Source organism: Bos taurus, chromosome 28, assembly GCF_002263795.3.
Source record: "Bos taurus isolate L1 Dominette 01449 registration number 42190680 breed Hereford chromosome 28, ARS-UCD2.0, whole genome shotgun sequence".
Lineage (NCBI taxonomy): Eukaryota > Metazoa > Chordata > Mammalia > Artiodactyla > Bovidae > Bos > Bos taurus.
In genome coordinates this window covers 12220406-12290351 of record NC_037355.1, presented here as the reverse complement: position 1 = coordinate 12290351, position 69946 = coordinate 12220406, and the positions used below count along the sequence as shown (strand labels likewise).

The window sequence follows — 69946 nt, the reverse complement described above, 5'->3', positions numbered from 1 at the left end:
ACTTAAACTAACAATGTATCAACTATTGTAGGGAAACCTTTAGAAACACTGAGAATGCCTTGTTCTTAAATCAAGTTTAGCATTTGCAAGGGCACCTAACCCTTGAAAGGAAAAAGTGAATTTAAATGCCTTTGTCTGAATAATGTCTCTACCTCCTGATTTTCAGCAGTCAGAAAACTGATTTTTCTACACACACACACAAAAAGAACATATAATGAACACACATGACCAACCAAAATCAGTGTCTGCTATCAACTGCTACAGAACGCAATAAAAACTAAAGTGGCTCAAAACAATAATAATGGTTTATTATTCTTGAGAGTATCTGTTGAACACGAACTGGAGAAGTATGTGACTGGGTAGTAGGTCTACTTAGGGTCTCTCATGCAGTGTAGTCATGTATTGGTTGAGACTGGAAGACCCACTAAGGATTTGAACTGGGGCATCGGCATCCCAGAAGGCTCATTCACATGGCTGGCAAGTTGGTGCTGGCTGGTGGCCTGTGGCATCAGACCCTCTACATGGTCCTCTTGCTCCAAGGATGCTTCAAGGGTTTCATTATGGCACCTGGCCCCATAATTACAACAACCCAGGAGACCAAGGATGAAGCCTGTGAAGTCTTTGATGACATGGCCTAGAAGTCAAAACCTCTTACTCTAAGAATTGAGGCAGTAACAACAGTCTATCTGTGTTCAAGAAAAGAGAACATATTCCCATCTTTTAACAGAGGGTTTTCAGCACCACACTGTAACAACAGTACTATGTCCAAAACACTATACAACCTTCCCACATACAAAACAGAGAGTAGGCATGTATGTCCAGCTGTACAAAGAAAGTTCACTATCTTTTCATAAAATCAATGCACTGAAAAAATCCTTTGACACTGTATCAGAATTCACATGGTATATGATTTCAATATTAGAAACTACTTTAAACATTTAGTGACTAGCCAAAAAATGCATAGTAGATATTCAATTCTATTTACAGGAACCATTATATCAACACTGGAGCATTTTTGAAATTTATGTGAAGCACAGATTTTCAGTGAGTTATCCTAGAAGGAAGCTGTCTTCCATGAGGATGAAGAAGATCCACTGTCTACCTGTATCACTCAAGAGGGCCACTGTCTTCACAAAGCAACCTGGAGCCCTCTGGCTTTACTGGAGCCATAACTCAAAGGCGTATCATCCAGGAGAATAGTTTGCATGTCCTAAGACAGGTGGTCACAGGCAATATCAGATTTAGCAATGATTATTATCAACCACAGGAAAGCTTCAAACTGGTCTTATGTATCAACTATTACAAAAGACCTTTGGTTGTCAGCTGATGGATGAAGTCTAGGTTATAGGTGTGCTTAGAAGTAAAGCTAATTGATTTTTGGATATTGCTACAATGTGAGAAGACCATCTAATCCAATTATTTTAATAGAAATCAGAATAATCAAATACATTCTAAAGGATTTCCTGCAGAGGTCTGTTTTTGCACTCCCACTGACAATCTGATTTCTTTAAGTGCATATTGGGTCAGATGTCTTTTTCTGCACTTTATAATTATGTAACTCAAAAAAGACAGTATTTTTACCAGGATACACTTGAAACTCTTCACAAGTCTGTACTAACAGTATGTCATGTGTGTACAAAATGCTTTGCATTGAAGTTGCCTTTGAAAGTCAACAAATGCCTCAGCAAATACATGAAAGCTTCCCTAAAACAGGGTCAATATTAGATCTGCTCAAGAGAGCTTACTGCTGCAAGGCCTAGAAGAACCTGGAAAGGTTGCTATTTTAGTTATTGATTTGACTTAAATTGCAACAGATCTGCTGTACTGTTGAACACTAGAGTACTTGAAGACCATAAAACACTTCTATCCCCAAATTGTCCTGATTTCAGCTTCAATTTCTGTGTACATTTCTTAGATGCAAGAATACTAATATACTATGAGAATTAAAATAGTTTTTCTCGGCAATAATTGAGCACATTTATAGTTAAACATTTGGTATTTGACATGCGAGACAATATACTTTGAACCTAAGGAGATAAAGAAAGTTAAAGAATAAGAACCAAGGAACTGGTTTTAATCATGAGAAAATGACAAAATTCAAATGGCAAGGAAACTGGGAGGACAGCTCTCTTGCAAAGAAATATTTGAGATGTTGAAATAAATTTGATGAATGTTGAATACTGTCTGTTAAAAATCTCTCTGCTAGTAACTGTTTAGAGTTATTTCAAAATAGGTCTTGCTTTGATGATAAAAAGAATACTTATGTCTACCTTCACCCAATTAATGAACTCTTTAACGTAGGAATCCCTAACATTTCAAGTTTAAAATGCAGAAAATCAAGATTTCTAATCAGTGAAAAAACTACACAGAAAAACCTTTGCAAGTTCATTCTGGTAGGTCTTAAAACATACAGAAGATGCCACATTTGTTAATTGCCTCATAACAGATACATTTTTAAACCACACTACGTAATCATGGAGTTTGAACTTAAATTATGACATAGAAAAACCTGTACAATTTTTTATTTATCTAGATAAGTGTGTACCACATACTAAATTTTTATATTATTTACATTGAAGAAATTACATTTCAGTTATCACTAAATTACAGTCAAACAAAAATACAGGTTAATGACTTTTGAGAGGCATATCACTCTAATGCAAATACCACTAGTCTACTGTTCCTTGGTCACAGAACCCTCCGTATCAAATGCGGACTGGGTTAGACTCAGAAGGAGAAGCAATGAGAAAACAGTCTTCTGTCTTCCTGCCTTCAGCAGCCCAACCACTGTCCCTCTGCCTTTTAGGGGAGGGGATTCATCTGGAACAATTGAACTTAAACTTCCTCCCCATAAGTAACTGTGTACACAGTTTCTTATTAGGACCCTAAATCATGCTATTGTCTTCACTGCATTTAAACGTTAATTTCTAACACCCAGCTAACTTTATGGAACTAGCCTCTGCTTATTTTCATCCAAACTTCTGATTTTTAAAAATCTCAGTCCTGCAGAAAATTGAAAGAGTCTTCACCCAGACTGACAACTCTCTACATCTACATTCTCTTGGCCACATCTGCGTTCTCCATCTTCCACCAAGACTACCACATGGGATATGTCCTTTGTGAACCTCAGTTTGGGAGACTGAATAGCATAAAGTCACTGAAACCAATCAACTATTCTTGTGCTTATTTTATGTATCCACAGTCTAGCTGTAAAGTGGAGAATGATTTGGATTGACAGAGGGGGGCAGTGGGGTTAAACGATTGGACTTAAGTTCCACTCCACATTTATTTGATTCTCTTTTATAAATGTGTGAAATGCTTCATCTGCATTTACTATTCCACTGCATATATTTAATGAGTTTATTACTTTTGCTTATTACAGATAGCCTGGAAAATTTGACTATTTATCTTCCCTTATGCTCTTTAAAAAGTGATTAAATTAAAACACACATGGAAATTGTTGTTATGTCATCAGATACACTGATTATTCATCCCCAGTTTGCTTTAGTTAAACGCTGCAAGGAGATCCAACCAGTCCATCCTAAAGGAAATCAGTCCTGAATATTCATGGGAAGGATTGATGTTGAAGCTGAAACTCCAATACTTTAGCCACCTGATGCAAAGAACTGATTCATTAGAAAAGACCCTGATGCTGGGAAAGACTGAAGGCAGGAGGAGAAGGGGATGACAGAGGATGAGATGGTTGGAGAGCATCACTGACTCAATGAACTTGAGTTTGAGCAAGCCCTGGGAGTTGGTGATGGACAGGGAAGCCTGGAGTGCTGCAGTCCATGGGGCTGCAAAGAATAGGACACAACTGAGCGACTAAACTGAACTGTAAAGTAGAATATATGACAATCAAAATAGTGCTTTCTGAAATGTGTCCTTCAAAAATGCTTATTCCTAAAGACAATAGTATTCCCTGGAGAAAAATAAAAAATAATTCAGAAGATAAAATTTTATTAACTCCATTTTTTCCCTAGAAGATCTGAAGGACATTCTTTGTCTGGTTTCATTCATATCAGCTGATAATTGAACACCCCAAGTATCACATTTTATAAATTCTGGAACAACTTTACAAGATATAGAGTTTATGATAAACACAAGTTGATAATTTGTTTACGGTTTAAATGAGAAAAAAAAAGCAATGGAAACATGTAACACAGAAGGGAAAGTGAAGATTTTGGAACTATGGAAACTAACAGCTGACTTAGTTGCTTATTAACTGAGTGAACTTAGGCAAATTACTTAGCCTCGTTTTACTTCAGCTCTTAAATCCATGAATTGAGAGAAATGATCTTAATCTAAGTATCAAGGTTTTATTGCGATACAGTAGTTACCCCACTCCAGTACTCTTGCCTGGAAAATCCCATGGACGGAGGAGCTTGGTGGGTTGCAGTCCATGGGGTCGCTAAGAGTCGGACACGACTGAGCGACTTCACTTCACTTTTCACTTTCATGCATTGGAGAAGGAAATGGCAACCCGCTCCAGTGTTCTTGCCTGGAGAATCCCAGGGGCAGGGGAGCCTGGTGGGCTGCCGTCTATGGGGTCGCACAGAGTCGGATACGACTGAAGCGACTTAGCAGCAGCAGCAGTTAGTGATAACAACAGCTAGCATTTCTCAAGCACTTATAATGTGCCAAGGTTTATATACATTTTCTCCTCTAATTCTCTCAGATGTTCTAGGAGGTCACTGTACTTGCTTCCCCTAATTCAGAGGAACAGAACTGAAGCTTTTAAGAGTTTATAGAATTTCTATTATTTCACACACTAGTAGAAAACAATCTGGGTTTAGCCATAAGATTACCAAAGTCTTTGATATGAGAATAAGAGCTCAAAAAATACTAAAAGGCTTAATATTTATAAGGCCATTTTATTTGCAAAACACGTTTACAGGCCATATCTGACCTAATTCTCATAGTAGCCTTGCAAGATAAGTTTGATGCCCATTTTACAGAAAAGGGAGTTGAAGGACAGAGTTTGTGTTATTTTCAAGGTTGTTGAGAAACTACTTGCAAATAAATATATTAGCATATTTCTCTTAGCTATTTCCCTTTACATAAATATATTTACATAATTGCTTAAATTCTTCCTGCTAGGAATGTCCTTTTACACATGGTGAATATCTGCTAAAATAAAGAAGGAAATAGTATCCTAGAAGGAATCCCTACAAATGGCTGTTGCAAATAAACACAAAATTAGAAAAAGCATAAGCAAAATAAGGTCTGCTGCTGCTGCTGCTGCTAGGTTGCTTCTGTCATTTCCGACTCTGTGTGACCCCATAGATGGCAGCCCACCAGGCTCCTCTGTCCCTGGGATTCTCCAGGTAAGAATACTGGAGTGGGTTGCCATTTCCTTCTCCAATGCATGAAAGTGAAAAGTGAAAGTGAAGTCGCTCAGTCCTGCCTGACTCTTAGCGACCCCACAGACTGCTGCCTATCAGGCTCCTCTGTCCATGGGATTTTCCAGGCAAGAGTACTGGAGTGGGTTGCCATTGCCTTCTCCAAAATTAGGTCTGAGCTTTCTGCAAACTTAGACCAAAAAATGGGAGGTGAGGGAAGCAATGAGTTATCCAACTCTTAAAAACTATTTTAAGAAGGTTATCAGGACTAAGGTGTCCTGTGGTCCTATTCAACAACCAAGCCAATGAGTAGCAGTTTTAATTTTCTAGTTCATGTTCCTAAAATGTTCAAAGGCTTTTTTAAAGTTACTTTTATTTTGGGTTTTTGTTTTTTTTTTTTGCCCAGCCGAGCTCTTCATAGAATCTTCGTTCCCTGACCAGGGATCAAATCCATGCCCACAGCAATGGCAGCATGCAGTCCTATCCCTAGACTGCCAGGGAATGTCCTCCCAAAGGCTTCTAATGAGCTTCTATTTTAATAAATATAAAATGTCATAAAAAATTCAAATATGCATGTTTTAGATATCTAACTGGTTATTAATGGTATTGTACTTTAAATCATTGTGTGAATAAGTCACAATCATTTTGTACCATCTTGGCAAACTGATGACAGAGTTCAGTGTATTCTATTTTATTCACTTGAGATACAGACTCTGGCCTGCCGAAAAATATGGTGCAAGGCATTAAACAGGTTGTCACTTTCCATTTCTCATAATAATTGTTTGTCTGCAATAATTTTGAAGCCATGCAGCACATTTTAGAAAAATAAATAAATTAAAGCCAGAGAAATAACTTTCCCTTTGTTTATGGCAGAAAACTGGGTTTGCAAGAGACACTGCTCTTCATGTAGTATAAATATTGTGAAATTCTTTAAGCTAAGCAAAAGTATTGCCCCTACCCATCCTTATCCAAGAATTTTTTTTTAAAGTACACAAGTTTTTCTAGATGTTCCATTAAGAGTTACAGTGATATGACATTTTCTGCCTTTTGATTTATATGTATTTTTAACTTACTGTTTATTTGTAAAGTCAATATATGAGTTAGAAGCCACTGAGACTCTTTCCCAAGTTTTAGACAAAATTTTATTTTTTAATAAGTATTTTAAAGAACTTTCAATTTGAATATTTAGCGTATTTTCAGGAAAATACATATAATTATCAAACATTGGCAACATTTTAAGCATTAAAATATGGCCAATGAATACACATATTGATAGAGAAAACCACCTGTACTTTCATGAGCATTTTATTTACTCACATTTCTTTTATATATTCAAAAATAGATGATGTTGATAAAGGGAAGTATTTGTAAGTTCTCAAAAAGTCAATGAAGTAATTTTATCTTCATTTTGAGGTGATATTGGGTATAGAGAAGATTTTGTGATAAATTGAGTCTTGCAAATTTCACATTTATAATTCTACAGTGGATCAACATGAAATAATGGAATACCTCCCTCTGAAAATTTTATTCTTGATCAAGTTTAATAGACAGTAGTCGGGTTTGAGAACTGAAATTAGTGATGCATGTAAAACACTTGGGTTCTGCACACGCCTGCTGCTGCCAAGTCGCTCAGTCGTGTCCGACTCTGTGCAACCCCATGGACTGCAGCCTACCAGGCTTCTCCGTCCATGGGATTCTCCAGGCAAGAACACTGGAGTGGGTTGACATTTCCTTCTCCAATGCATGAGAGTGGAAAGTGAAAGTGAAGTCACTCAGTTGTGTCTGACTCTTAGTGACCCCATGGACTGCAGCCCACCAGGCTCCTCCATCCATGGGGTTTTCTGGGCAACAGTACTGCAGTGGGGTGCCATTGCCTTCTCCCGGGTTCTGCACATAGAATATGCTTAAAATCTAGTTAGCTGTGAAAAGGGATCTCATGAAGAACTAGCAGCTTTCCCAATAAGACCAAGAACAATCCAAGGACACATCCTCCGACCACACATTTTTAATGTTCCATGGGAAGTTCTAGCTACTGCAATTTAAAAGAAAAGGAAATAAAAGGTATACAGATGGAGAAGGAAGAAATAAACTTGCTTTACATATGCCATGTAGGAAAGTGAAGTTGCTCAGTTGTGTCTGACTCTTTGTGACCCCATGGACTGTAGCCTACTGGGTTCCTCCATCCAAGGGATTTTCCAGGCAAGAATACTGGAGTGGGTGGCCATTTCCTTCTGTCTCCAGGAGACTTTCCTGACTCAGGGATGGAACCTGTGTCTCCCACTTTGTAGGCAGACACTTTACCATCTGAGCCATCAGGGAAGCCCATCTATGTAGTCTGTCCAACAGAATAATTTGATTTCTGAATAACAAGTGACTCTAGCAAGGTTGCAGAATTCAGGGTTAATACACAAGTCAATCATTTCCCTATACACCAGCAATGAACAAGTAGAATTTGAAGTACAAACAAAATTTACATTAACATCCAGAAATGAAAAGTTTTGGTATAAATTTATGTAAATCTGGTTCTACCTGAGAAAACCACAAAACTGGGTGAATGAAATAAGTAGAACAAATAGATATTTTATGTCATGGATTGGAAGAACCCATGTTTGTCATGATGTTAGCTCTTCCCAACTTGATCTATAGACTCAACACAATCCCAATCAAAATCCCAGCAAGTTATCTTATAGATACCATCAAACAGATTCTAAAGTTTACACAGTGAAAGGCTAAAGACACAGAATAGATAGCTAAATATTGAACAAAGTTGGAGAACTGACAACTACCTAACTTCAAGACTTAGTATAAAGCCAAAGTAATCAAGACAGTGTGGTATCTGAGAAAGAAAGAACAAATAGATCAATGGAACAGAATGCAGAGCCAAGCATTAGACTCACATATAGTCAACTGACCTTTCACAGAGGAGCAAAAGCAATACAATGCAGCAGAGACTGTCTTTTCAACAAATAGTGCTAGAACAACTAGGCATCCACATACAAAAAAAAAAAGAAAGAAAAAATCTAGACAGATTTTACACTCTTCACAAACACAAAATGGGTCACAGACCTAAATTTAATACACAATACTGTAAAATCCTAGAAGATAACATAGGAGAAAATCTAGATGATTTCAGGTATGGAAGTGACTTACTTTTTAGATAGGACGCCAATGGTATGATCCATGAAGAAATAATTGATAAGCACAACTTCATTAAAATTAAAGACTTTTGCTTTGTGAAAGGCCGCCAAGAGTATGAGAAGATAAATGACAGACTGGGAGAAGATGTTTGCAAAAGACACATCTGATAAAGCATTGTTTATCCAGAAAATACAAAACAAAAACAAAATAAAAAACCTCTTAAAATGCCAAATAAATGAAAATGAACAATGCAATTAAAAAAAATATATAGGCAAAAGACGGGAACAAACTCCTCACCAAAGAAGATACACAGATGGAAAATTAGCATATGGAAAGATGCTCAACATTCCACAAGATCGGGGAATTGCAAATTAAAACAAGATACACACCAATTAAAATAGCCAGAATCCACAAACACTGACAACACTAAATGCTGACAAGGATGTGCAGCAACAGAAAGTCTCATTCACTGCTGGCCGAGAATGCAAAACGGTACAACTGCTATTGGAAGGAGGCTTAGCAGTTTCTTACAAAACTAAACATACCCTTACAATGTGATCCACCACTAACTCTCCTTGGTATTAATCCACATCAGTTGAAAACTTACAACCATGAAAAAAATCTGTCCAAGAATGTTTACAGCAGCTTTATTCATAATTGTCATAACTTGGAAGCAACCAAAATGCTTTCAATAGATGAAATGTATCAATAAATTATGGTCTATCAGACAATGGAATATAATCCACTGCTTAAAAGAAATGAGCCATCAAACCAGGAAATGACTTGGAAGAATCTAAAATGTGTGTTATTAATTGAAGGAAACAAGTGAAAAGGCTACATACTGTATGACTTCAACTATATTGCATTTTTGAAAGAGTAAAACTATAGACACCAAAATTATTTGTGCTTATTGGGGTTAGATGGGAGTGAAAGATGAATAGGCCAAGCACAGAGGATTTTTAGGGCAGTGGAATTGCTCTCTAGGATATTTAACGGTGAATAAATTACACACTTGTCAAAACCCACAGAACATATAATTTCAACAGTAAACTCTAATGTAAACCAAGGACTTTGTGTGATAATGAATAAGTGTCCATGTAGGTTCATTAACTGCAATCAATATACTGCTCTCATGGGGAATGTTGATAATGTTAGAGAAGGGTGAGGGGTATGGGAGACCCTCTGTATTGTCCCTTCAATTTTGCTGTGAACCTAAAACTTCTTTAAAAAATAAAATCGAATTAAAAAAAACCCAGCGCCTCGAAGTAAGCTGTACTTTACTTTAAGATACAATTTCCAAAGGTATCTTTATTATCATTCACAAAAGAAATTCCAACTGAAATAAGTAAATAATGTGTCTGCTCCAGAAGAATATAAATGCTGTGATAGCGGGAAGTTTATTAACAACTAAATAAACCAAAATATTGTGCCCAGAACAGTACCTGCCCACTGTCATGAATATTTGTGAAACAGTTAATTGACCAGATTAATTAATATCTTACAAACGGGGTAAATGACTTATAAAAAGATAACTTAAAAATTTAGAATTTTGAATATCTACCTCATAGAAAATGTTCTATTTCCAATTGTTAGAAAGTTTGTAGAAAATAGGGAGGAAAGAAAAAAACCCAGCATCAATTTAAATAATGATAGACATTTAAATAAATGTTATTTAGAAAAACAAAGACAAAATTAAGAGAGATAGATTTAAGCTAATTTAATCAATACAAAACAAAACATGCATCAAGTTAAGATGGCAAAAGTCTAACTATATGCTCTTTTTGTTATCTTCTATAGTATTTTTACAATACCTATAGAAAGTCTAAAACATATCATTGGAAAATCAGCTTGTATTGGATTAACTTCCCCAATATAGATTTCTGATTTCAGAAGTATGACCTAAAATGGAAGATCCCTTTTGATATAAAATACCTATCAATGCTGGAAAGGGCACGAGAATGTGCATCACTCAACTGCATGGCTCCCCTTACAACAACATGAGAGAGTCACCAGAGCCAAGGGTGGAATGGGACTCTGACAGCCAATTTCTGGGATGCTGCAGAACCATAGAAACTCAGAGATAGAGACCTGCCTCACTGTTCAACCAAGAGTTTTGATTCTAATAGTTTCTTCTTGGGGAAAGAGGTTAAGCCTTGGAGTCAAATAAAATGCAGAACTGACACATTCACATTTAGCTAGGTCCTTTAGAGGACTGAAAACACCTTTAAGAAAACAGGGCACCAGAAAAAAAAAAAAATGTCTATTAGCAGAGGAATGTGGAAGAGGAAGAGGTGGGAAGGGGAAGGAAGGGAGGGAGGGAAGAAGGCAAGAGAGGGAGGGAAGGTTGGAGGAAGGGAGGAAGGGAAAAAAAGAAAGCAACTATAAGTTTCTAAGGAGAATAAACACCCTGAAATTATTACCAAACAGTAGTGGAGTCAATAAGAGACTGAGAAGGGGTTGGAGGGGGGTGATCAAGGAAACAGTTCTGAGGCTCAAGCCTCTGCTACTTCCTGCACCTGGACTTTTAGTCACTTTCCCATATATCTCTGAAATAGATTAGGCATTCAGGCAAAGTTTGTTGAGTTGAATTGAAATCCTTTAGCTATCAGCAGAGCTCAGACAGCCCCCACAACTGCACGCACCTTACTAGAGCTCTGAATCCTACCTGCAGCTTGAAAGCCTGGACTTGGCCATCCCAGTTTTTACATCACGACTGTTTTGAGAATAAACTAGGGTTTCCGCCAAAACAAGGCCCCCTTCCAGATTGGACTGTCTTTTGTTTGGATTCCTGTTTCTCACTTAACTCATCCTCCTTCCCTTCTGCTCACTTGTGAAGTCAATCTTTCACCTCTCAGGTTGGTTCCTCCCATCCAGTTACCTTGCCAAATCCTAGTCCAAATCCTCATCTCAAACAAGTTCCTTATTTCCCCTTTCTTCTCTCAGTCTTAACCCTGCAATCTACATACATATATCATAACCAATTAGTATTCCTATAATCTTTGCCTCTTTAAATGAATGAATTAAAATGTACTTGCAATAAAAATCTAGAGGTGTAATTTATTACAGTTTTGATTACAAAAAGTTTATTTTGCTTCCTTGAGCTATGGATGTGACAATGGCAGGATTTTAACTTTTATGTTCTCTCCCTCTTAACTTCTCATGAAACTTGTTTCATTCCAATAAAGAAATAAATGTGAACGTATCAGTCTGTGCTCCATGAAATCAAATTTAATAATAATATTTAATTTGTTGTCTGCCAAGCAAAAATTCTCCAAACTCTTCTCTCAGTATAATTCGGTCCAACTCCTAAGTAATTGAGTCTGACTTATTTTTTAAGTCTCCCGTGGTTGAAATCATTTAACAAAGTAAAGATAAAAATGGAATAGACATAGTTAATCTTTTTGGAAATTTATTTTTAAGGAGAAAAATAACTATAGAAATCAGACTTGACACTTTCATTTTTGAATCTTTTAAAATGCTTAATCTCACCAGAAGAAAATGAATTTATTCTCAGTTGCAGAGTCACCAAATTACAAAACAAATGATTAATCTCACCCTTATAACAATCTGATCTTAAATACATCTGTAATATAACCATTACGAGAAAAATGGGAACAGGAACCAACAACCTCACAGCTGTAGATGATTTATTTAATCTATATGCAATTAATTTTTCAAACATATTATCCATAGTATTAGAAGTATCATCCATAGTTTTAACCTATCCTCATAGTTGTTAATAAAATAAAACTGCATGGAATTAATTTGATCAATACCTCTCTCCAACATCTCACATCAGAGTGGAAAAGCTATAAAGACCAACCATATGATGCTCAACACTGAACACTTCAGTTAACTGTATATGGCACTTTCTTGGATTAAGCCTTTGGACATTTCACTCTACTCGCATAGAGCTGTTTCTCTCTCTCTAACATTCTATCTTTGCTCTAGCTTCATTTTGTTATTTTGGACTATTCTATCTCACCCCTAAGGTTTCATTATCCTTCATTTGCTAGGCAGTTTTCAACTACAGGCAGGAAAAAGCTGACTCAGATTAGCTGAAATTTACTATCTCACATTATAAGAAGTTGAGGGTGTTAGCCTGGGATGCAGGCACCATCCAATCCAATGATGCCACTAAAGATGCAGGTTCTCTTCATCTCTCAGCTGTGCCACTAGCTTCTCAGTGATGGTCACAGGTCAGCTGCAGCATTTTCATGCCTCAACACTCAGAGAAAGAAGAGGCAATGATTTCTTCCTATGTCTCCTTCTAATAAACAAGAAAACTTGGCAGACATCCCCAGCTGCCCCTTCTCATGTCTCATAGGCTTGGATTACTGTATTTCCTCTATACCAGTAATATTCTAAAAAATATTTTGTAGGAGAAATAACTGCCCTGCTTGGGTTTAAACTAATAATCTGGGAATAGGATATATTTTCACAAGTCAATCTCAATGAAAACTATCGCTTTTTCTATCATACCTCAGAATTCTTACACAGGATAAATAGCTTTTACTTCTTAAAACTTTTAAACTGTTGACTAAGCAAATAAAACCAGTTCATTCTGAAGGAGATCATTCCTGGGTATTCATTGGAAGGATTGATGCTAAAGCTGAAACTCCAGTACTTAGGCCACCTCATATGAAGAGTTGACTCACTGGAAAAGACCCTGATGCTGGGGGGGATTGGGGGCAGGAGGAGAAGGGGACGACAGAGGATGAGATGGTTGGATGGCATCACCGACTCAATGGACATGGGTTTGGGTGGACTCTGGGAGGCCTGGCATACTGCGATTTATGGGGTCACAAAGAGTCAGACACGACTGAGTGACTGAACTGAAGCAAATAAAACTCATGAATATATACAATTTCAAAGGAAAACGCATGTTCAGAAAGACACATTTTTATGTACTGAATTTATTCTAAAACATAAAGAAATACTTACTGCTGTTCTTATTGACAGTACCATGAATAAAGTTCAGAACAATATATCATCCAAGAACAAGCCTGCTTCTGCTACCTACAGTATAAACATTTCCCCATTAACAGCAATGGTTTCACACGATCTCAGAATTTTGTGAATTTCTGGCTGGAGTGGTTATGTGGAAACTAACTCCAGTTGCACCTTGAGGGAAATCTTTGCAAGTATTTTTCATACAGATTTTCCCAGACTCAAAAGCATGGATACTGGAAGAAAATTTCAGGTTAATTTCTTCTTTGGATAAATGAAAATATCCTATAAATGGGTATTCCCATTAGTGGAATTTATTAAACTGATTTCAAGATCATAATAGGATATGTAATTACTCAAGATAGGAATAAAACTACCATATGATCCAGCAATCCCATCACTGGGCACATACCCTGAGAAAATCATAATTTAAAAAGCCATGTGTACCCCAGTGTTCACTGCAGCATTATTTACAATAGCCAGGACATGAAAGCAACATAGATGTCCATTGACAGGTGAATGGATCAAGTAGTTGTGGTATATATATACAATGGAATATTACTCGGCCATAAAATGGAGCAAATTTGAGTGAGCTGAACTAGTAGATGAACCTAGAGCTTGTTATATAGAGTGAAGTTGGAAAGATAAAACCAAGTATTAAATCTTAACACATATGTTTGTAATCTAGAAAAACGGTACAGATGAAGCTATTTGCAAGGCAGGAATCGAGATGCAGACATAGAGAACAGACTTGTAGACACAGCATGGGAAGCAGAAGGTAGGACAAAGTGAGAGAGCAGCATTGAAACATATACATTACCATGTGTAAAACAGATAACTAGTGGGAAGTTTCTGTATAACACAGGGAGCTCAGCCTGGTGTTCTGTGAAACAGAGGGGCAGGAGGGAGGTTCAAAAGGGAGGGCATCAGTATATATACATATAGGCTTTCCTGGTGGCTCAGATAGTAAAGAATCTGACTGTAATGCAGGAGACCTGGGTTTGATCCCTGGGTCAGAAAGATACCCTGGAGAAGGAAATGGTAACCTATGCTAGTATTCTTGTCTGGAGAATTCCATGGACAGAGGAGCCTGGCGAGCTACAGTCCATGGGGTCACAAAGAGTCGGACATGAATAAATGACTAAAACACACACACACATACATATTATATAATATATATACACACACACATGCATACTTATGGCTGATTCACATTATTATACAGCAGAAACCAATACAACTTTGTAAAGCAATTACCCCTCAATTAAAAACAAATCTTTTTTTAAAAGTTTAAAAATTTTGCTGAAACATATCTAAGAAGAGAGGGTGATAAGAAAGAATATCTTTCAAGAAATAATATTCATCAAATATATTTATTCTTCTCCTGAATATTTTTACTGGGTGGTTTAGTTAAATCAAGAAAGTTAACTAGTAGCTCAATTTGAAAAACTTGTGTTGAAACTAAAGTGACAAATTCCTTATCACTAATATACTTGGTTCAGAGAGAGTGATTTAAGTGTTTATTGCACCAGAGCAATTTTACACAGTGTGAGGTGAAGGCCCAGTTTAACTGTTCATCCAGCGTATTTATTTGGGATTGTTTCCTTTGAAATAAAATACCGCTTCTTCTAGTTTTCTCCACTGCTGACAATTCAGGAAAAGCTGATTTTTTTCTCCCACATTTTTCAAACCATCAATCTCACAGCATAGAGCTGCAAGGGCCCTCAGGTGTACACTGTTCGACAGATGAAAAAGCCAAAGTTGAAGGAGATTGAGTGACTTGTCCTTTATCACAATACAAGTCACAGCTAGCACCGGGTTTATAACAGAGCTTATGTGATATTTGCTTCATAGTTCAGCTCATCAGTAATTATATGCTGAAGACACACTATGTTAGAAACACTTGGCTAGGCTGTAGGACTGGTTATGGGTGCATCATACACATGCCTGTGCATTATGGACTTTACATGCAGATACAGTACTCTTGCCTGGAAAATCCCACGGACGGAGGAGCCTGGGAGGCTGCAGTCCATGGGGTCGCACAGAGTCGGACACGACTGAAGAGACTTAGCAGCAGCAGCAGCAGCAACAGAGAGAATACAAAACGAAGAAGAAATATTTTAAGATAAATAAAAGAGCCTGCTCAGGTTCATACAGGATTAATTTGCAGATCGGTTGGGAAGTCCTTAGGTACTAATAATTTAGAGGAAGAAAGAGTCAGCTATGGAGCAGATAATTAAGTTTATAGGAAGAAGAACTTCGAAGAGGCATATTATGAAGAGCAATATACATATAGGTTAAGAGGGAGGGCTGAGCTCCTTATACTAAGAAAGAGGAAGAACACATTCAAAGGCTTCATACGGCACTAAGATTCTGGAGTCCCAGTGTTAGAACTGCGTGTTCTGCTGACTGACCTCAGCACAGGTTATGATGCAGGAGATCTGGATGGAGGCTTAGTAATCTGAATTTTAAACAAGCAGCCCAGGTGTCTTTAATAAACATCACATTTTTAGAGTACCCAAATATTAATTCCAAGACAATAAGGACCTCATCTACTTTGTCAAGGATTATACATATCCCATTGTATAAAAACTGTGCTAGCATCTAATAAATGTTTTTGGAATGACAGTGTGCACAGGAGACATGATTTAGAACATGATTAACATAATTCTTGTTGCTTTTGCTCGTAAGAGGACCTATAACACTTTGAACTTTCATGCTCTAAAAATAGTTACAAACACAAGAAACATTCTGGACCTCTTTGTAAGCTTCTATTCTTTTCCATAAGAATGTGCCAACTGAAATTGTAAATAGGAGGTTATTAGTGATTATACTTGAAGTGAAATCATAAGGCCAGATCATAAGTTAATCATAAGTAAAGTCGGGAGTCAGACTTTGGTGGGTTAAGAAAGAGACTAGGGACCATTTTTACCCTAAACCTCGTAGGATTAAAGAATACTGCAAGTATTAAATTGAGAACAACAAAAGCAAAAATAATAAAAACATGGCCAAAACAGAGGTGGTGTTAAAGTTAAAAAGATAAACAATAATAACAAAAACAACACAAGGGATTCATTCATGTCCATATTTGGTGCTTAGACATTTATATTTTAATGAGAACTTCTAACATTCATGATAATTCACTCAAATTCCAGAAAATATTGAGGTTCACAGTCTGAGATCCCATTTCATTGTACAGAATTACCCAACTTCATACAGCTCTTCCTTATTCCACTACCAACTACTCTGAAACTGAAAATGTGTAGCTTCACTTCCAATGTATCTCTGAATACTAACCTGGGGAGATCTGATCTAATTCTTTTCTTTGGAAAGTAAATTTGAATAAAACAGATAGTCACTTCCAATGAGTCTCCAAGATTTACAAGAGAGGCTTGTCTAGTATCACTGTTTCTGGGCAGTCTTCTTCTGTCTTCTCAGTCAGAATTAATATTCTCAGCCTCAGGCTCTGTAACTTATACTTGAAATAATTACGGCATTCTGCCTTGTATTCTTATCAGTCATATACCACAGAGATTTTCTCAACAGTGTCTATGATTTATCACTTAAATCTCTGCTTTTTTTTCATAGGCACAAAGCTCCTACTTCCAGGGACTTTTACATAAGTCATAGGGATATTCCCCTCACATCCTAAACCCCAGAAGTCCAAAACAGAGTTTATCTTTTTCACTCTACTGCCTGTTCTTCCACAGTCCAACGAGCACAATCGTGCTTGACATACAAAAATAAATGGGACAAATTCCCCAAATGTCTGCGTTTTAGTCTATTCACATACTGGCCCATAAAAATAATATTGAAAATATAATACAGCAAACAAGTAGACCAGGTAAAAGTGCTTTGCTTTCATCTTCCTCATAGCATCATTACTATCATTGTCATTATCATCACAACAGCTACTGATTTCTTACTACATCTCACGCACTTTGCCATATATTAATTCCAGTTATTACCAGAGCATTGAGAGGAAAATACTAGTATGATTCCCAATTTCAAAGCTGAAGAAACCAAGGCTAAGAATTTTCAAAAGGTCAGTAACTTTTCCCAAATAGAGACTTGGTAAACAGTGAAATCTTCAGTTATTATTGAACAATGATCTATTAATATTATCAATTATAACATCATATGGTATAGTATTTACTATACTCTAAGTATTAACTATGTGTTAATAATTAATATTATATAATACATGATAAATATTAAATTATATATAAATATAAAATGTAGATGAGTTTAATATAGATTGATAATGATTAATTAATAAAGATTAAAACTATTTAATTATCATTAAACACCATTATAACACAGTTATTGAACAATAACAATCCATTCTCTTAGTTTGGGCAGGGCTCACTGGGGATGGCTCATCTCCACTGGAGCATCTCCATGGAGGACTGGAGGAGCCACATTTACGGTGTCTCACTCACAGGGCCAGCATATTGGTTGCCAACTGTGAACTTAGTGGAGGTTGAAGGCAAGGGGTCTTGCTTCCTCTCCACGTGGGTTTCATCTTAGGCTGCCTTGGGGCTCCTTCACAGCCCAATAGGCAGATTCCTAGTATGAGCATTTCAAGAGACCAAGATGGCAGCGCGTGTCATTTTTATGCTGGGTCTCTGAAGTTATCTCCACTCTATCCACTGGCCAAAGCAGTGACAAAGATCTCCTCAGGTGCAAGGGAAGAGACACAAACTCTGCCCTGAGATGGTGCTGGCAGTGGTGGAGTTCAAGAAGAGCACAGGGGATGGAGACAGCTTTCCTTCTCTCATTTAAAAACACAATCTTTCACCCTATCTTGCACATTAAAGTCCCAATTTACCTTTCCTCCCACCCTCCAAGTCACTGAAAGCTCCATGTTACAGCCTTACATATCTCAACAGTGTTTCCTTTGCCTAACACATAACACGTATTCTATATGTGCTTACTGAATGAGGTCATGAGTAACTAACTCATCCCTCTTCCTTAAACATCTATCACATGTATCTCTTAAACGTGCTTTTGAATAATAACTCCTCTGAAGGGCTGATCTTTATCTTCCTGCTAGAAACAATCTCCCAGCCTGAACTATATAAGTTCTTTATTTATACCTAAATGGCAATCCACTCCAGTGTTCTTGCCTGGAGAATCCCAGGGACGGGGGAGCCTGGTGGGCTGCCGTCTATGGGGTCGCACAGAGTCAGACATGACTGAAGCGACTTAGCAGCAGCAAACACACGTGATGGGAATACCGGACCACCTGACCTGCCTCTTGAGAAATCTATATGCAAGTAGGAAGCAACAGTTAGAACTGGACATGGAACAACAGACTGGTTCCAAATAGGAAAAGGAGTACATCAAGGCTGTATACTGTCACCCTGCTTATTTAACTTATACACAGAGTACATCATGAGAAACACTGGGCTGAAAGAAGCACAAGCTGGAATCAAGATTGCTGGGAGAAATATCAATAACCTCAGATATGCAGATGATACCACCCTTATGGCAGTAAGTGAAGAGGAACTCAAAAGCCTCTTGATGAAAGTGAAAGACGAGAGTGAAAAAGTTGGCTTAAAGCTCAACATTCAGAAAAGGAAGATCATGGCATCCGGTCCCATCACTTCATGGGAAATAGATGGGGAAACAGTGGAAACAGTGTCAGACTTTATTTTTTTGGGCTCCAAAATCACTGCAGATGGTGACTGCAGCCATGAAATTAAAAGACACTTACTCCTTGGAAGAAAAGTTATGACCAACCTAGATAGCATATTGAAAACCGGAGACATTACTTTGCTGACAAAGGTCCATCTAATCAAGTCTATGGTTTTTCCAGTGGTCATGTATGGATGCACGAGTTGGACTGTGAAGAAGGCTATGTGCCGAAGAATTGATGCTTTTGAACTGTGGTGTTGGAGAAGACTCTTGAGAGTCCCTTGGACTGCAAGGAGATCCAACCAGTCCATTCTGAAGGAGATCAGCCCTGGGTGTTCTTTGGAAGGAATGATGCTAAAGCTGAAACTCCAGTACTTTGGCCACCTCATGCAAAGAGTTGACTCATTGGAAAAAATTCTGATGCTGGGAGGGATTGGGGGCAGGAGGAGAAGGGGACAACAGAGGATGAGATGGCTGGGTGGCATCACCGACTCAATGGATGTGAGTTTGAGTGAACTCCGGGCATTGGTGATGGACAGGGAGGCCTGGCGTGCTGTGATTCATGGGGTCGCAAAGAGTCGGACACGACTGAGTGACTGAATTGAACTAAACTGAAGCACACGTGATACTAGTGTGTAGTCTCCTAAATTCAGTAGTCAAATCATCGGACTATCCCAGTTAACAGACCAAGTTGAAGAGGATCCCACTTTGTTTCTAGTCATTCCTCAAAGTGATCTTCCCTATTACAGAGCTAGAAGATTCTAGCCATGAATGAAATTCAGTTTAAACAGTTCTTCAGTGCCTTTTGCATTGCTTGGTACTGAAGAGGTTACAAAGATAAAACTTTTTGAATGTATCTTTACATTTACTAGGGAAGGTGGATCTCCATACAAGTTCAGTTCAGTTGCTCAGTCTTGTCTGACTCTTTGCGACCCCATGGACTGCAGTACGCCAGGCCTCACTGTCCATCACCAACTCCCGGAGTTTACTCAAACATATGTTCAACTGAGTCAGTGATGCCATCCAACCATCTCATCCTCTATCGTCCCCTTCTCCTGTCTTCAATCTTTCCCAGCATCAGGGTCTTTTCAAATGGGGCTCTTCCCATCAGGTGGCCAACGTATTGGAGTTTCAGCTGCAGCATCAGTCCTTCCAGTGAATATTCAGGACTGATTTCCTTTAGGATGGACTGGTTGGGTCTCCTTGCAGTCCAAGGGACCCTGAAGAGTCTTCTCCAACACCAAAGTTCAAAAGTATCAGTTCTTTGGTGCTCAGATTTCTTTATAGTCCAACTCTCACATCCATACGTGGCTACTGGAAAAACCATAGCTTTGACTAGATGGACCTTTGTTGACAAAGTAATGTCTGCTTTTTAATACGCTGTCTAGTTTGGTAATAGCTTTTCTTCCAAGGAGCAAGCGTCTTTTAATTTCATGGCTGCAGTCACCATCTGCAGTGATTTTGGAGCCCAAAATAATAAAGTCTGCCACTGTTTCCACATACAAGAGATCTCCATACAAGAGACTGTGCTAAAGAAACAGACACAGCATATGGAGAAAGTAGGGATCAAACTATGTCTGAGGTGTAATTGCATAGTACGTTGTAAGTGTCTAGAAGCTGAAGCTTATTTATTGAAGTTTTATTAGCTATCTGCTCTCCAGCAAGACAAGAGGAAAAAGATACATTTTACATGCAGCTCTTAGAAATTAGTTTATACACAAAATACATAAATTTTTGCTAAACACCTACATTTCAGCTCATGATACTAAGGTGTTGTCTATTATAGCATGGATGAACAATTTATTAGTCACTCAGAGAAAGACAGTTTTCTTAAAAATTTTCTCAAAATCTACACTTACAATTTATATTTCCTTATTCTGCTTATTAATAAAGCAACCTTTGGTCTTTTTTGGGTCCACCTGCTCTTTAGAAAACTTACGATTACACACACACAAAAAGAGATGTAAGGATTCAACTGGGTGAAATTTAATTTTATTTAAATATATTTATCAAGGAATAAATTATTTCTTGCAATCTATTTTTGCACTTATTAGGTTATCTTGAATAATAAATACAATAAGTACAAAAGTCAAGAATATGTAAGACTAATAATTAAAACTTAATATTCTAGGTATTTCAAAATCTCTAAATCTTTGACATCTTCTAAGTTTAATTCTTATTGTATATAGTACAACTTCACACTCACAGGATTTTTAGTTCCACCAGGCAAATGTCTTGATATGGGCATATATGTGATTAATTAAAGGTTGAATAAGGCATTGTATAATCCAACAATGCTCAATGCCTATATCTGACTAGCAGTTTTCATTACTGACCTCAATCTTTTTTCCATTTGCAGCCTATGAAGACATTCATAGCAGTAAATTACTAAGACATGTTTATATCAGTTCGTGTAATAAATAGCTCTACCTTAGTTGTTCCCATGCTGCTCAGACAGGCCTGATTCATAACCTAAGAAACTCAAGCACTTTTCCACGGGAGATCTAGTGAGTGGCATGGTGAGTTTCCTGGTCTAGCACCATGGCCACATCCCTCTAACTGGTTGCCGTCTCTGTTATTCCAGTTGTTTTCAATGATTTACATATCACTCAAAGCTCGTTTCTCAATTTGGTTCATCTCAAAGCATTGGTGATGGGCCTCATTCCTTGCTAGGTGCTTCACCATTTCTCTGGGCTGGCCTCACGTGTGTGTGCTCAGTTGTTCAGTCATGTCCAGCTCTTTGCGACCCCATGGACTGTAGCCTGCCAGGCTCTTCTGTCCATGGGATTTCCCAGGCAAGAATACCAGAATGGGTTGCCATTTCCTCCTCCAGGGGATCTTCCCAACCCAGGGATTGAACCTGCACTTCCTGCATTGGCAGGGAGATTCTTTACCACCGAGCCAGCTGGAAAGCCTGTTGTGACCTCAAACTGCCATTTTATTACACCTCTCTCTTATCAGTTCGGACAGAGGAGCCTGGCAGGCTACAGTCCATGTGGTCACAGAGTCAAACATGATTGAGTGACTAACAACAACCTATCACTTGAAGCAAAAGAAAGCACAGACAAAAGTAAGTTTTATACATAAAGTATTATAGATTTGTAATCTCTCTCCACTTTTCATTATTCTTTAAAGACAGAAACTTCCAGACAAGGAAAGGAAGACCTCACAAGAACATTGTGCTCTACTGCTTCCTCATCCAAGTAACATAGTGGGGAAAAGCTCATGAACAAGCAAAGGACTAAGAAGCACAGGCAGACATTCAATCGACATCCTCAGTGTGTTAATGATGCCTCACCTCTGGTGCTGCCCTCCCCACTCTCTACCCATTATTACCATCCTATGGAAATTCGCTTAATAATGCATTTATTGATATATTTTTTCCAAATTCTGTTAAGCTAGGATGTATATTAATATTCCTACAATCCCTGGAAAACACGGGATAAAAGGAAAAGTAATTGCAAAAGCCAGGCCTTGAGCCCTTATCCCAAAGCAACCAGACTGATCCAGATATCATCACCAACGATCTTCCACAAAATTATCATCACTTCACATTCCTTGGAATAATATTTCTCTGTTAGTTTACTCTCCAAAAACAAGATCCTGGTGACCATTTTCAATACACCATTTTTTGGAACTTCAATGCGACTGTGTTTTCTGGGTCTGCCTAGTTATTTTAGCATACACGCAAACCAGAATATTCCTCACAAAAAGTATAAAGGGTCAAGTCTAGCAAATGTATACACACATGCAGATAAGAGGACTGGCCAGGAAAAGTGGAATTTTCTAAAGCAATGCTGAGGCAGAGAGAATGGATTCAGTAGCAGCTTCTCCACAGAGAACATGAGGGGTTCATCAGAACAAGACCCTGAATGAAGAAGGTTAAAGAAAAAATAAAATGTAAACAAAACTTCAGAGTATATACTTTTGGCTGACATATAAAAATTGTGTGATATTATATTAAAATGCATTATCTGTGTTGGGTAATTGTAAATATCAGTTCAAGGAGTTTCCCAGAATTAATTTATGGTATAATCTGGAGGAAAAAAGAGACAAGAGTTGTCACTGCAGGAAAGTCATTATATGCATATTTGCTTTATACACATATATGTATATATCATCTGTTATGCAGATAATAATATCTTCTTCAATCTCTAAAATAATCTTCATGGTAAATATTATACATATTTTACAAGTAAAGAAACAGGCTTAGTAAGATAAACTCATACAACTAGCAAGTGTAGGGCTGTAATTTGAATGTAGACAATCAGTTCTGTCCCTCTAAGCCTTGTAATTTCAACACATGGAATGGAAACAATATTTCCACTCTAGCCTACCCTCAGATGACACCATGATGCTGTTTTCATCTGACTTGTGCCTTCAGTGATATCTGCATCTATGCTATGCTATGCTATGCTAAGTCACTTCAGTCGTGTCTGACTCTGTGTGACCCCATAGACGGCAGCCACCAGGCTCCCCCGTCCCTGGGATTTTCCAGGCAAGAACACTGGAGTGGGTTGCCATTTCCTTCTCCAATGCATGAAAGTGAAAAGTGAAAGCAAAGTCGCTCAGTCTGTCCGACTCTTAGCGACCCCATGGACTGCAGCCTACCAGGCTCTTCCATCCATGGGATTTTCCAGGCAAGAGTACTGGAGTGGGGTACCATTGCCTTCTCCGATCTGCATCTATAAACCCAAGAAAAAGTGACATATAGAATGACATCAGAAAATTATGCACAGTGGAGGCATTATTTCAGTGAATGCATAAAAGATGATGAACATTCTTAGATTCCAACACAGCACAGATCTAGGCACTGGTAGTTAACAGGAAACATTGCTACAGAATGCTTGGTCCCTCTGACATCCCCAAAATAGTAGATATATTCTCCACCCCTCTGGCCTCATAATCCTAGTTACTTTATAGGTTGACAAAAGTAAGGAGAGGTGGGTTAAGAGCTAGAAGTATGCATACCTTCAGGTAAAAGAAGGAAATCCAAGACAGGGTGTGCAGGAATGAACAAAAACAACAGCAGCAGCACAATGATCATTAATAACAATAACTAATACATATTGAATGCTTAGTATGTGTTGGAAACTTTACATGTACTTGTTGATTGATTGCTCAGTATTCTGTAACAGCAAATATTACTACCATGTCCATTTTATACATGAGGGATCTGAAGCTGAGTGTGACTGGTCTGAGGGCTCACAGCTGGTGATGAGCAAAATCAGGTTCAAAGGGAGGTAGATTATCTCCCAAGTGGGATCTACATTCTCCAGTGACCACAGAGAGCCTAAGTCCCACCACAGAACAGGTCAGGAGAGGTGAACAGAAGTATTTCAGAGGTGAGAATAAGAGAATGGTTCAATGAAAAGATCAAATTTGCACAACGGGGGAAGTGGTAAGGAGGGTTGTAGCTAAAAAGAAGATAAATTAAAAGGAAGAGAGCCAGGGTTCAAGTCCACTGCCTATTTCTTGAGCTGCTTTCTTCATCTTAGCTTTTGCCTAAGAGTTGATGGTTTAATGCACAGAAAACCCAGATATCTACATGAATTCCAATGAGTTTAATTCTAAGAACAATGACATAACCTTCCTTTTTGTGAGTATCACAGCTGGTAGACAAACTCAGTAACAATACATGAAGCAATATAAATACTGAGACCTGAACCGACTATCTGTATTTTGCAAAACAGCAAGCAGAGCCACTAAGAATTTTGTCTCATTAGAATAAAAGCTGTGATATGAGACACTGACTGCTTCAGTCTAGATAGACATGGAAGATGAAACAGTGAAATATGTCAAAGAATGCTTTAATACAAGATGATTTTACAAAAAAAAAGGCCCAGGGAGGAACCGAGACAAAGAAATTGTTTGTATCTATTGATATTTTGAAAAAAGTATGTTTTCTAAGGAGGAGATGAAGCAAAAATGTAAACTATGCAAAATATCTTTAGTAACTTATTTTAGTAATATCTAGTAACTTATAACATATATCCAAGCCTATGCCCCAACGAGTAACACTAAAGAAGCTGAAGTTGAACAGTTGTATGAAGACCTACAAGACCTCTCAGAACTAACACCCAAAAAAGATGTCCTTTTCATTATACGGGACTGGAATGCAAAAGTAGGAAGTCAAGAAACACCTGGAGTAACAGGCAAATTTGGCCTAGGAGTACAGAATGAAGCAGGGCAAAGATTAATAGACCTTTGCTAAGAGAACACACTGGTCATAGCAAACACCCTCTTCCAACAACACAAGAGAAGACTCTACACATGGACATCACCAGATGGTCAACACCAAAATCAGACTGATTATATTCTTTGCAGCCAAAGATAGAGAAGCTCTATGCAGTCAGCAAAGACAAGACTGGGAGCTGACTGTGGCTCAGATCATGAACTCCTTATTGCCAAACTCAGACTGAAATTGAAGAAAGTAGGGAAAGCCACTAGACCATTCAGGTATGACCTAAATCAAATCCCTTATGATTATACAGTGGAAGTGAGAAATAGATTTAAGGGACTAGATCTGATAGACAGAGTGCCTGAAGAACTATGGATGGAGGTTCATGACACTGTACAGGAGACAGGGATCAAGACCATCAAAGAAATGCAAAAAAGCAAAATGGCTGTCTGGGGAGGCCTTACAAATAGCTGTGAAAAGAAGAGAAGTGAAAAGCAAAGGAGAAAAGGAAAGATAGAAGCATCTGAATGCAGAGTTCCAAAGAATAGCAAGGAGAGATAAGAAAGCCTTCCTCATCAATCAATGCAAAGAAATAGAGGAAAACAACAGAATGGGAAAGACAAGAGATCTCTTCAAGAATATTAGAGATACCAAGGGAACATTTCATGCAAAGATGAGCTCGATAAAGGACAGAAATGGTATGGACCTAACAGAAGCAGTAGATATTAAGAAGAGGTGGCAAGAATACATAGAAGAACCATACAAAAAAGATCTTCATGACCCAGATAATCACGATGGTGTGATCACTGACCTAGAGCCAGACATCCTGGAATGTGAAGTTAAATGAGCTTAGAAAGCAATCCCACTGCTGGGCATACACACTGAGGAAACCAGAAGGGAAAGAGACACGTGTACCCCAATGTTCATCGCAGCACTGTTTATAATAGCCAGGACATGGAAGCAACCTAGATGCCCATCACAGATGAATGGATAAGAAAGCTGTGGTACATATATACAATGGAGTATTACTCAGCCATTAAAAAGAATTCATTTGAATCAGTTCTAATGAGGTGGATGAAACTGGAGCCTATTATACAGAGTGAAGTAAGCCAGAAGGAAAAACACCAATACAGTATACTAACACATATATATGGAATTTAGAAAGATGATAACAATAACCCTGTGTACGAGACAGCAAAAGAGACACTGATGTATGGAACAGTCTTATGGACTCTGAGGGAGAGGGAGAGGGTGGGAAGATTTGGGAGAATGGCATTGAAACATGTAAAATATCATGTATGAAACGAGATGCCAGTCCAGGTTCAATGCACGATACTGGATTCTTGGGGCTAGTGCACTGGGACGACCCAGAGGGATGGTATGCGGAGGGAGGAGGGAGGAGGATTCAGGATGGGGAGCACATGTATACCTGTGATGGATTCATTTTGATATTTGGCAAAACTAATACAATTATGTAAAGTTTAAAAATAAAATAAAATTAAAAAAAAAAATTAAAAAAAAAATAAAATCAATCCAAAGAGAAAAAAAAAAAAAAGAAAGCATCACTACGAACAAAGCTAGTGGAGGTGATGGAATTCCAGTTGAGCTATTCCAAATCCTGAAAGATGATGCTGTGAAAGTGCTGCACTCAATATGCCAGCAAATTTGGAAACTCAGCAGTGGCCACAGGACTGGAAAAGGTCAGTTTTCATTCTAATCTAAAAGAAAGGCAATGCCAAAGATTGGTCAAACTACCACACAATTGCACTCATCTCACACGCCAGCAAAGTAATGCTCAAAATTCTCCAAGCCAGGCTTCAGTAATACGTGAACCGCGAACTTCCTGATGTTCAAGCTGGTTTTAGAAAAGGCAGAGGAACCAGAGATCAAATTGGCAACACCCACTGGATCATTGAAAAAACAAGAGAGTTCCAGAAAAAATCTATTTCTGCTTTACTGACTATGCCAAAGCCTTTGACTGTGTGGATCACAATAAACTGTGGAAAATTCTAAAAGAGATGGGAATACCAGAGCATCTGACCTGCCTCTTGAGAAACCTATATGCAGGTCAGGAAGCAACAGTTAGAACTGGACACGGGAACAACAGACTGGTTCCAAATAGGAAAAGCAGTACATCAAGGCTGTATATTGTCACCCTGCTTATTTAACTTCTATGCAGAGTACACCATGAGAAATGCTGGACTGGAAGAAGCACAAGCTGGAATCAAGATTGCTGGGAGAAATATCAATAACCTCAGATATGCAGATGACACCACCCTTATGGCCGAAAGTGAAAAGGAACTAAAAAGCCTCTTGACGAAAGTGAAAGAGGAGAGTGAAAAAGTTGGCGTAAAGCTCAAAATACAGAAAACGAAGATCATGGCATCTGGTATTATCACTTCGTGGGAAATAGATGGGGAAACAATGGAAACAGTGTCAGACTTTATTTTTTTGGGCTCCAAAATCACTGCAGATGGTGACTGCAGCCATGAAATTAAAAGATGCTTACTCCTTGGAAGGAAAGTTATGACCAACCTAGACAGCATATTAAAAAGCAGATTCAGGATGGGGAGCACATGTATACCTGTGATGGATTCATTTTGATATTTGGCAAAACTAATACAATTATGTAAAGTTTAAAAAAAAAAAAAAAAAGCAGAGACATTACTTTGCCAACAAAGGTCTGTCTAGTCAAGGCAGAGACATTACTTTGCCAACAAAGGTCTGTCTAGTCAAGGCTATGGTTTTTCCAGTGGTCATGTATGGATGTGAGAGTTGGAGTGTGAAGAAGGCTGAGCACCAAATAATTGATGCTTTTGAACTGTGGTGTTGGAGAAGACTCTTGAGAGTCCCTTGGACTGCAAGGAGATCCAACCAGTCCATATTAAGGGAGATCAGTCCTGGGTGTTCATTGAAGGACTGATGCTAAAGCTGAAACTCCAATACTTTGGCCACCTCATGCGAAGAGTTGATTCATTGGAAAAGACCCTGATCCTGGAAGAGATTGGGGGCATGAGGAGAAGGGGATGACAGGATGAGATGGCTGGATGGCATCACTGACTCGATGGACGTGAGTCTCAGTGAACTCCAGGAGCTGGTGATGGACAGGGAGGCCTGGCATGCTGCGATTCATGGGGTCGCAAAGAGTTGGACACAACTGAGTGATTGAACTGAACTGAACATATATGTAGTAAATATCTACTATACGTTTGACATCAGGTTAACGGTCTACTGAAGTGAATGTAGCCTGAATTCAGCAAGGAGGAACTTATGTTTTTATCCTTAGTACACAGTCTGTATTTAAGAACCCTATTGGATACTATGAAACATCAGTAACCTGGATGAGTTGATTTAGACCATAAATAATACTAGGTTCAAATTCCCATTCCTCCTTAAACATAGTTACAATGTAAATCATATTCCAAGTTGGGGATTTTAATTTTCTGCTCAGTAAGAACCTATTAAGTAAATGTAAAGCTCTTACTTTTCTTAGTCTTAGTGCTTTTGAAATCCCTACTGTGTATTTGGAAGGAAGGAAGGGGAAGTCGCTCAGTCGCGTCCAATTCTTTGCGACCCCATGGACTGTAGCCCACCAGGCTCCTCCATCCATGGGTTTTCCAGGCAACAGTACTGGAGTGGGTTACCATTTCCTTCTCCAGGGGATCTTCCCCACCCAGGTTCGAACCGGGGTCTCCTGCATCGTAGGCAGACGCTTTACCAACTAAGCCACCAGGGAAGTCATGTGTTTGGAAGTCTATTCAAATAATTTTTAGTTATTTTTTTTAAACAAAGTTTTCAAGAAACTTCAATTGTAAGTAAATTTCCAGCTTATAAATATGTGGTAAGAGCAGCTCCCACAGAGATTAATTAAGCTGACATTTTTTCAGTACAGGATGGATAGGATATTTTTCTAAGATTCATCTAATAATTGGGTTTTAATTCAATGTGACAACCTGGCAAGTAAAGCCTGACCTACTGTATCTAGTTTAGCAACAAAAACTCATAGTAACTGGGGATCTTCTCCACATAGTAACTGGGGATCTTCCAGGTGGATCCAGAGGTCTTACTGAGAAACTGTATGGGTCATCTTGCATGAATCTCCATAAAAACAACACTCCATCAGCAATGCATAGCCCCATCAGATGTAGATTTCTAATATTTGATTACATGAAGCAATTCCTAATAGTCTTTTGTTTTAAATATTAGTGGTTCCCTGCAAAATCTTTTAATTACTAGACAAGGACCAAATCTGTGTTCCAGTTTTCAGTTTAGCTACTATCTCAACTGGAACTAGTTTTCTCAATTTTTGGAACCTCAGTTTCTTCACCTACACCCTGGGAGGCTTGCAATGATGAGTTTTGGGGACTATTACATTTCCTGAATAGTGTAATACTGGCGTTTTGAGGCAACTCGATAAATACTATCTGTCTTTTCAGATGAGTTTTGGACAAATGAACAGTAAGATCAGAGTCAGAATGTGGATGCTTTCATCCCCCTGAATGATAAAATTTGACCTGGAGAAGGGGCTAATTGAGGTTGACTTCACACACCTTGTTGCTGGCAGCCCTGGACCAGGCAGACTCCCTCTGCAAGGCAGGGGCTTTATCTCCCAGTTCACAGCTTGGCCCAGAGCAGCAACCACCCAGAAGGTTATTCTGCCCACATTTCTGCTAACTCACTTTCCCATGGATGGGTAGAGGAAAGTGTGAGAGACTATACTGAGGCCAAGTGTGTTTGGGCAAAAATGCCTTCCAAGGAATCAGGAGGAGAGAAGAAACAAATGTTAACACATCCAACTATGATTTTCCTATATCCAGCTATGAGACAGGAAGTCCTGAAAATACATTGAGGTTTAGATTACATTTATCACAGTGATGTAAGTGATACCCAGTATGAGAAGCTGGGATATTACTAACCTAAGGCATTTTTTCATACTCAAAAATTGTATCCTGCCTTTCTCTAGTACAAAGTATCTAGGCAAAGCTTGATGATCTTTATTTGCAACAAGATTACTGTTACAAAAATAGAATAGGACTAAACTGAAAATAAACACATCAATTTTAATATATCTCATACCAATTCTCATACCATCTCCTAACCTGCTATAGACTCTATGCTATAGACACTAATTTCTTACCAAATCTGAATTTTTTATGTCAAATGCAAAACAACTTATAAAGAAGAAATTGTAACATGTATAGAATAATCTACATCTTGCTTTCTTCCCTCTATAATTTGAAGACTGTCCTATATCAACATCTACAAAACTATCTAATTCTTAAGAACTACTTAGTCCAAAATATTGATTTACCATAATTCAATGTCTCTCCCATTAATGAACATCTAGGTGTAACGACTTTAATTTCAATACTACCTTTCAAAACTACACAAGTAGGAAATCTTCCTAAGGAATTTGACTGGAAAAGAGTTGAAGGAGATGTGCATTTCACATTTTGACAGTTAGCCAAGTTGCCTATCAATAGATCTGTTAACAATTAACACTCTCAATCAAGAGGCCATGAAGAGTGACCACTTATCAATTCCCTTATTATATTGAGACTTAACAAATATTTCAATCTTTGTCAATCTGGTTGTTTTAAAAGTACCTTATTTTAATGTGCATTTCTTAGTAATGAGGCTGAGCTTTCTTTCCCATATGGTTACTATCTACTTATTCATGTTTTTTTAATTGTGAGTTACTGTGAGCTGCCCTATACTTAATTTTCTATTGCAAGGTTTGTATTTCTTTGTATTTCAAGGATATTTCTCTTTTGTCTACTTGTTATTTTTTTTTTTTTTTGCAACTATTACATGGACATGTTTGTAATTTGACTTTGGATATATAGTAGTAAAGATTTTATTGAAAAGAATAATATTTCTCTTTTCTAGATTAAGAGCTAGAAATTTGATGTGGCTGATAAATTTGATGTTATCTTAGGTTCATTTTTCTAGTGTCTTTGTAAGGTTTCCTAAAATATTAATAGTAATTTGTTTTTTTGATTGGGGATTCAACGTAGTTATAGATAATTAATGAAGACTCGGTATTTTCACAATACCAAATCTTCCCATCTAAAAGCATGTTACACGTTTCCACGCATTCAGTCATTGCTTTATGCCAATAGTAGAGGTTTAAAGTTTTTCATGTTGTTCTTATACACTTAGACTGAATTTCTCCCCAGATGTTATCCTTTTTATTGACATTATACACAAGGGCTCTTCTTTCAAAATCAAAGTATTTATGTGTTGTGTGTATGAAAAAAATGTATTCTCTACAATGATTTTTAAAATCAGACCCTTTACTAAGTTGTCTTTTTTAAGAAATTTATTTTCACTGAGTTTTTCAGACTTATCATAGATATATTATCCGAAACTACTGATGATATTATAGACTATTTGAAAGGCTAATGAGATTTTTTTAAGTTTATATTCATTTGTTTATGGCTGTGCTGGGCCTTCGTTGCTTTTTCTAGCTGTGATGTGTGGGGGCTACCTCTTTGTTGCACTGTGCAGGCTTCTCACTGTGGTGGTTTCTCTTGTGGAGTACAAGCTCCAGAGTGCGCATGCTGAGTAAGTTGCAGCATAGAGCTTAGCTGCCCGGTGGCATGTGGAATCCTCCTGGACCAAGGACTGAACCCATGTTCCCTCCATTGGCAGGTGGATGTTTAACCACTGGAGCAGCAGGGAAGTCCGTGAGATTTTAACTGGGACTGGATGTTCATCTTAACTATCATGCAGAAAAATCATAGAAAATAGCTTTGTCTTTCTATCATACTTTACTGTTTTAAATTATGGCCTTTTTCTTACACTTAATTGGAATTTATTGATGCTACAAAATTAAAAATATGCATGGTTTCAGTTTTTCTTATTGGCTTTCAAATTTGAAAGGACGAAAGAGTAGTGTATCAATAACAAGAATTTGGTCTTCCTTGCCTTGGTTCGTACTGTTTTATCCAGTAAGTTCTGTCTAGACATCTGGAATTATGATACATGTCAAAATCCACAAATTTCAGTGAAAAAGAGCAAATGCTTCTTATTTAAAAAATTTTAGACCTATTTTTTGAGGTAATGCTTATCTATTTTATAATTTTCATGTCTTCATATTTTCATTCACTCAACATTGAATACTGCTGCTGCTAAGTTACTTCAGTCGTGTCCGACTCTGTGTGACCCCATAGACGTCAGCCCACCAGGCTCTCCCGCCCCTGGGATTCTCCACGCAAGAACACTGGAGTGGGTTGCCATTTCCTTCTCCAATGTATGAAAGTGAAAAAGTGAAAGTGAAGTCGCTCAGTCGTGTCCGACTCTTAGCGACCCCATGGGCTGCAGCCTACCAGGCTCCTCCATCCATGGGATTTTCTAGGCAAGAGTACTAGAGTGGGGTGCCATTGCCTTCTCCGATTATTGAATACAGGAGATGCAAAGAATGACATTTGAGCCCATTACCCAGGAATTTGCATCTTTCTAAGAAGGTAACCTCTTTGCTACAGTAGATATGGTAGAGGTGAGTGCTAAATCAAACCAAGAATCTTTTCTGGTGGTGATGATGACAAAGAATCAGAGAACAGAAAATTTGGGAACATAGAGGTACAGGGGGACATTCTAAGTCAGGAGTCAGTAAACTACATACAGCCTGCCAGCCATCTGTTTTATAAATAAAGTTTTACTGGAATACTATTTTCCTTTTACATATTATACAACTGGTTCTAGGCTACAACTGCAGAGGTAAGTGGTTTCAATAGAAACCATGTGGCCTGTAAAGCCCTAAATATTTACTCACTGTTCCTTTACAGAAAAAGTTTGCCAACTCTTGTTTTAAAACATGTCATGAACAAGTTCCCATAGATAGAAAAAAAACTAGGTATTTTCCACTGTTTGTGGGGGACAGTTGGAGGGTAAGAGGGATGGAGAGCAGATGGGGTTTGTGGAGAAGCAAGTCAGGAGCTAAGTTACAAGAGTGTCATGGCCCCAGAAAGCACTGTGATAAATGAAGCCTGTAGTGCTGGGCAGATCACAGCAAGATGGAGAAAAGCCTTGAATCCTAAGCAATTCAGAACCCATTTGCTAGCAGAAGGGATTTACAGACATTCAGCTTTGTGTCTCAAGCACATCACACAACGTCCAACACCCACAGACTCAACTGAATTTCTCTCCTTGAATGAGGAAAAATAGCGAAGTTATTTCATTAGTTCAGGAGTAAGTTAATGACAATAACCCTAGTACCTGCTTAATGGAAGTGAAAGGGAAAGATAATTTTGAGAGGATTATGAAGAAAAAAATATAGACTTTATCTAACAGTATTGAGGAACTTGAAAATAACATTATAAGGAGTATTGGGGTAGGGATGGTCATTAACCAAAATAAAATATTAGGTGGAGGAGAAAAGTTTCTAGTTTATAGGAAATCATCAACTTCGCGTTAGTGAAATCAACCTCGAGGTGAGCAGAGAGTGCTCAGTGAAAATGTCCATTACATAGCGGCAAATGCAAGGCTAGAGTTTGTGGTCAAGGATCTAAATAAACTATATAAGGAAGACACATGTTTTTGGGAGCAATCTTTTATAATCAGGAGTTTTTTAAAATGAAAATCTAATATCTGCTTTCCCTTGATATAATTGGGAAATTGGTTTACACTATGCCCTGTTCAGGGCTTCCCTGGTGGCTCAGTGGTAAAGAAACTGACTGCAGTGCAGGAGAGGAGATGCAGGTTCGATCCCTGGGTTGGAAAGATCCCCTAGGGAAGGAAATGGCAATCCACTTCAGTATTCTTGACTGGAAAATCCCATGGACATAGGAGCCCGGTAGGCTACAGTCCATGGGTCGCAAAAGAGTTGGACAGGACTCAGTGACTTCACTTTCACTTTTCACTTTCATGCATTGGAGAAGGAAATGGCACCCCACTCCAGTGTTCTTGCCTGGAGAATCCCAGGGACAGGGGAGCCTGGTGATTGCTGTCTATGGGGTCACACAGAGTCAGACACGACTGAAGTGACTTAGCAGCAGCAGCAGTGACTAAACAACAAATGCCCTGCTCAAGCATGGCAGTGACAAGTACTGGTTAAAGGGTGGTGGGGGCCTTGATCAGAATGGGATGGGTCCCCAGGGGGTCAGAGCTCCATAATCTCCAATGCTTCCCAACACTGAAGCCAAGTTTCATTTGGAATTTATCATTAAGCTGGGATTTAATTCTTTCCCTAGTGGAGGTGTATTTTTCTGTTCCCATGTCTCTTATCAAAGGAGAGAAGGAAAAGGCAGACCAAGATGGGTGCATGTTTCAGAAAAGAAACGGGAGGCAACATTTTGTCTGAGAATGAAAAGACTAGTCTCGCCTATTTAATAGCAAACTCTTGGCCCACTTTGTGACTCCTGTGGACAGGTAAGCTCTGTACCCTGTGCTACGCTGTGCATGCATGCTCAGTCTTGTCCAACGCTTTGTGATCCCCTGTCCTGCCAGGCTCCTCCATCCATGGAATTTCCCAGGCAAGAATACTGGAGTGGGTTGCCATTTCCTACTCCAGGGGATCTTCCTGACCCAGGGATAGAACCCATGTCTCTTTCGTCTCCTGCATTGACAGGCAGATTCTTTACTCACTGGGCCACCAGGGAAGCCTAAGCTTTGCATTCTAATCCTATAAATTCGAAACACAGCAAAGAAACAGGTGACACTGGGTTCCCAGGCATCCTAAGATAATGAAATCTGTCCATAAAGTGATGTTTTCATAGCCAGATAAAGTGGATAAATGCAATAGGTTAAAAATGAATAATGCTGTATTTTAGAATATTAAGAAAATACAAAGGGTCTGCTGATGAGCCTTAATTGAACAGGGAAATGTTTATCAAAAATCAACTTTATTTCAAGATGGCCATGATGGCGGCATGCATCCTAGCACATTTGGATAGGTGAACATAAAGGTCTATGAAAATTCACACGCTGGAGTTATTATTTTCTTTTATATGTGATTCTATTTTACAGAAGTTTTTGTCATAAGATTTCTTTTAGCTCTTTGCTTTCTCAGAACATAGCAAACTGAGGATTTAAGCTTCTCACTGAGAGTTTCAGACCATGTCACTCCCTTGGTCAAGGCAGGATATCCACTCCCTATACCACATCCACTCCTGTCCTCTATCCCCATATTTGACTTTCTTCCATTCTTATAACTGTGTTGTACATGCTGCAATCAGATCCTAGAAACATTTTAAACAATAAAATCTTTTGGAGCTCTCGAAAGGAATTTTTAAAGCCAAAGAGACTACACATTTTGTTAAAAACATGTGATTCAACATCTAACACAACAGAATTATTGCTTTCCTTCCTGTATAAAATAAGCATCCAAGAGGAAGGTCACTAAATTAATAGCTGTGTTAGAAGTAGACAATATCCTAGTCTTATAAAATCCATGTATGCTGTGATACCAAATTATCTTTTTTGCCAGTGTGAGGGTAGACACAAAGTAAGGGCAGTTGTTGACCCACAACTTAGGTAAAAGAGCCTAGTTAAAGAGCCTAGTTAAAGAGCCAAGCAAGGGCCACGATGGGCCTTCAAACCACCTTCAGTTTATGTCGATTCTGTCTCTGAGGTGCTCAAATAATTTTTCAGACAGTATCCAATTAATCTCTAGCTACATAGGTGTCAGCATTTCAGATTAAATTATCTTCCATTCACCCCTTCATAAAAAAAAAAAAAAAAAAAATGTCCAGCATGTGACAAAGCATCTTGTCAAAAACGATTTCTTAGTTAAAGAAGCTTTGCAAAACGAGAGCAAACCACTCCCATTTACTCCTGCAAATCCAAGTTCGTGCCTCTCCTGACCACCTTTGTAGAGTGACCCTGTTCAACTAGTTGGGCTCAATCCTACTGGGGAGACCAACAGTGAGTGGTTTCTTTTACGGTGGTGTGCAGGAAATGGAGAACCACAATTGGGAACCCAAGCAGGGTATGATTAGTTAATTTCACAGTTGTACAGAAGAGCACATTAGAATTAAAATGAAAGCTTATGACAATGAGAGTTTCTTAACAGCTTCTAGAAGGGAGCATTTTTCTACTGGGGCAATATTCTTAAGTCTCATCTTAGTAAATTCTTAATACCTTCCTGTATAATAAAGGTTAGAATAATTAGAGTGTAAAAAGTGTAGAACAGACATGTAATAGCTGGAAGACCTGTAATACTGACTTACTGTGAGGTAGTCTTTTCAAACACTTTAACAAGTCTGTTAACTGTTTTTATGTTCACACGAGTATCCTTAAAATATTCCCCTTACCCCTCTCAAATTCTTTCAGTGGGCAAGAAACCAAAACTAAAGAGTTCATTTGACTCAAATAATGCCTTTTACAAACATGGTTATGAAATCACAATACATATATAACATAATATCTTCTGGGGGGGAAGAAAGGCAATGCTTTGTAATCACAAAAAAATGCTTGACAAGAAAAAATTGTGAGAAATTGAGTTTCATGAAAACCATAAGGAAATACCTGTTTATATTTTTATATCATGTTATTCATTCTTTCCTGTAACATTTGCTGAGAATCTACTAAATTTCAACAACTAGGCTAAGATCTGGTCATAAAAGATGAATATGACAGATTTGTTACAAAAAGATGAATATTACAGATTTGTTAAAAAACTGAATGAAATTTACAGCTCAGCAGAGAATATAGAAAAATGAACAACTGCACCTCAGTGTAATAACAGAAGTGTACAGTTCATGGTTATATAGACGTAACCTGGGTGTGAGATGTCAGGGAAGCCTCCCTGGAAGAAGTGAATCCAATGTGAGAGGTGAAGGATGAGTAGAGATTAGCCAGGTGAAATGAGGGTAGGGAGAAAAGTAGGGATGAGAAAGGTATTCTAGGCAAAAAGTTTATCTTGAGCCTTCCCTGGTGGGCCAGTGGCTAAGACTCCATGCTCCCAATGCAGGGGACTTGGGTTCAACCCCTGGTCAGGGAACTAGATCCTGCATGCCACAACGAAAATCAAAGATCCCAAGTGCCACAACTAAGACCCGGCACAACAAATAAATAAAAATAAATTGAAAAAAAAAGTTGTCTTATTCTTGCAGGTAAAAGAAACTGTAGTCCTGTAGGGTATGTGCTACTTCAAGTTTCAACGTGTTACTTTGTGGAGCAGAAATATGAAAAATTGCTTTTTTGGCTTTAAGTCTTGTGGGAGTACTTAACCCTGAAAGATTCACAGTGTTTCCCATCACAGTTGCATGTCCATGTGGACAGAGGTTAAAAAACAAGACATGCAGGGACTTTCCTGCTGGTACAATGGATTACTTGCCAGTGCAGGGAACATGGATTCAATCTCTGGTCTGGGAAGATTCCACACGCCTTGAAGCAACTAAGCCCACGCATCACAACTACTGAGCCAGTGCTCTAGAGCCTGGGAGCCGCAACTGCTGAAGCCTACAAGCTCTAGGGCCCACAAGTCACAACTATTGAAGCCAGTGTCCCCGGGAGCCAGCAAGCTGCTACGACTGCGCCTGCAAGCTGCCAACTACTGAATCTCACACACCTAGAGCCTGCGCTCTGCAACAAGAGAAGCCACCACAGTGAGAACTCCGTGCACTGCAACAAGAGAGCAGCCCTCACTCTCTGGAACTAGAGGAAGTCTTTGTGCAGCAACAAAAACCCAGCACAACCCAAAATAAATAAATAAATAATTTTTTTTAAAAGACATGCAGAAAAGAGAACTGATGTATTCAACAGAGGTGTGAAAGAATACTTATTCTATGAGTAAGAAGAGCAGCTCAGAAAAACAGGAGGGTGTCTGTGGGCTGTTACTGTCATGCCCAAGTAGGGACAAAAGTGTTAGAACAAGAGAACAGAGGAAAGGGAAGTAGAGCCAAAACATGGGAGGGCTGCCTGGAAAAGTAAGAAAGGAGAAAATTAACAGACTCCCTGTAAAGGCTAAGAGGACTGACTTTTGCTTCAAAGAAAGAACTCCTTGCCAATTAATCTTCCTAAAACACTCAAATCTGATGTATATCCTGTTCAAAACCCATTGATGGAACCCCCTTCACTCTTTAACTGGGCACCAACCTACCTTCCTCAGCTCATCACTTTTCAAAAAAAAAACAAAAACAAACAAACAAAAAAAAAACTCGATTTCAGCAACACATATCTACACCTTTCTTCTTCCCCTCTTTTTGTGTATCATTCTTGCCCAAAGTGATATGTTTCATAGATCAGCCAAAAAAACATTCAGTATCTGTTCAAATGTTACCTCTTGTATCATGTATTATTCTAAGCAGTCCTATTCATTTCTGTGTTCCTCCCTTATACCAGTATTTAAATGAAATTTTACCCTTTACCATTACCAACATCCTTCTAATTGAAAAGTCAGTGAATATTAATGCCTATATGCCAGTGCATTAAGCTGGGTAAAAAGCAAAGAAAGAATTAATGGCCTTTACCCCTAATAAACTTATGTGTGAGTCCTCCATTAAATCAGTGTAGTGAAATGAGCAAAACATTTATTTAAAAACTAGGCTTTTAAAAATTGAGGGAATAATCTTAGTATGCAGTACAATTTTATAAACATCAAAAGTTACTGCTGTTAAAAAAAAGCTCTCTCTTTCAATCCTGACCCTCAAGTTCTAAAGGACTTTTTTTTAAGATTCAAAATCCCTTAGCAATTTTTATATATTATTAAGAGCTAGTACAGGGATCAAGATCATCTCCATGGAAAAAAAAATGCAAAAAAGCAAAATGGCTGTCTGGGAGGCCTAACAAATAGCTGGGAAAAGAAGAGAAGTGAAAAGCAAAGGAAAGATATAAGCATCTGAATGCAGAGTTCCAAAGAATAGCAAGGAGAGATAAGAAAGCCTTCCTGAGTGATCAAAGCAAAGAAATAGATGAAAACAACAGAATGGGAAAGACTAGAGATCTCTTCAAGAATATTAGAGATACCAAGGGAACACTTCATGCAAAGAGAGGCTCGATAAAGGACAGAAATGGTATGGACCCTACAGAAGCAGAAGATGTTAAGAAGAGGTGGCAAGAATACACAGGAGAACTGTACAAAAAAGATCTTCACAACCAAGATAATCATGATGGTGTCATCACTCAACTAGAGCCAGACATCCTGGAATGTAAAGTCAAGTGAGCCTTAGGAAGCATCATTACAAACAAAGCTAGTGGAGGTGATGGAATTCCAGTTGAGCTATTTCAAATCCTGAAAGATGATGCTATGAAAGTGCTGCACTCAATATGCCAGCAAATTTGGAAAACTCAGCAGTGGCCACAGGACTGGAAAAGGTCAGTTTTCATTCCAATCCCAAAGAAAGGCAATGCCAAAGAATGCTCAAACTACCACACAATTGCACTCATCTCACACGCTAGTAAAGTAATGCTCAAAAATTCTTCAAGCCAGGCTTCAGCAATACGTGAACCATGAACTTCCAGATGTTCAAGCTGGTTTTAGAAAAGGCAGAGGAACCAGAGATCAAATTGCCAACATCTGCTGGATCATCAAAAAAACAAAGGAGTTCCAAAAAAAACATCTATTTCTGCTTTATTGACTATGCCAAAGCCTTTGACTGTGTGCATCACAATAAACTGTGGAAAATTCTGAAAGAGATGAGAATACCAGACCACCTGACCTGCCTCTTGAGAAATTTGTATGCAGGTCAGGAAGCAACAGTTAGAACTGGACAGGGAACAACAGACTGGTTCCAAATAGGAGAAGGAGTATGTCAAGGCTGTACATTGTCACCCTGCTTATTTAACTTATATGCAGAGTACATCATGAGAAACACTGGGCTGGAAGAAGCACAAGCTGGAATCAAGATTTCCGGAAGAAGTATCAATAACCTCAGATATGCCGATGACACCACCCTAATGGCAGAAAGTGAAGAAGAACTACAGTCTCTTGATGAAAGTGAAAGAGGAGAGTCAAAATGTTGGCTTAAAGCTTAACATTCAGAAAACGAAGATCATGGCATCTGGTCCCATCACTTCATGGCTAATAGATGGAGAAACAGTGGAAACAGTGGCTGATTTTATTTTTTGGGGCTCCGAGATCACTGCGGATGGTGATTGCAGCCATGAAATTAAAAGACACTCCTTGGAAGGAACGTTATGACCAACCTAGAGAGCATATTAAAAAGCAGAGACATACTTTGTCAACAAAGGTCTATCTAGTCAAGGCTATGGTTTTTCCAGTAGTGATGTATGGATGTGAGAGTTGGACCATAAAGAAAGTTGAGTGCCAAAGAATTGGTGTTGGAGAAGACTCTTGAGAGTCCCTTGGACTGCAAGGAGATCCAACCAGTCCATCCTAAAGGAGATCAGTCCTGGGTCTTCATTGGAAGGACTGATGTTGAAGCTGCAACTCCAATACTTTGGCCACCTGATGCGAAGAGCTGACTCATTGGAAAAGACCCTGATGCTGGGAAAGATTGAGAGCAGGAGAAGAAGGGGATAACAGAGGATGAGATGGTTGGATGGCATCACCAACTCAATGGACGTGAGTTTGGGTAAACTCCAGGAGTTGGTGATGGAGAGGGAGGCCTGGCATGCTGCCATTCATTGGGTTGCAAAGAGTCAGACACAACTGAGCAACTGAACTGAAGTGAAGGAGAGACAGACAGACATACACCAAAACCAGCCTTTTGTTCTTTGTTGTGTTCTACAGATCTAAGTTTTCATCTGGTATTAATACCTTTCAGCCTAAATACTTTTTCAGTATTTCCTTTAGTGCAAGTCAACAAAATGTCTCAGCTTTTGTCGGCCTGCAGTGTTTTACTGAGTCCTCATGTTTGAACAATACTGTTTTCCAGATGTGGAATTCTAAATTTACAGATTCCATCATCTGTTTGGTTTCCACTGTGTCTGACAAGAAGTTAGCTGTTCTTATCTTTGTTCTCTTTTAAGCCATATGTCTTCTATACTGGCTGATTTTAAGATTTCTCTCCTATCTTTGGTTGCAGCAGTGACATTATATTGCACATCAGTAATGGTTTTCTTTGTATTCAACGTTTGCCTATGATTACTGAACTTACTGGGTTTGTAGATTGCTCTTTGTTCAATTTTGCATAAAAAGATATTATTTATTCAAATATTGGGTCTCCCTGGTGGCTCAGATGATAAAGCATCTGTGTGCAATGCGGAAGACCCAGGTTTGATCCCTGGGTTGAGAAGATCCTCTAGAGAAGGAAATGGCACCCCACTCTAGTACTCTAGCCTGAAAAATCCCATAGATGGAGGAGCCTGGTAGGCTACAGTCCATGGGGTCCCAAAGAGTCAGACATAACTGAGCGCTTCACTTTCTTTTCACTTTCATTCAAATATTTCTTCAGCCTCACTGTGTTCCCCTCTCCTAAAGGGACAGCAATTATATTAATAGGTTGTTTGATATTGTCTCACAGTTCTCAGGTAATCTTATTTTTTTCACTCTTTATCTCCTCTTTATATTTTGGTTTAGATAATCTCTATCTTAAAATGGACTGATTTCATCTTATGCTGTATCCATTCTGCTATTACATCCATGGAATGCATTCTTTATATCTTATAGTTTTCAAGTTGAGCATTTTCACTGTTTTTAAATAGTCTTTTTTTTATAGTCTGAATTTTCATGTGTTGATTCACACTGTCTACCTTTTCTACTAGATGTTTGGGGTTATTTATAACAGGTAATTTTAAAATAATACTAACATCTGTACCATTTCTAGGTTAATGTCTATTGACTGTTTTTCTTTTGACTGTCAGCCACCTCTTCATGCTTCTTCAACATTTTATTATTTTATGCTAAATATGTGCAAAGAACAATCAAGACTGAAGGGAACAACATATTCTTTCAGAAAAGGCTCACTCCTTCTTCTGTCATGCTGCCAGTGTGGGAATGGTAGTCTCTGAATTTGAGCTTGGTTTGGGCTTTTGACATCTTTGACTCAGTTAACCACTGAGTAAAGAATCTGGACTTCTCTCTCAGCAGGTCTTGAGAACACCAGCAAGACTCAGGATATTTAATTTTGCTTGTAGATAAGACACCTGGTTTCCACACTGTGGATGATCTTTCTCTGCCTCATTAACCTTCCTGTCAGCAATTCTTCCCGCTGGGAACTCACTTTCTTTCCTGGTCCTTGTTCACTGCTCTCTTTCTGTCCTTCCTTAGCTTCACGCAGCATATGCAGAGCTTGCAATAAAGGCGGCAGAGTCTCAAGGGAAAGGCTCTCAGCATTCCTGCTCCTTTCAAAGTGTTAAGAGGTCACTACTTACACTTTGTAAAGACCAGAGTGCTTCCAAGAGGATTCTCTCAGATTTCCGGCTCCTCCAACTGCTTTGAACTCAGTGAAAATCTCAGACTTTTCATAAGCTTTCCATACATGCCCTCAGCTTTATGCTTACAAGGACACTACAAAATCAGTGAAGGCACATAGGAAAGAGTTGACGCATAGATACAGACCCATCCTGTAGTCACTGTTCCACAGAATTCTAAACCATCATGAGATCACTCATGTGCTTATTAAAAGTTTATTAAAATTTAACTGGTTGCTTCTTACTCACTCAATGGCAGATTCCTCTTTCTCTTAGTACTTCTGTTAGAGCAGCTGGGGTGGTGTCTCTTTTCAGCACTCTGGATTTTCAGTTTGTTTAAGTTTCTTTGCTTTCTTAGGTCTTGAGTAGGTTTAAAAACCATTATTTTGTAAGAAATCTACATTGTTCTCATTGTTAGGGTGGTAACAACAGTTTCTTATGACTTTCTCAATCTTAATCTTAAGTGGCAACTTCCCCAGCACTTATCTAAGTGCTCTCTGTGTATGAACTGTTCTACTTCTAATGACTTTAGGGGATCACTGCTAGTATTGCCTCAGTGTCAGAGTTGGAAACTGAGTCACAGAGAGATGAAATAACTTGCTCAATTGACATAGGCAGTAGGTGGCTGAGGCAGGGTTTTGAGCTAAGGAGCAGTTAGGTTAAATTACTGACCTTGCTTTAGTCAGAGCTTAGTCACACAGAATCATGGAGTCAGGCTCCCATGAGTTTGCCATGGTAATTTCGTTACCCCACACTTTTGCTCATCCTGTTTCCAAAGTTCAGATTGTCGTCCCCTGCAAGGTCTATGGGTCCATTCTTCTTCCAGTACTTAAGTAATTGATCCTGTCCTATGAGCAGTCTTCTATACCCTCCACACCCTTGAAAATTACCCTATTTTTGCTGTGTTTCCAGACTTTGTTTTTGCTTGATAGTGTATTTACTATATTTTTCAGCTTAACAGTGGGAACCTTCAATTTAGAGGTGTGCTTAGTCACCCAGTCATGTCCAACTCTTTGCAACCCCATGGACTGTAGCTCACCAGACTCCTCTGTCCTTGGGATTCTTCAGGCAAGAATACTGGAGTGGGTTGCCATGCCCTCCTCCAGGGGATCTTCCCAACCCAGGGATTGAACCCAGGTCTCTCACACTGCAGATGGATTCTTTACCTTCTGAACCAACAGGGAAGCCCAAGAATATTGGAGTGGGTAGCCTATCCCTTCTCCAGGGGAATTTTCCAACCTAGGAATCAAACTGGGGTCTCCTGCATTGTAGGCAGATTCTTTGCCAGCTGAGCTATCAGGGAAGCCAATTTAGAGGTACTTCTCCTGAAAAGAAGCAAAACCTATTGAGCAGAGTAAATATCTGAAGGTGTAACCAACATTTATTTTTTAAAGTAAGTTTATCCTACATGAAGTTTAGTATCTTTTGACTAACAGCTCCCACTTCTCCCTCCCTTTCCCTCAGCCCCTGATGACTACCACTTTCTGCTTCTTCCATGAGTTTGATTATTTACATTCCACATATAAACCTGAAATCTACTAAGACAGTTAAGCACTCTCACCACAAAGGAAGGAAGGAAAGGGCAAGGTGGGAGGGAGGAAAATAAATATGAAGTGATGGATGTGTTTATTAGCTAGACTGTAATAATCATTTCATAATGCATACATAGTTTATCACTTGATATTTTAAAATATTATTTATTGATTTAGGTTGAAAGGCATGTGAGATCTTAGTTCCCTGACCAGGGACTGAACCCATAACCCCTGCCTTGGAAGCATGGAATCTTAGCATCTGGACCGCCAGGGAGGTCTATCACTGTTGATAGAATATAACAATGTGTACATTTCTTCTCTTAGAGTGTAGTTTTTATTTTCTTCATGTCACAGTCTCACTAGTATATATTGGTACAGATACAACATGGATGGTCTGCTCTAACTCTTTAACCAGATGACACACAATTCTGTCAACCTAATTTTACTTAGCAAGTAAATCAATCCCATGTTCCTTTCTGTCTACAGTTCTTCACAGAACTTCCTCTTAATTGTATGTATCTGTCTGGTTTTGGTTTCCCAAAACATATACAAAAGTAAAAATATAGTTTAACTTTACTCTAGTAAGTAGGCAATATCACTGGCTCTGCTGATAGCCCAAAACAGCACAGTGTAGGTATTACCAACTCATTATTTTTATTATTTAACTTTAATTTTTTAATGCAAATATGGTCTAAAGTTGTAAAATTTTATCAGTTCACAAGAAAGGAGTTGCAGTCAACACTTACCCCAGTTCAGTTCAGTTCAGTCATTCAATCGTGTCTGACCCTTTGCGACCCCATGGACTGCAGCATGCCGGTCTTCCCTTTCCATCACCAACTCCTGGAGCCTACTCAAACTTACGTCCATTGAGATGGTGATGCCATCCAACCATCTCATCCTCTGTCTCCTCCTACCTTCAATCTTCCCCAGCATCAGGGTCTTTTCCAATGAGTCAGTTCTTCACATCAGGTGGCCAAAGTATTAGAGTTTCTGCTTCAGCATCAATCCTTCCAATGAATATTTGGGACTGATTTCCTTAGGATGGACTGGCTGGATCTCCTTGCAGTCTGAGGGACTCTCAAGAGTCTTCTCCAACATCACGGTTCAAAAGCATCAATTCTTTGGTGCTCAGCTTTATTGATAGCCCAACTCTCACATCCATACATCACTACTGGAAAAACTATAGCTTTGACTAGAAGGACCTTTGTCAGCAAATTAATGTCTCTGCTTTTTAATATGCTGTCTAGGTTGGTCATAGCTTTCCTTCCAGTGAGTGTCTTTTAATTTCATGGCTGCAGTCACCATCTGCAGTGATTTTGAAGCCCAAGAAAATAAAGTCTGACACTGTTTCTATTGCTTCCCCATCTATTTGCCATGAAGTGATGGGACCGGATGCCATAATCTTAGTTTTCTGAATGTTGAGTTTTAAGCCAACTTTTTCACTCTCCTCTTTCACTTTCATCAAGAGACTCTTTAGTTCTTCTTCACTACCTTTCTGCCATAAGGGTGGTGTCATCTGCGTATTTCTCCCGGCAATCTTGATTCCAGCTTGTGCTTCATCCAGCCCTGCATTTCACATGATGTACTCTGCATATAAGTTAATATAAGCAGGGTGACAATATACAGCCTTGACATACTCCTTTCCTGATGTGGAACCAGTCTGTTGTTCCATGTCCAGTTCTAACTGTTACTCCTTGACCTGCATACAGATTTCTCAGGAGGCAGGTCAGGTAGTCTGATATTCCCATCTCTTGAATACACAAGAATCACAAGGTGGCAAGAATACACAGAAGAACTGTACAAAAGAGATCTTTATGACCCAGATAACCATGATGGTATGATCACTCACTTAGAGCCTGACATCCTGGAATGTGAAGTCAAGTGGGCCTTAGGAAGCATCACTATGAACAAAGCTAGTGGAGGTGATGGAATTCCAGTTGAGCTATTTCAAATACTAAAAGATGATGCTATGAAAGTGCTGCACTCAATATGTCAGCAAATTTGGAAAACTCAGCAGCAGTCACAGGACTGGAAAAGGTCAGTTTTCATTCCAATCCCAAGAAAGGCAATGCCAAAGAATGCTCAAACTACTGCACACTTGCACTCATCTCACATGCTAGCAAAGTAATGCTCAAATTCTCCAAGCCAGGTTTCAACAGGATGAGAACCGTGAATTTCCTGATGTTCAAGCTGGATTTAGAAAAGGCAGAGGAACCAGAGATCAAATTTCCAACATCCGTTGGATCATGGAAAAAGCAAGAGAGTTCCAGAAAAACATCTACTTCTGCTTTATTGACTACGCCAATGCCTCTGGCTGTGTGGATCACAACAAACGGTGGAAAATTCTTCAAGAGACTCACCCCAGACTATGGCTTGCTCTACTCTTACATAGTTTTGCAGAGCTAGCCCTGAGTGCCTTCATCCCTAGGTTTGTTTAATGGAGGATCTGGGCAGCTGTTTTCTTCAAGGGTCTTTGCCATAACCTCATGTGGAGGAGGAGGGGAAAACCTTGAGGACACCTCTTTCAACTCTATCTCAGTAATCAGTACTCTTCCTCCCTTTTACCTGTTTTGCTCCCCCCCCCCCCCCCCCGCCCTCCATGATCCACAAATCTGCCCGAGGCTTTAGGTCAGGCTGCACAGTGAATCATCTGAGGTAACCCAGCTAACCCCCACAAGTTCACCATTCCATGAGAGAAGCAGCACTCTATCCTATTTCACTCCATTGCTTGCATCATCTCACTAAGTGATTAAAGGTTTATTTAACTCCTTCATTTGGGGCTTGGTGCTTTAATCGAGTATTCCGGCAACTGGGACACTTGGCGGCTCAGCTTTCTCCCAGTTCAAACTCACTTCTCTCCCAGTTCGGCTCAGCTCCTGGCACCACTCTTTGATTTAAAAAAATAAAGAGAGTCCAAAAATGATAAAATATCAACGAATCAACTAAAACTTAGTCTCATAAATGCAGAAGTTATTTTAAAATTCTTCAAATTATAATTAATGAGTCACTGAGTTATATAATCCAAGTAATGAATGTATGCCCATTTCTTAGGACTATTTACAAGCTTAGAAAAATTTATAAACTTTATGTCTAACTGTGAAAACATGAGACAATACCACATGGTGTTATTACAGTGCTGGCCTCCACAATGAACCGGGAAGAAACAAAGCACTGAGCTTTGCATGTGTGATGGGTGGTCACTGAGAAGTCCCTGGAAAGAGTGCAAGAAGGCACCACCCCGTGGCACAGTCTAAGGAAGGAAGAATAGGGACATCTGGTTGGCTGCTTCAGTTTTCAGTTGGTCAAAACTCAGTAACCAAGGTGCTGACAAGATCTGTTCCCTGGGCAGGCTCTGAGGGCAAATGTGTCCATATCCTCTCCCAGCTTTTGGGGGCTGCTGGCAACTCTTGCCATGTCTCTCCATCCTCTGCCTCCATTTCCCCATCACTTCCTCCTCCATGTTTCTTATCTGTGTCTGTGTATCCCAAAACTCCCTCTTCTTTCCTTTATAAGGAGACCAGTTATTGGATTTAGATAGATGATTTCGCCTCAAGACCCATAACTACATCTGAAAAACCCTATTTCCAAATAAGATCACCTTCAGAGATGTCAGGGGTGAAGACTAGGCCACACCTTTTTGGGGCCCCCTATTCAATCCACTGCAGGGAGAATGGCACAGAAAGGGTGCAGTGAAATAGGGTGCAAGAGCCACAGAGCCCAGTGGTGTCACTGCAGACTCCAGCCTGTTCAACAAACTTGGCAAAGGCTGGGGAGGACACAGTCCCAGAAAAAAAAGGTGCTTTAAGGAAAGAAGGAGGCCACGGCAGGAACCTGAGAAAGTATTCAAGGTTTGCATCCAGAACAAAATTTATTTATTTATTTAAATTAAGTTTGGGGACTTTGGTCCAGTGGCTAAGACTCGAAATTCCTAATGCAGGGGGTCCAGGTTCCATCCACGGTTAAGGAACTAGATTCCACACGCCCCAATTAAAAAGAAAGACTCTGAATGCACCAACTAAAAGATCCCACATGCTGCAACAAAGATCGAAGATCCAGCAGGCTGCATATAAGACCTGGGGCAGCCAAGTAAATAAATGAAACAAAATAAAATAAAATAAATAAATATTTAAAAAATAAATATAAAGTTAGCTTGAAGATTTTCACATGACAGTAATGATTATGAAAATAAAGTTTATCATACATATATTAAGAACTTTCAATGTACTGGAGGCTGGAGATACCAAGATGATTCAGAAGCAACCCTAAATGAGCTGACAGTCTAAGAGGTAGAGCTGCTGCTGCTAAGTCGCTTTAGTCGTGTCTGACTCTGTGCGTCCCCATAGATGGCAGCCCATCAGGCTCCCCCATCCCTGGGATTCTCCAGGCAAGAACACTGGAGCGGGTTGCCATTTCCTTCTCCAATGCATGAAATTGAAAAGTGCAAGTGAAGTCGCTTAGTCGTGTCCGACCCTCAGCGACCCCATGGACTGCAGCCTACCAGGCTCCTCCGTCCATGGGATTTTCCAGGCAAGAGTACTGGAGTGGGGTGCCATCACCTTCTCTGAAGAGGCAGAGAGAGACATACAAAATGAATGGGTAGAATAAACTGCATGGACAAGGTATGGGAGGAAGGGGACAGAGACACCAGTATGATCTATTCTAGATGGAAATAGTCAGGAAAGCACAAAACACTTCAATATACACTGTATCATTTGATTCTCCACAACAATTCTGTGATAAATGCAAGTTTAATGGGAGGAGATCCTGACAGGCTGGATACATTACCCAGATTTCCCTCTGGGATAGATGTCAATTACAGCCTAGATCTAGGGCATCTAACTCCTAGTCAAATTCACATTTCTCTTTATGCTTGCCTTCCATAGGAATTAACCACCTCTGTTCTCCCCATATTAATTCTGGATTTTATTGTTGTTTTTGTTCAGTCACCCAATTGTGTCTGATTCTTGCAACCCATGGACTGCTGCACACCAGGCCTCCCTGTCCCACACCATCTCCCAAAGTTTGCCCAAGTTCACATCCACTGCATTGGTGATGCCATCTAGTCATGTCATCCTCTGATGCCCTCTTCTCCTTCTGCCCTCAATCTTTCCCAGCATCAGGCACTTTTCCAATGAGTCAGCCATTCACATCAGCTGACCAAAATACTGGAGCTTTAGCTTCAGCATCAGTTCTTCCAATGAGTATTCAGGGTTGATTTCCTTTAAAATTGACTGGTTTGATTGTCTTGATATCCATGAGACTCTCAGGAGTCTTCTCCAGCACCACAGTTGAAAGGCATCAATTCTTTGGTGCTCTGCCTTCTTTATGGTCCAGCTTCCACAACTGTACATGACCACTGGGAAGACCATAGCCTTGACTATACAGACTTTTGTCCTCAGAGTAATGTCTTTGCTTTTCAACACAACATCTAGGTTTGTCATACCTTTCCTGCCAAGAAGCAATCATCTGATTTCATGGCTTCAGTCACCATTCACAGTGATTTTAGAGCCTAAGAAAAGGAAATCTGTCTCTACTTCCACCTTTTCCCCTTCTATTTGCCATGAAGTAATTGGGCCAGATGCTATGATCTTAGTTTTTTTAATGTTTAGTTTGAAGCTGGTTGTTTCACTTTCCTCCTTCATCCTCATCAAGAGGGTCTTTAGTTCCTCTTTGCTTTTGCCATCAGAGTGGTGTCATTCGCATATCTGAAGTGGTTGATGTTTTTCCTGCGTGTCTTGATTCCAGCTTATAACTCATCCAGCCCGGCATTTTTCATGATGTGCTCAGCGTACAGGTTAAATAAACAGGGTAACAACAGACAGCCTGTTGTATCCTTTCTCAACCCTGAACCAATCAGTTGTTTCATACAGGGTTCTAACTGTTGCTTCTTGACTCACATACAGGTTTCTCAGGAGACAGGTAAGATGGTCTGGTATTCCCATCCCTTTAAGATCTTTCCACAGTTTGTTATGATCTACACAAAGGCTTCAGTGTAGTCAATGAAACAGAGGTAGATGTTTTTCTGGAATTCCCTTGCTTTCTCTATGATCCAGCGAATGTCTGCAATTTGATCTCTGGTTCCTCTGCCTTTTCTAAACCCAGCTTGGACATCTGGAAGTTCCTGGTTCATCTGGAAGTTGAACCAAGTTCATCTGGAAGCTGGACATCTGGAAGTTCTGGAGCCTAGCATGCAAGATCTTAAGCATGACCTTACTAGCATGGGAGATGAGTGCAGTTGTCCACTCATTAGTACTATTCTTCTTGGGAACTGAGATAAGGATTGACCTTTTCCAGTCCTGGGGCCATGGCTGGGTCTTCCAGATTTGCTGACACATTGAGTGCAACACTTTGATAACATCATCTTTAAGGGTTTTTGGATAGCTCTACTAGACTCCCATCACATCCATTAGGCAGTCTGCTTCCTAAAGCCCACTTGACTTCACACTCCAGAATGTCTGACTCTGGGTGACTGACCACACCACTGTAGTTATCTGGTTCATTAAGATCTTTTTTGTATAGTCCTTCTGTGTATTCTTTCCATCTCTTGATCTCTTCTGTGTTTACTAAGTCTCTACCATTCCCATCCTTTATTGTGCCCATCTTTGGGAGACATATTCCCTTGACATTTCCAATTTTCCTGATGAGATTTCCAGCCTTTCCCCTTCTGCTGTTTTCCTCTACGTTTATACATTGTTCATTAAAGAAAGCCTTCTTGCCTTTCCTTGCTATTCTTTGGAACTTGGTGCTTTTATAACCCCACTATAATTTTTCATTTTGTAGGAACATACTAATAAGTTGATATTACTTACTAATAATGGTCTCCTAATGAATGTATTGAACTTGTGACATCTGTTTTCTGCTGTACTTGGGTTTCCTGTCATATCTTTCCTAATTCAGCTAAGACACTGGACCTAAGGATTCACACCGTAGATATCTGAATTTCACAGTTTTCAATGTGTGCTTGAATTTCCCAGAAATAGAGTTCTCAAAGTAACATGGTCATACTAAATCTTTCCAATGAATTTTTTTACATGAGACTATATAGCTATTAATCTATAAAGAAAGAATATTTTAAAACTAAATCTGAAGATAAAGTAAAAGGAATGACGTTCAATTTCTACTGTCTTTATTTTCAGTATGTCAAAAGCTAAATAGCAAAATGGCATTGTTCCAAATAACTGAGTGTACCATCTAAAGCACAGAGTTTAAAGATTTTACTGCTGCTTCTAGGAGCTAACAAAAATTCCTCCTAAAACAGCAATTTTCATTCACACAGGATTGGCAACTATCACCCTCATTTTGCTAGAAATACAATGCTAGATATTAACTTCAAAAAATTTAAGTTTTATTGAAAAACTATACTTTAACACTACTGAGTCAGTATTTGTAGAAAAGTATATTTACCATTTATGTAATGGTAGAAATAAACTGTAATGGCAAAGGCAGCTAAGGCATCTGTTTATTTTTCATCAAACAACAGAAGCTTCAGAAAAAACTTAGTAAATACTACTCTCATAACCTGGTATACTTTATATCCCTTCTCAATATAATTAGGAATCATGGTCTCTTCATAAGCAGTAATGAGAGTCTATTAAATCATCATTTCTTAATGACTGATTGAAAATGGACATGTGCTCTGGGAAAACAGCAGTGAGTCAGAATAGGGAGAAACAGATTTCTTATTGCCTTACACAAGAATAGAAAAGTCTACTCCATTACTAAGCCTAAGTTCTGGAGCTTTTTAAAGAAGAAAATTATAAGGGGCCATGTGCTTTTAGTATAATTCCATCTGTTTTACCACTCAGCGCTCTTTTAACACCCTCAGAGTCTTAGGAGACAAATGATCACATTTTGTCATATTTTCTTCTTGAAATGAAGCTGGGAGGGGGTAGGGAAAATTGGTAGAGAAAATGAAGAGTTCTATTTCAAGGATGACACTCAGGGAAATAAAGAAATCAAAAGTGATCCAACCCCTTAAGCAAAAGAAGAGCATGGTATTCATCATAATTCTCTTCAACTCAAGATTCAAACACTCAGGAAAAGTGTTATCTTTTTGAATTTCCCTGGTGGTGCAGTGGATAAGAATCCTCCTGCCAATGCAGGAGACAGGGGTTTGATCCCTGGTCTGGGAAGATCTCACATGCCTCGAAGCAACTAAGCCTGTGCACCACAACTACAGCCCATGTTCCACAACAAGAGAGGCCATCAAAAGAGAACCCCGTGCATCGCAACGAGGAGTAGGCCCTGCTCACCGCAATTAGAATGCCTGTGCACAGTAACCAAGACCCCGTGCAACCAAAAATTAAAAAACACATTATTAAAAAAGTGTTATCTTCTAAAATAAAGTCAGTAAGCGAAGTTTATAGAATACATCCAATGTCCCAGCAATGCTGCTGCTGCTGCTGCTAAGTCACTTCAGTCGTGTCCGACTCTGTGCGACCCCATAGACGGCAGCCCACCAGGCTCCCCCGTCCCTGGGATTCTCCAGGCAAGACCACTGGAGTGGGTTGCCATTTCCTTCTCCAATGCATGAAAGTGAAAAGTGAAAGTGAAGTCACTCAGTCGTGTCTGACTCTTAGCAACCCCATGGACTGCAGCCTACCAGGCTCCTCTGTCTGAGATTTTCCAGGCAAGAGTACTGGAGTAGGGTGCCATTGCCTTCTCCGGTCACAGCAATAATTTACCCTGAAATGTAATTTTTTCTTTATGTTTTTCTTACTCAAAATCTAAAGGCATTTCACTCAACAGCCCGTACTCATTCACCTATCATTCAAAAAATGAAGATCATGGCATCTGGTCCCATCACTTCTTGGCAAATAGATGGGGAAAAAATGGGAACAGTGACAGACTTTATTTTCTTGTGCTCCAAAATCACTGTGGAAGGTGACTGCAGCCATGAAATTAAAAGACACTTGCTCCTTGGAAGAAAAGGTATGACAAACCTGGACAGCATATTAAAAGGCAGAGACATTACTTTGCCTGTGAAGGTCCGTATAGGCAAAGCTATGGTTTTTCCAGTAGTCATGTATGGATGTGAGAGCTGGACCATAGAGAAGGCTGAGCACCAAAGAACTGATGTTTTCAAACTGTGGTATTGGAGAAGACTCTTGAGAGTCCCTTGGACTGCAAGGAGATCCAACCAGTCAACCTTAAAGGAAAGTGAATGTGAAGTCGCTCAGTTGTGTTGGACTCTTCGCAACCCCATGGACTGTAGCCTACCAGGCTTCTCCATCCATGGGATTCTCCAGGCAAGAGTACTGGAGTGGGTTGCCATTTCCTTCTCCAAGGGATCTTCCCGACCCAGGGATGGGACCCGGGTCTCCCGCATTCCAGGCAGACACTTTAACCTCTGAGCCACCAGGGAAGCTCCTTGAAATAGAACTCTTTCCCTTAAAGGAAAGCAATCCTCAGTATTCATTGGTATGACTGACTCTGAAGCTGAAGCTGCAATATTTTGGCCACTTGATGTGAAGAATCTCATTGGAAAAGATCCTGATGCTGGGAAAGACAAAAGGCTGGAGGAGAAGGGATGACAGAGGACGAGATGGTTGGATGGCCTCACCAACTCAATAGACATGAGTTTGAGCAAGCTCCGGCAGATAGTGAAGGACAGGGAAGCTTGGAGTGCTGCAGTCCATGGGGTTATAAAGAGTCAGACATGACTGAGTGACTGAACAACTGAACAAGAACACTTAGAGAAGTGTTCTTGAGTAGCTGACTGAGACCTTTGGGATTCAGTTTCTTCATTTGTTACTTACAGATAATATCATTGTCCGGTCCATATTATGGGGTTTTTGTGAACTCTCAAAACTGGAATAGAATTGGAATTTAAAATTTAAAAATGTTACATACTAATGAACTGAAAGTTAAGAATCTTCTCAGAAATACTTTTCACTACTCAAATCTGGAGGTTTGGAATCCTGCAGTCCAACTAAGCATGACCTGTATCTAAGTTACTTGATCCTCAATGTGGCCATGACAATTTGGAAGAGTAAAAACTGACCCTTAACTTTGCATATCTCCTAGATAAGCTGTGGAAGAGAAGCCATGATTGGCAAACAAAGTTTCGATCACCACAGAGGGAAACTGATAAGCAAAGTGTCTTCAATAGCCCATCTGGATCCTGCTCAACCATCTGCCAGGCTATATCTAGAATCTTTGGAGGGGAAGTCAAACTCTTCATTCTATCAGTCAACACCCTCAACACCCTCTTCTCCCATCTCATCCTTTCAGCTTTAGAGTTTTACTGGACACAGATCCTATGCTGTGAATGGGCAAGTCATTGGCCTCTAAATGTCATGGGTCATTTCCAGATATTTCCTTTCCTTATGCCTCCCCCATAAACTTGGAAAGTTCTCTGTTACTTCACTTTTGTCCAGATAGTCCAGAGCATAGATTTTACTAACAGACTGTGAGCTGAGAAATGGGACCACAGCTTCCACGTCGGCCCAGTTCTACATAGTCATCAATGGTCAATACTGATTTGTGCACCATACAAGAACAGAAAAATTTAAAAACATCAAATTCCCATTTGCCATTTTGATACTATTATGAAACATGTTAGGAAAATTATGTAGGCATCTAAATAAACTGAATTGATCTAGGGAGAACAAATCAAATTAGAGACATAGATCTGGAATTGTACCAGGAGAGGTTTGGGCTTGTTTCTCTTTTATTTTCACAGCTCCACATTGCAGGGACTTGTAACACTGCATCAGAAGTAAATTATTGCTCTTTTTTTTAAGAAAGCACAGGTAGGCACATACACACAGATGTCCAGGATTACTTTTAATAATAATATTGAAAAAATGTCAAATAATTTGTGGTCATCTTTAATCCATCACAACCAGAACAAACACAAAATTTCAAATATACTTCTATTATGACAGTCAAGTGTTACATTGGCTTTAGCACACTCCAGACAAAGGAAGAGATGCCCCCATGGTAGCAGAGGCTAGAAGAAGTTGGCAAGAATGGGAGGTGAAGTCCAACATGGAAGAAGGTAAGTTAAGCAAATACAGAGGACGCATGCTGATGAAAGGTGGAAAGATAAGATACCTTGGCTTTCAGATTCTAATTGTAAGGGCAGATGGGAGATAACTGAACATTTATTTCCTAAGAAGATGCCTGATGAAAGTACTATTTGAGAAACATGAATATGGCAGTGATATATCAGAACTGGAGGGAGTTTCTCAGTGGTCCAATGGTTAAGATTCTGCCTTCCAAAGCAGGGGACACAGGTTCAGTCAAGGCACATGCCATGAACTTGGATCCCACATGCCATGGAATGTGAAACAACAAATAGCACTAGAACACTAGAATACCTCTATGCAAAAACAAAACAGCAACAACTGATCATACTCTGCACCAAATATAAAGATTAACTCAAAAAATGAATTGCAGACCTAAATGTAAAACCTCAAAAAAAGAACTGAGAGGGCCTGGATTCCAGTCAACTAGTGCGCTAACATTGAAAACGATAGCAGAGAAGTACAGCTCTTCTGGGAAAAGAGCAAAGGAACGGGCAAAGGAATGAGCAAAGGAAGAATAACAAGAGGCAGAATGTAATACTGTCACGAAAGCCCTGGAAAGCTTTCAGATTTCACCAAGAAAATTGACTAAAATTAGCTTATATATGGAAAAGATATTCTCTTCTTGGTTTGAAAATGATGTCTCATATCATTGCAACACTGATATAGTCAAATGTTATTTATTTACTTATTCACTTCATTTATTTGTTTACTAGTTACTATCATTATCTATTACATACAAGACTCTCTGCCAGGAGCTTAGTATTATTTCATGCCATCATCACAAACACTCCATGAAGGTGTTAATATTCTCTCCTTGTTTTTCAATTAATGAAGCAATTATGCATAGCTTGGAATAATATCAAAATGTAGTCATGTATATTAGATACAAAAAATAAACTGCTTTTCCTAGGAATCATGGCAACTCACTCCAGTATTCTTAACTGGGAAATCCCATGGACAGAGGAGACTGGAGGGCTACAGTTCATAGAGTCACAAAGTTGGATACAACTGAAGCGACTCAGCATACAGTAATCATGACTCATAAATTTTCTCTATTTCTCTCATCATATATTTGCTGAACTGTGATCAAAAAATTAATTTTGTCAGAGTAAAGCAGAGAAATTAACACAAAATGTTCAAAATGGATTCCATAAAATATACAGATTAAATTTAGTTCACACTATGGAATTTTAAAATTTTAGGCTAATATAAGTTATTAAGAAAATAGCTGCAGAAATAGTTGTCAACTAAACTTGAGATGGAAGTTCAAAACTTCATAAAATTATTTTTAGCTGCAAACACGCTATGTACATAAAATTAAGCGATGATTTTATCTCACATATTTTAAAGTTATTTCTACTAGAGCATTTCTGAGTAATTTAGTATCCATCATCTATGTTACTATCCTAATGTGCCAGAAAAATGAACTTGGAGTCAAGTTATTTTTACACTACTGTGCAAGCAGCTGTAAAAGTGTAAATGTACAAAATAAAATGCTGACATTTTTTTATATCCCTGGGATGCATTACAGTATAAAAACAAAACAAAAGTATTTATGACCTGGAACAAGAACACAAATACAAAATAGGCTTTTCTTTTGATGACTATGGTCTTTCAGAGTCACAACTTTTGAAACAAACTTTGGGTAACAAAAATTGGTTCTTGTTAACAGGACTAACCTTGCATAACCCAAAATACATTATTTATTTACCCAGTGAAAAACAAAATAACAAATAGCAATACCAGTAAACAGTTCTGCTCAGAGAAAACTGCTTTTCAAAAAAGGAAAGCCTCCTGAATTCTCAAATTTAGTGTATGCCCCTAAATCTCATTTTCCACTTTAAGTTTGGCACAAAGCATTTTGTGTTTCAGAGTGAAAGACAATTTTTTCCCACAATTATTTATTAGCTGAATGGATGTAAGAAACAGAAACTCAACTCATAGCTAAATCAAATATAATTTTTAAAATTAATATTTCTACTTACCAGTGAAAAGTAGTAGTATTATTAGGGGGTAGAGGGGCCAAAGGATGATTTGACAAGGGTTTCTTTTTTTTTCTTTTTATCAATTTACTTATTTATTTTTGAAGAGGAGGAGGAATTGAGAATGCGAAGTAGAAAGAACTGATAGGAAGGGACACATTGAAGAAAAGAAGGCAGCCTGTATGTAACCAGAAAAGACATCCCCAGAGGGGCTGGGATACACTGAGGTCAGGCCATGGTGGGAGCAGGGGGAGAATTAGGGCAGGAAATGGTATCAGTGACCTTCTAAGGGAAAGGTCACTTCCATGTGCTGGATGAAACCACATTGTAAATCAACCTGAAACACTACCTGTAGAGTCCATCCCGTCAAGGGACTTTTATATACGTATTTACATATGTGTATAGGTATACACATACTTTAATATACATATTGTATATATGGAGACAAGCACATTCTCTAAAGTTTGCTTGTGTAGAATATGCATTAAACATACACAGAAGAAAAATAGATATAAAGGAATCATGATGGTGTAAAGGAATCCAATCCTCCCATAATGCAATTTGGTTTAAAAAATCAAATAAATAATACAAACTTTTGCAAATTCTATTACCTTTAACTGATTTCTTTTTTTTTTAATTTTATTTTATTTTTAAACTTTACATAATTGTATTAGTTTTGCCAAATATCAAAATGAATCCATCACAGGTATACATGTGCTCCCCATCCTGAACCCTCCTCCCTCCTCCCTCCCCATACCATCCCTCTGGGTCGTCCCAGTGCACTATCCCCAAGCATCCAGTATCGTGCATTGAACCTGGACTGGCATTCTAAGATGGTTTGAGATTCAGATGTCGTATTATTTACATATAATAAACAGAACGTGCATCAGTTTACATGTCTTCTCAGAGGAAGTCATATACAACTTATAAATATTAATTCTTTCATTACACAATAAAGAAAAACATGTAATTTTTAAAATAAATAATCAGGATCTATAATTTATATAAGTGTATCCTTCTTTATTGGCACACCATATCTAGATTTAAACATTTGTCAGAGAATATAACCTTGAACTTTCTTCTGTAAATACTCTAAATTTTATCCTTGAATCATGTTAAAGTAGCCAGGAGCTGCCCCTGGGAACCATATCCTGATGGACCCCAGCAGAACTATTTTGGCTGGACTTTTCTAGGATGTTATGTTATAGTCCTCAATAAAAGTCATTTTAAGAAACAGCCTGATGTATCTTTTGCTCATCAGAGGGCAGACACACTGAAACCATAATCACAGAAAACTAGTCAATCTAATCACACTAGGACCACAGCCTTGTCTAACTCAATGAAACTAAGCCATGCCCATGGGGCAACCCAAGATGGGTGGGTCATGGTGGAGAGGTCTGACAGAATGTGGTCCACTGGAGAAGGGAATGGCAAACCACTTCAGTATTCTTGCCTTGAGAACCCCATGAACAGTATGAAAGGGCAAAATGATAGGATACTGAAAGAGGAACTCCCCAGGTAGGTAGGTGCCCAATATGCTACTGGATATCAGTGGAGAAATAACTCCAGAAAGAATGAAGGGATGGAGCCAAAGCAAAAACAATGCCCAGCTGTGGATGTGACTGGTGATAGAAGCAAGGTCCGATGCTGTAAAGAGCAATATTGCATAGGAACCTGGAATGTTAGGTCCATGAATCAAGGCAAATTGGAAGTGGTCAAACAGGAGATGGCAAGAGTGAACGTTGACATTCTATGAATCAGCGAACTAAAATGGACTGGAATGGGTGAATTTAACTCAGATGACCATTATATCTACTACTGTGGGCATGAATCCCTTAGAAGAAATGGAGTAGCCATCATGGTCAACAAGAGTCCCATATGTAGTACTTGGATGCAGTCTCAAAAATGACAGAAAGATCTCTGTTCGTTTCCAAGGCAAACCATTCAGTACCATGGTAATCCAAGTCTATGCCCCAACCAGTAACGCTGAAGAAGGTATGAAGACCTTTTAGAACTAACACCCAAAAAAGATGTCCTTTTCATTATAGGGGACTGGAATGCAAAAGTAGGAAGAAACACCTGGAGTAACAGGCATATTTGGCCTTGGAATACGGAATGAAGCAGGGCAAAGGCTAATAGAGTTTTGCCAAGAGAACGCATATACTGTTTAATATACTATAAATATCACAGATGATACTCATTACTTCACAATGACATCTCTATGTAAGAACTATGGAACTTTCTCTCTGTGGCACAGAGATAACTACACTTCTATTAATCATTTCAAAACCAAAGAGCACTGCATTTTACTTTATAGTATCTTTTTTTGTGTTGATTGTTGGGAGACTATAAACCTATTTGTTTCTCATCACTTTTAAGTACATATGAATTGATGTCAACTTACTGCTACTTTTTTTTTCTGTCATTATTTTCCTTATCACACTCATTTCATTTTATTGCATTATATTTGAAACATTCTTGAAAACTGCCTTAAATCATTTTGGGGGAAAAATATGTGTAGAATTTTTCTTTGATGTAAAGGAATTTCAGTTAAATAAAGGTGCTTTTCTTAGATACAAGGATCAATAATATATAGAGGATAACCTCCCAAAGTAGCCATGAGGAAGTATAAAGACAATACAATATGCAACCTTGGATTGAAATCAACCACTAGTTTCCCTGGTTATAAATTATTCTTGAATGGTCTTGAGAAGAGCCCTTCTCTTTTTCCAGGCACATTATTATCTAACCATGTCATGTCTCAATTTCTCCATCTATATAATGGAGATAACAGTACCTTCCTCATAGGGCTATTCAGAGACTTAATCTAAATGAATTAATATGTGTAAAATCCCCAAGTAGTGGGACACAGTTAGTGTTCTATTAGTAAGAACTGACCAACACCACCCAGACCATGCATCTAAGCTCTGCTTCCCAACCACATGCTACCTCCCTAAACTCGGCCAGTATCTTAAAATATGGGCCTTCAGAAAAGCAGTCACAGTTTATGATAACCTCTGTCACTTAAAACCAAAGCCTTCACCTCAGTTTTATTTTTCTCCATAGATTTATCACCACCCAACATACTATATATTTTGCCCTTTCTTTATATAATTTCTTAGATGATAAATTCTATTCTTTCTTATCCCAAATGTAATGCAAGCTACTATTCATCTACCCCTGTGGTATGTAATTTCCTGGACAAAACACAGGGGCAGTAGAACGGAAACTTAACTGACACTCACAAATTTATACTTTCACACAAGGAGCAATTTCTATCACTGGCAGAGGCAAGTGATAAAATAGTTTCACAAATAACTTGGTTTGGAGCCACATGATAAACTATTGAATGTCACTCTTTATAATTCTCAAAATACGTATTTTGTAAAGTATCCATCAAGTGCATTCTAGAGAAGTTCATCATTTTATGGTAAGCATTTTTCACAAAACAACAAAATGTGTATCATTTTGTGATTAGTAAACCAAGCATCTCTGAACTGTAGGTGTCCTGGCCTCCATCCAGACAGGTAACATCTTTGCTTTCATCTACAAGCTTCATGGTCCTTGGCATTTATTTTTGTTCCTCAGAAATATGAGGAACTTGCATTTTGCTTGCAAATAGGCAGAATGTCACATTTAAAATCTGTAGCACTAGACACAGGCCTAATTTGGTACTTTACAGACCTCTGACATCACTTATTCTCTACTAAATATGAAGTTAAAAGACTGAATTGTAGCTTTCAAAGCAAAGCTCCTCAGCTCAAATGAAAGCAACGTAACATATATAGTAATCCAGACATTTCTGGATAAGAGTATAAAATGTATAACTATTTTTGAATGTATAATTCATAAATTAGAGTCACAATAAAAACTGCTAAACATTTTAAGGTGCTTAACACATGCCAAACATCATATTCAGTGGTTTGTGTGTGTTCTCTCATTAAATCCTCATTTTGGGGACTTCCCTGGTGGTCTGGTGGCTAAGACTCCACATTTCCAATGCAGGGGACCTTGGTTCGATCTCTGGTCAGGGAACTAGATCCCACATGCTGCAACTAAGATCCGGCAAGGCCAAATAAATAAATATTTAAGTCCTCACTTTCCATCCTTTAGGATATTTTTACCAGTTCACAAGTCAAGAAAAATCAAGGCTTAAAAAGTTAAATAAGCCTCCTAAGATCATACAAAGACAGCCAGGAGGAGAGCTGAATATGAACTCCCACTGACTGCCCTGATTAGAACCAGGAAAGGATGAGGCAAACATCAAAGATGCAACAAGCTGGGGATTCCTGTGAAGGAACAGTAGCAAGCTGCTTAGTCCACTGCCAGCCCTCAGAAATAGGAGTGCTGACACTTAGAAACCAAACCACGAAGTCACAGTGCACATCCATAAACAGACATAAAACCGGTTAGAGGTAGATAAACTTTCAAATGCTGCTCACTGGCAAAAGATGGATTTTTAGTTTTTACAAATTGGCCATCAAGATGGTCATAATTCTGTCTGCTTGGGCTTCCCTGGTGGTTCAGATGGTAAGGAAGGTCTGCTGGAGTAGGAAATGGCAACCCACTCCAGTATTCTTGCCTGGAGAATCCCATGGACAGAGGTGCCTGGTGGGCTACAGCCCATGGGATCGCAGAGTCAGACGTGACTGAGTGACTAACATACACACACACATCTGTCTGCTCAGAGCTCCCTTTGACAGATCCTGTTTTCGGAAGGGTTGTTGCCTGACAGCCCCTAGTGGTTTTATTTTCTGATCCACTGTGGTGTTTACAGCAGGTCACATGCCCTCCACCCAGCGTAGCCCCTGCTCACTCCCAGCCACTCCTAGCCAGTGGTCAAGCAAGGGCATGTCCAAGAATCGGGCTACTCCTGCTCAGCTGTGTGCCTTGGAGACTTCTTATCAACCTAGCCAAGACTTTCTCCAAACTGCAATGCACTGAGACCCTCCCATTCTATTCTTCCTTACCCTCCCCACTTCAGAGATGCCTGCCCTGTGCTTAGAAGGTCCTCCTGCCTGCCAAGCACCTGCCCTTCTTTTTTAGCCCTCACAGGCATCTCCCCCCAAAAATCCCTGGTACATCCATTTTGGCTCCTGTTTCTGAATTGATACAGTCAGATTTGCTCATGAATATAGGAACATTTTAACTGTTTCAGAATTTCTGCAGTACCTAAGATTGTCTGATAAGATGTATAATTAATGACTTATCTAGCAAAAGGCATAATTTATATCTATGCTGCTACTAAGTTACATCAGTCATGTCTGACTCTGTGTGACCCCATAGACGGTACCCAACAGGCTCCTCTGTCCCTGGGATTCTCCAGGCAAGAATACTAGAGTGGGTTGACATTTCCTTCTCCAGTGCATGAAAGTGAAAAATGAAAGTGAAGTCGCTCAGTCATGCCCGACTCTTAGCGACCCCATGGACTGCAGCCTACCATGCTCCTCCATCCATGGGATTCTCAAGGTAAGAGTACTGGAGTGGGTTGCCATTGCCTTCTCCATTATATCTATGAGTATCGTTTAATAGCTAATGTTGTTTATTCATTTTGGAATGAACCTGTATCTACTGTGTGGAAATATAAGTGGGCAACATCTTGTCTATAACATGATATAAAATGTGGTTACACAACAATTTGCAAAACCATATGACAATGTAGCTTTGCCATTTAAAATGAGAATGTGGACATTACTGTAGACACTGGTATATATTTAGATGAAACCACATTAAAAAACTAAATCTGTTTCTAAAAGTAGGCATTTTAGCTTAGTTTTTGCTACAAGACACGGGAAAGCAATGAATTCATTTTCATTTATTATTCTAAATTAGCTATGTTTTCATACTGATAAACATTATGAACAGGAATGAAAGATTAATAGCCAAAAGGTTTCTTTTTTCTTATTTCTTAGGAGTAGGGCTGAAATAAAATGGAGAGTTTAGATTATGTTCACGACAGTGTACTGAGGCTGAATTTAGGAGTTTTTGACCAGGTTCCCTATTCTCCTTATCTCTCTTATCATCCCCCTTCCCTTGTTTAATTAGAAGCAAGGCTAAACAAAGGGTCTGTTTCATCATTTCAACTTTCACTGCTTTCTGGAATAGGAATGACCTTCCTTTAAAATATAACTGTCAGATATTAATCTAGAGTTTTCATACAATCTATACTCCCTTTGGGTAATGTATTTACTGATATCAGGCAACAGGCTCTGACTGATCCAACATTATTACAGAGAACTTCCATCTTGGGGAAATATCTTGGCTACAGTGAAAATTGATATTAGAAATACTGGAACATATTCTGGAGCTCAGTGTTTCTTTGGGCAGAGACTTTTAAAACAGGAAACTGTTTTTAATATCTGGGCTTAATGAACCATCTCATTTCTAGAATTTCTGAAGTATTTTTCTCACTACAGTTGCAACCCCCTGGAACTGTCATCAGTCACTTATCACCACAGCTATTCATAACTAGCTAATGAGAGTATTATTAACTGCTCAATAATAAAGTATATAAACTTAAAAAAAAACTATATAAACTTTTTAAAGAAACATATTCCAATTAGCTTAAATAAATGGCCAATGATTTTTGTTAAATTTATGAATCCAAACTCAGGTTAAAAATAATTTATATATATGTATTCATAACTATTTTAACTTGTGAATTTTTTGTTTTATGTGTCCAAATTTGGGTAGAATGGGACTCTGAATTATAACATGTGGACATCAGTTTGTATTACACAGTTATAGGTAATGGATAAAAACCATCTTTTATAGCTGGGCATATTTTATGGAAAGAATATTTATACAAGAACATTGCATAATGTAAGAACCATATAAGTTAGACTGCTTAAATTTCATACTTGCATTTTTAAGCATATTGCATTCAATCAATTAGTTTTATTTCTAAAATCTAATAAAATAGGTATATTAAAATATAATATTCAATTTATAAAGGCAACAGAATTTGGAAACCAGTATCAAATATGTATTTTATTTTTTGAACTACTTTATTCATATATTTTGCATTCAGTAATGCTGCATTGTAAAATTTATTTTTTTCCCATTTTTGCCTTGACTTTTTTATTGGCTACTGTAAAGTTATTAAAAAGATCTTAATGTAAGTTTGCAATTCTAACTCATTAGAAAATCTGATTCGAAAAATATATTCTAGGCACTATTTAACGTGCTCCACATGTGTTGAATTCATTTAATCGGCATGACATCTGCGAAGTGAGTCTGTACCATTCTCATCCTTGGTACACCAGAGAGGAAAGTAAGTCTCAAGAGCTGGGATAAGCTGCCCATGGCCACATCTAAGCCAGCATCTAAATCCCTATTCTGTGCTCTCAATACCATGAAAGGCCAGATCTCCTTGTCTGTAACAGTCTCTTCTTAACTCAATATGCATTCTTGGCAGTAGTCTTTGTATTGTCTGGTATAACTTACAAATTTAATTCTGCGGGGTTATAAAAGATAGGATGTTGTATTTTACTTCAAATTCAGACTGCTATGGTGTGCTTCCTCCAAATGAGCACCTACTGAGCAGATAATAGACAAAGCCACTGAGCACTGACACTGCTACTTGAACCCTGATCCCATCTATTACCCATTCACCACATCCCGTTCACCACTATGATGTGATTTTTAGGATCAGAGCCAGCAATGTTCTATTTTATGAGTAATGCCTCAATACTGGCTTGAGAAGAATGATTAGAGGATTTAAGGACAGACACCTAACCAAAGATAAATTATCAACCTTTTACAATTCCACATGATACAGAATGAATATAAGCACTGTGGGCATTTACAAACCTGAGTAACCAGCAGCATGGAACTCCCATACATTGTAAAGAAAACATCTATCTTTTTTTATAAGACTTTTTCCATACAGATTCACAATGTTTTCTAAATACTTATCATCAAAAGTGGGATAGATACAAACTCACTTTTCATGACCATACTTATTCTTGACACACTTAACACTGTGTTTGGTTTTTGTTTGTTTTTTGGGCTGCACGACGTGGCATGCAGGATCTCATTCCCCAACCAGGGATCAAACCCATGTTCCCTGCAGTGGAAGCCAGGTCCTAACCAACTGGAAGACCAGGGAAGTCCCTAACACCATGTGAGAGAGGAAATTTGTCACAGGTTAGAACAAAGTCAGTCCTAAAATTAGCACACTGAAATCTCAGGGTTTTTCAGTAAAGTGGCAGAAATGGCAGAATTTCATATTCTCTTAATATCTTTAACAATTAAGAATTAACTTAGGGCTTCTCTGGTGGCTCAGTGGTAAAGAATTCACCTGCCAATGCCGGAGACACTGGTTTAATCCCCCACATGCCTCTGAGCAACTTTTGAGCCTATGCTCTAGAGCCTGGGAGCTGCAACTATTGAGCCCACGAGCCCTAGAGCCCATGCTCTGCAACAAGAGAGGCCACCGCAATGAGAAGCTTGCACACCACAACTAGAGAAAAGCCCACACAGCAACGAAGACCCAGGATAGCCAAAAATAAATAAATAAATCAGCTCAGAGGAACACATGACAAATAGTTTAGAAGCAAAAACTGGTAAAGCAGAATTCATTCTGTAGATTTTAACTTGGCATTTCTCTTCCAGAGCAGGCTGTGTGCTAGACCCTAGGATTCAAAGTAAGAAACATAGAGCTCTTGCCACGTGGAAGCAAATAGTCTAGGGAGCAAGAGAGACAAGTAATAAATCATGACAGTGCAGTGTGATGAGTGCTGCTCTCACAGGAAGAGCTCGGTGAAAAGAAGCACTGTGCTCAGGGCTGGCAGAAGTGCAAAATGATGCAATCTCACTAGGGGCCCATTTGGCAAGATATTTCCGAAGTATTAGAAATGTACATGCCCAGGAATTCTTTCTCTAGGAATATGTCCTACAGAAATAGTATTAGATGTGCACAAGAATGCTTTGTTTATAAAAGGAAAATACTTTAAATACTTTGATGGCCAACAAGAGAGGAACTCTTATATTAATTACACTCTAACTATGTGATGGGCTATTAAGAAAACATTAAAATTGTTTTAATTTAAGCTTTCTAAGAATACCGAAAGGTATCTTTTAAATGCACATGATCTAATATTAAATGGAAGAGAGAATATCAAAGTATGTAAGTTCCCAAGTTGGTTTTGTTGTTGCTGTTGTATCTGCTTGCTTTTCGGAGGGGGAGAATAGGTTAGGACAAAGTCAAATTGGAAGAAGGTCTTCTCTGAGTAAAGATTTTGCTTGCAATGCAGAAGATCTGGGTTTGATCTCTGGGTTGGGCACATCCCCTGAAGAAGTGAATGGCTAATAATTTGTACCAATGATTCATATTATGGAGTTACGGTTGTTATTTATTTTACTTTTTCATTTCTATATTTTCATACAATGTTTTTATATTAATTTTAGGATCAGTATATATATATTAATTGAAGTATGACTTATAATATTGTGTTAGTTTCAGGTATACAACAGTGATTCAGCTTTTTTCAGACTACATTCCGTTATAGGTTATTACAAGATACTGAATATAATTTCATGTTCTATACAATAAATCCTTGTTGCTTATCTATTTTATGTATAGTAGTTTGTATCTGTTAACCCCATACTCCTAATTTGCCCCTCCTCTCCTCCTTTTCCCTTTTGGTAATTTGTTCTATATGTCTATAAATCTGTTAGAAGCAGTATATATATTTAAAACAAAAGAAGAGATAATTTAAAGTATCTTAGAGAAAAGCTTTAGAATAGAAGGGGAATTTAAGATGGGCACAGAGATAAAGCTCTCAACTGGGTGAGGAGGAGGGGAAAAAGCATTCTAGACAAAGGGAACAGCACGTACAAATGCAGAACCATGAGATGCTTAAGACACGTGGGATCTATTTGACTGGAGGAAAATGTAAAGAAGACTGGCTTGAAAAGGCACAAAATGTGTAACTTGCCAAAGTCTCTATATGATTAACATGACCAGAGCACTCATATTTCTCATTTAATTTTGAGTTTGCAGAATTTGAGAGCCTTAACTAAGCCTCTGATAATTTACTTAGCATAAGTGGTCACCTACCTGACACATGGCTGAGCAGGGAACTGAATTTACATCTTCTAACCCAAACCCCAACTCCTTCCACTTCATATTGCTGTCCTGCCTCTTTATGCTACAATTATACATACACACACACACACACACACACACACACCAGAAAGTAATAATTCATCCTAAATACCAGAAAACCGAGGAAATTAAGTCTGGTGAAATAAACATGGCAATGAACTAAATTTCTTGTCCTGGTATCTATTCTACTTCACACAGAATAGAATTCAGAACTATCTGCATTTCCACACCTCCCTTCAACTCCTCCATTTTTACCCTGGGATAAACCAAAGTTGAAACTTCAATCAACTCCTGGGGAGGAGTATGAAAAAGTATTTTTATATGTTTACACACATTTCTGTTTTTCAAGTCTCCTTCAACCTCATATAGTGACCTCTATATTCACTTCCTTTGCAATCTGGTGTCTGTTGACTTGTACTGTTCAGTATTTGGTCAAGCAATTTCCTTTTGTCCTTTTTTCTGAATGATCAGCTAAAACATTCTTTCCTTAAAAAACAAAAAAACACAACTTTGTTTGGTGTTGCATTACTAAATAACTAAATAGAATTAAATATGCTAAAATTATACTAATAATGTCTTGGAGGGTTGACCAGATAAAGTAAATTGAGCTGTCATAAGCTCTCTTAATTTACTTGCCCAGCAGAATTGTAAATGCAGCAGAAAACAGCTTACTGTAATGTAAACAGAGCTTTCCCTGCACTGCGCGTGGGACAAGTTTATTTAATGTAATATATTACACTCAGCCATCATTGCTACCTTTCAGTTTATACTTTTATGGTAACAAACGGTTATAATAAACAGAGCCGTTGTGTTAAAAATCAAATGGAAGGTTCAGTGTTCATCCTCTAGTTGAAAAGAATCTGATTTTCTTTAGCTTTATACTTTGTGATACTGAAGACTCACGGAACAGATTATTTTAAAAGTAGAAAGGCTCTCAATTCCTAATATTGACCCATGGAGAATTTTGGTCTAAATCTTGTCACATGTAGTCCACGTTCTAGTATTCCTTTTCATGGTTTAGCTGATTTATAATCAGATTGAAAAAAATTAACTATTTGCCTGAAATAAAATTACTTTGTGTTTTATAGTAATGGTTATTACCAATACTTCTATGTTCTTTTAGCATTATCTTGTAACAACAGCAGTATTTTAGTCATGATAAATTAAGTCTGTTGATATATCATTTTGAACATTTATGAAGGAACATTTATTTAGATTTTTAGGCAATTTAGCAATCTGATATGAGGTAACACTAGGCTAAATATTTGCTACAAATGTGATAAAGTGTTCATGTTCTAAAAAAAAAATCAATTATTTCTACCTAAAGTTCAGAATATTACATATCATTTCTTGGCAAAATAATTCGCTAAATTTGACATACCTTTTAATGAAATATATGGTAGGCTCTAACCTAATATATTAATAAATTGCCAAGTATGTTATTTTATGTGTAAGTATTTTAAAAACAAAGTTAACAATTTGGCTAAAACTCTTAAGACTCTGACAGAAAGTGAGTTATACAGTATGACTCTGTATCTACAGTGTAACACTGTATCTACCTCTCAGAATCAACAGCAGAGGGAGCAACACCTGACAACAGCTCATTCAGGAGGGACAGATTTCTTGAGCATTTATTATGTGCTGGACATTTTACTAAATCTTTTCCTGTGTTGTTTCATTTAATTCCCCTCAATCACTTTATAAAAAACCTTTAGTATAAAAACAAGGACACTGAGGCTTAGAGAGGTGGAATCATTCACCCAAGACCTTGTAATGGTGACGTGGCAGAATCCAGACTGGAATCCAGGTCTGTCTGACCTGAAGTGTGTGTTTTCTCAAGGACAAGGTACGGGGTGGGGTTTACACACACCAGTGTAGCTTGCATGAGTCCAGCACTTAATGATGACACACCAAATCCAGCCAAATACCAAGAAGATACTAAAAAGAGTGTCCTGATGCTGCTGCTGCTGCGTCGCTTCAGTCGTGTCCGACTCTGTGCGACCCCATAGACGGCAGCCCACCAGGCTCCCCTGTCCCTGGGATTCTCCAGGCAAGAACACTGGAGTGGGCTGCCCTTTCCTTCTCCAATGCATAAAAGTGAAAAGTGAAAGTAAAGTCACTCAGTCGTGTCCGACTCTTAGTGACCCCCTGGACTGCAGAGGCCAAGAAAAACACTCTAATTCATGTCAAATTCGAAGATGACTTCTTGACAAGTTGATTCCAAATTTAAGTCTCTCCTTTCCTGTTTGAACCAAAAGCTCCTACTATATAAGGTTAAAAATTTGCAAATGCTTTGTTTTCCTGGGACCCAGTTGCTCCCGAAGGAAAAACTTGCATGCATTTTTATCTCTAGAACTTTCCCTTCTGCTCCACCCCCTTTCTCTCCAAAGTCTTGGAAATTTTAAAGAAAATATGTATAGAAACTTTGAAAAACTACTTTTACTTACTAATCCTTTTTTACACCTTTTTTTTTTTGTATAAAATTTTTAAGAGTTGTTCTAAAACAATATTTTTAATGTTGGGCAGTCATGAATCCCTCTTTTTTTAATCTCAAGTTATTCTGAAACATCATAGTGAATTTCGTTAATGAGTATTTTTAAATGGTAATCAATTTTAAGTTGCTGATGAAATTGATTACATATACACATACTGATGAATAGATTCTAATTAAATAAATTTTGTAAAATGTGGAAAAACCACATTTTACAAAATTCACTTAACTGAACATTAACAGTCATTGAAAATGTCTTAAAAATTTGTGTCTAATCTACAAAGGAG

The 69946-nt window shown here is 38.6% G+C and overlaps 1 non-coding gene across 1 annotated transcript; it reads right to left on the bottom strand.

The window, feature by feature from the left end:
* Positions 1-28915: 28915 nt before the first annotated feature.
* TRNAR-ACG (transfer RNA arginine (anticodon ACG)) lies at positions 28916-28988 on the bottom strand. Its single transcript has one exon. It is a non-coding gene; the product is annotated as a tRNA-Arg (tRNA).
* Between the last annotated feature and the right edge of the window lie 40958 nt (positions 28989-69946).